General features: G+C 41.7%; 4 protein-coding genes across 5 annotated transcripts; 1 reads left to right on the forward strand and 3 right to left on the reverse strand.

The window, feature by feature from the left end:
* Window positions 1-5681: 5681 nt before the first annotated feature.
* Window positions 5682-19890, reverse strand: gtpbp1l (GTP binding protein 1, like). Of its 2 annotated transcripts, XM_084373840.1 has the most exons (15): window positions 19789-19890; window positions 19281-19471; window positions 18687-18798; window positions 15296-15476; window positions 14742-14925; window positions 14429-14593; window positions 14191-14314; window positions 13437-13551; window positions 12440-12584; window positions 11534-11716; window positions 10876-11011; window positions 10547-10725; window positions 10264-10410; window positions 9176-9226; window positions 5682-7644 (listed from the first exon to the last, which is right to left on the reverse strand). In XM_084373840.1, exons 2-15 carry the CDS (start codon window positions 19467-19469, stop codon window positions 7531-7533), a joined length of 2025 nt encoding a protein of 674 aa, XP_084229966.1. In that variant the 5' UTR covers window positions 19470-19471; window positions 19789-19890; the 3' UTR covers window positions 5682-7530. The 2 variants fall into 2 exon arrangements, with proteins under 2 accessions (XP_084229966.1, XP_084229967.1); XM_084373841.1 differs by lacking the exon at window positions 9176-9226.
* Window positions 19891-21964: 2074 nt separating this feature from the next.
* Window positions 21965-25722, forward strand: lgals2b (lectin, galactoside-binding, soluble, 2b). Its single transcript, XM_084370028.1, has 4 exons — window positions 21965-21986; window positions 23561-23634; window positions 23833-24004; window positions 25313-25722. Exons 1-4 carry the CDS (start codon window positions 21984-21986, stop codon window positions 25457-25459), a joined length of 396 nt encoding a protein of 131 aa, XP_084226154.1. The 5' UTR covers window positions 21965-21983; the 3' UTR covers window positions 25460-25722.
* Window positions 25723-27232: 1510 nt separating this feature from the next.
* uts2r4 (urotensin-2 receptor 4) lies at window positions 27233-28303 on the reverse strand (the record flags this gene model as incomplete). Its single annotated transcript, XM_084373740.1, has 1 exon — window positions 27233-28303. The coding sequence occupies one exon, from the start codon at window positions 28301-28303 to the stop codon at window positions 27233-27235; it is 1071 nt and encodes a 356-aa protein (XP_084229866.1).
* Window positions 28304-29807: 1504 nt separating this feature from the next.
* On the reverse strand, window positions 29808-49044 carry LOC311267053 (arf-GAP with dual PH domain-containing protein 1). The gene is made up of 11 exons (XM_084369870.1): window positions 48480-49044; window positions 45894-46024; window positions 45252-45343; window positions 40581-40663; window positions 40369-40481; window positions 38322-38468; window positions 37677-37760; window positions 37372-37434; window positions 34015-34086; window positions 32033-32264; window positions 29808-30898 (listed from the first exon to the last, which is right to left on the reverse strand). The coding sequence occupies exons 1-11, from the start codon at window positions 48565-48567 to the stop codon at window positions 30870-30872; spliced, it is 1134 nt and encodes a 377-aa protein (XP_084225996.1). The 5' UTR covers window positions 48568-49044; the 3' UTR covers window positions 29808-30869.
* Window positions 49045-67463: the final 18419 nt, after the last annotated feature.

The raw sequence follows: 67463 nt of genomic DNA on the forward strand, positions 1-67463 counted from the left end.
TTTTCTCCTTTTCATTTGCAAAACTTAGCAGTTTTTTTGAGTCAGGGAAAAAAAGGGAAACGGAGTGAAAAAAGAATTGGCAGGAGAATCTTTTTTCATGCATGAAACCAAGTGGCAAATGATTTATTTTCACAGATGGGAAAAAAAGGAATTCTCCTGAGGCGCAAGTGAAGATCTGTTTTTCTTTTAATGGTGATCAATTTTCCAAATTGTTTTCTTTCCTATGTTAATGACTTGAAAATTGGATCAAAATGTGCCGAAATAGCTCAGTTGGGAGAGCGTTAGACTGAAGATCTAAAGGTCCCTGGTTCGATCCCGGGTTTCGGCAGGGAGGATGTATGCTTTAGGCACCCATATCCTTGCTCCAGTGGGGTTGAGTACAACCTGAGGCCCTTTGCTGCATGTCTCATCCTGTTTGCTGTCCTATCAATGAAGTCATAAAGAGGCCAAAATAAAAAAACATTTCAAGAGGATTTTTTCAGAAAAATTAAGGAGAATTTAGTCATTTGCGAAACTGAGCAATCCCCACAGTCCCTAGACCTCCCAGGGTATGTAACAAGATTTGTTTCTGAAAAATTTCAGGAGAATTTTTTCAGGAGATTTTTTCCAGAAACATTTCAGGAGATTTTTTTCAGAAAAATTTCAGGAGAATTTTTTCAGAAAAATTTCAGGAGAATTTTTTCAGAAAAATTTTAGGAGAATTTTTTCAGAAAAATATCAGGAATTTTTTTTCAGAAAAATTAAGGAGAATTTATTCATTTGCGAAACTGAGCACTCACCACAGTCCCTAGACTAGACCTCCCAGGGTATGTAACAAGATTTTTTTCAGAAAAATTTCAGGAGATTTTTTTCAGAAAAATTTCAGGATAATTTTTTCAGAAAAATTTCAAGAGGATTTTTTCTGAAAAATTTTAAGAGGATTTTTAATGAAAAATTTCAGGAGATTTTTTTCAGAAAAATTTCAAGAGGAGTTTTTCTGAAAAATATCAGGAGATTTTTTTCTCCTTTTCATTTGCAAAACTGAGCAGTTTTTTTGAGTCAGGGAAAAAAAAGTGAAAAAGAATTGGCAGGAGATTCTTTTTTCATGCATGAAACCAAGTGGCAAATGATTTATTTTCACAGATGGGAAAAAAAGGAATTCTCCTGAGGGGCAAGTGAAGATCTGTTTTTCTTTTAATGGTGATCAATTTTCCAAATTGTTTTCTTTCCTATGTTAATGACTTGAAAAATGGGGTCAAATGTGCCGAAATAGCTCAGTTGGGAGAGCGTTAGACTGAAGATCTAAAGGTCCCTAGTTCGATCCCAGGTTTTTCGCAGGGAGGATGTATCCTTTGGGTGCCCATGTCCTTGCTCCAGTGGTGTTGAGTCCAACCTGAGGCCCTTTGCTGCATGTCACATCCCCCCCTCTCATCCTGTTTGCTGTCCTATCAATGAAGTCATAAAGAGGCCAAAATAAAAAACATTATTTCAGGAGGTTTTTTTCTGAAAAATTTCAGGATATTTTTTTCTGAAAAATTTCAGGATAATTTTTTCTGAAAAATTTCAAGAGGATTTTTTCAGAAAAATGTCAGGGATTTTTTTCAGAAAAATGGAGGGAAACAGGAGAATTTATTCATTTGCGAAACTGAGCACTCCCCACAGTCCCTAGACTTTTTTCAGAAAAATTTCAGCAGAATTTTTTCAGAAAAATTTCAGCAGAATTTTTTCAGAAAAATTTCAGCAGAATTTTTCCTGACATTTTCTGAAAAAAATGTCAGGAACATTTTTTCAGAAAAATTAAGGAGAAATTATTCATTTGCGAAACTGAGCACTCCCCACAGTCCCTAGACCTCCCAGGGTAGGTAACAAGATTTTTTTTTTTTAAATTTCAGGAGAATTTTTTCAGAAAAATTTCAGGAGAATTTTTTCAGAAAAATTTCATGAGAATTGTGTTTTTTTTCATATGCAAAACTGAGCAGTTTTTTGAGTCAGGGAAAAAAAAGTGAAACAGAGTGAGAAAAGAATTGGCAGGAGAATCTTTCTTCATGCATGAAACCAAGTGGCAAATGATTTATTTTCACAAATGGAAAAAAAAGGAACTTAAAAAGAATATCGTGGCAAAACTTTTTTTCCTCGCTTGAATTACTACCGATGCCCTGACGGGTAAGTGAAGGTTTGTTTTGGTTGTGCCAAAATAGCTCAGTTGGGAGAGCGTTAGACTGGAGATCTAAAGGTCCCTGGTTTGATCCCCTGATTCTGGGACTGGGATAGAACCTTTGGGTGCCCATATCCTTGCTGCAGTGGGTTTGACCTGAGGGGGAAAAAAAGTCACACAGAGAATAAAAATTTGTAGGAGAATTTTTTTTTGTATGCTTGAAACCAAGTGGCAAACAATTTATTTTCACATATGGAAAAAAAGGAACTTCGAAGATTAACCTGGCAAAACTTATTTTTCCCCCACTAGAAGTCCATCAGAAGCTCTGAGGGGCAAGTGCCTAAATTGTTTTCTTTCCTGTGTTCACGAGTTGAAAACTGGTAAGAAAAAAAGTTTTTGCCAGCAAAGTCTTTTTGAGTTCCGTAATTTTTTTTCCATTTGGAAAACATGAAAATCCAGAAAAATTTCAGGAGAATCTTTTCAGCTTTTCATGTGCGAAACTGAGCAATTTTTTTCGAGTCAGGGAAAAAAAAGTGAAACGGAGTGAATAAAGAATTTGAAGGAGAATCTTTTTTCATGCATGAAACCAAGTGGCAAACGATTTCTTTTCACATATGGATAAAAAGTAACTTAGTAAGATTATCCTGGAAAAACTTTTTTTTCCCCCTACTAGAAGTCCTATGGAAACCCTGAGGGGCAGGGATCCATTTTCTAAAATGTATTTTTTTCCCTGTGTTTATGACTTGAAAACTGGTAGGAAAAATAGTTTTGCCAGCATAGTCTTTCTAAGTTCCTTAATTTATTTTTCCATCCAGAAAACATGAAATCTAAAAAAAAAAAAAAAAAAATCTTTTTTTCAGGTGTCAATCTGAGCAATTTTTTTTCGCCAGGAGGAAAAACAGTGAACCGGGTGAAAACAAACGGGTGTTTTTTTTTGTGATGACTTTTCTCAAATTGTTTTCTTTCCTGTGTTTATGAGTTGAAAACTGGTAGGAAAAGAAGTTTTGCCAGCATAGTCTTTCTGAGTTCCTTTTTTTTCTTTTTCCGTCTGGAAAACATGAAAATATCAAAAAATTTCAGGAGAACATTTTCTCTTTTTTTGAAACTTGGGTATTCTTTTTTTAGTAAGGAGGGAAAACAAGTCAAACGGAGTCTCTTTTATCCTCACAAAAGAAAATCTTTTTTTTTTTTTTTTTTTGGTGATCACTTTTTCTACATAATTTTCTTTCTTGTGTTTATGACTTGAAAACTGGTAGAACATTTTCCTACTCGGAATTTTTTAAAACTTTTTTTTCTCCTGTAATTTTTTTCACATGGTTTCACAGATAGGTAAAAAGAAAAAAAGACATTGGAAATTGTTTTTTTCTCCTGAAAGATTTGTCCTGAGGAACACATTTGTTTTACCACTTGGGAAATATTTTATTTGCAACATGTAACAAACCATTGTTTCAATAGTAGTTCAAAGTTTTTGTTTGTGTGCTTCACAGTACAGTCATTTGCTAAAAATTGTGATTCAGATTTGAAGATGTGAAGGGTTTTCCTCGTTTGAATTCTCTTCACATCGTATTAACTCACAGCATCGTCTTGCTATCAGCTGCATTTGTTACAGACCTTTCACTGTTATTCTTCCATTGCACTTATTGATCGTCACCCTGAATATGAGCATTAAACGTAGGCTATAAAATTAAGTGTAAAATGAAGAACTATAGATTAGATCTGGACACTGAAGCTGCTGACTGCTCAGTTTGAGCCTGGCATCACACTGAATGCTTGCCTTCTCAGAATCTCCAGTAAAGAAATAACAAAGTCATTTAATATCATGCTTGAGATGAGACAATGACTTTGCATATTTTGACAGCGAGCCCATTCAGTCCTGCAGACTTGATGATGAGGCGCTCACAGTGCACTGTGTCTGTAAGCCAATGAAATCAGAGGGAAGGGTGGTGATTAACTGCTGTTGGTGCGATTCTATCAGGGAGAATGAGTCTCAGAAAGCAGTCAGGATTAATACATAAAGGGAAAAAAGGGAATAAACAGAGAGACGCAGTGTGAGGGGTTGTTTTTAATACCTTCATAAACCGTCAGAGTGCGACTCTAAAATGCCGCCACATTCATCGAGTCAGTCATTGATCCCCGGCTCTGCATCAGAGACGTTCTGATTTCCATTTTTATACCATCTGGGCGAACACCACCTCTGAAAATGAGCTGACAGGTTCACAGAGGGAGACTTTGATTGAAGTGCTACCAAAGCAATCAGTTGTTACACACTACCATATTAAGGCCTAGGGGGGGTTTGAAAACAATTATGACTGGAAGGTTGACTCTTTCTGAACTATTGAACAAATTTGATTGAAAGCCCTTTGCAGCGATAGCAGGTGGCCATGCAAAGTGTCCCAAAGCTATAAAAAGTTTATTTGTGTGAGTGTTTTTGTAAAAACATTTCAAATGATTATTCATTGAACTGTAAACCAATATGCTGCCGTGTAAAGGTTTAATAAGAACAGATTACTTTAGAATAAGAATAAATCCACGTTTTCGTGATTTGGTTCCCCAAGTCATTAAGTACAAATTGGCATATGGTTTAGCCGGTCGTACAGTGGCACTGAGGTGTTTTGGAAGCCCAGGCTGCTTTGATAGCTGCCTTCAGCTCGTCTGTATTGTTGGGTCTGGTGTCTGTCATCTTCCTCTTGACAGTTACCCCATAGATCCTCTGTGGGGTTCAGATCAGGCGAGTTGGCTGGCCAATCAACCACAGTCAGCAAACCAGTTACTAGTTGTTTTGTCACTGTGGGTAGGACTTGGCACCAACCTAACTGGTTTGCTAGCCCTCCATACAGCATGATCATACTGTATGACTTCCTTTTTAGTGTTTTTTTGGTTGACTCTTGACCATCCCGACCAGTTTTCTCTCAGCAGCAGGTGATAGTTTGTTTTATTCCTGAATGTGACAGTGAAACAACTGTGCCATGCACTTTATACTTAGTTGTTTGCACAGTTGATCTTGTGACTGAAATGGCTCCAAGTGACTTTTCCTGACTTCTTCAAATCAATAATGCACTTTTTCAGATCAATGCTGAACTCCTCAGACTTTCCCATTGTAGTGTTTGTGGCTGAGTCTAGTGGGTGTATCAAACAAGTCCTATTAAAATAAGACGAGGTGAATGTGTCGGCCTTTAAGGACGTGGCAGGTACATTGGCGAGGCTTTTTGGCAGAAGACTTGTCTGCTGTGGCTGGAAACGAGGTGGGTGATGGTGGAAACATTTCCATGGTTATGAAAAGCAGAACTTTCTTATATCATTTCCTCTGAATTTACACAAATACTTGACCCAGAAATATCCTCTGTTGATGACGTGACTTTAGATTTGTTCGTAAACAATCAGCAGTATCATGAAGGGGTAATACACAAGCTTGAATGCTTGTTGGGTAATGACTGCATATAAACATCCAAAGCAATTATGTAATTTGGAAACAAAATGCAAATTTTTCCAAACACCCGCTTTTTAATTAATTTCCAGTGCCTTCAATGTAAAAATGATTCTCCAAATGTCAGTTTTCTATAACATCTTTATTTAAAAGGATTTACAACACAAACTGGCAGCACTTAATTTAAATGGCATCTTTTTGTTTTACCCTCAGTTTTTTTTGCATACATACAGACAAAAATTCATCCCTTCAGAAGAACAATGTGAGTAAAACAACTGTCAACAAAACAAAAAGGGGGGAAATATTCTGACGGTTCAGTGAGTCAGACGAGGCAAGAAGGAGAAACAGCTCAACACTATTTAGTTATCTTTCCAATATAAATCCAAAACCAGGGATAAAAATGTGGCAAATCAATTTTAGTTTTGTTCAATGTTTGATCGGTGGTTTATTTTAGATTAGCTTATTAGAGACGATCTGACATGATGTGCATTAGTTGACACTATTGGCTGGTGTGTGTGTGTAGACTCTTCAAAAACACTAAACTGGTTGTGTGTCATGGTTTATGTGGCGAGTGAAGTCAAAACCGAATCAGGTACAAATATCTATAAATTGAAAAACCCAAAATGTTTTCTCTTATCATAAGAAAGTAAACTCGACACTCGTCAGTAGTTGACCTGCGAAGGTTAGAAATGTTTGAGGCCACATTAAAATTAATTTAGAGTACAAAGACAATGTGCAGACTTAAATATGTTCTTACTTGGCTTTTCGACATTTAAAGGTGCGAAACACCGTTTGAGTTTTTTTGCATTAAAGTAGTAAAAAATAGTGGATACGAGTATCATCTTCTGGATTTTTGTTGATCAGTCTGCATCAAAACAGAAGGAAGTTGTGCTTTAAGAGATTTCCTAGGAAACAAACCTGGTGACTCCACGACAGCTTGTGCCAGGTTCACACATGACAAAGCCATTTTGACACTTGACATTGCTTTTTGAGGGGGGTGAGCGAGGGTATTTCGGATCTCTTCTCTCTTGGCTGCATGAACAGCATGTTGTAAAACTGCAACATCGGCTAAAAGAAAGGCGGGATAACGATGATAAAATGACCTTTTCTATAACAGGATTAAACTTGAGCCGTGGGAGATCAAACGGATGAGAGGCTGCTGCTCTTCATCTGCGAGGGGATGTTACATGACAGGTGAACAGAGCAGTTAAGTGGCCGCGAGTTCAGGAGAGGAAACTGGCAACAAAATCCTCCAAACCCAAGCAACTGTTGCATCAGTAAAGCAAATCCTCAGAAGGTGATTTTAACCACCGTCCAACAGAACGGTCGAGTAAACTGACATCACATCTGCTCGTCTCGTCACAGAACATGAACACACGTGAGGTTGGCATCGATTCCCTTTCAGTTCAATCAACTCAATGTGAATTCAAACTGTCAGTCTCTCAATAATGAGAAAAAAAATACTGCTTTTCAACTACTGAACACAGTAATAAGTAGACTTCAACCTTGATGCCATCGTGAGAAAGATGCTGTTGTTAGCTGGATGTGAACAGAGAGGATGTAGAATGAGGAAAAAGAAGATGAGCGACGGAACAAAAATGAGACTGTGGAGGGCCGGGAAAGTGACAGGTGCCCTCTGCTGGCTGGGAAACACACTTTAATGCTATGAAAGAAGTTCTGATGAACTACAGACAAGATGGACGCCCCCCCCAAACTTGTATTAAAATAGAAGAAATTATATAATGTCATCTACAAACTAAATAAAAACTCATCACATCTTCACCAGCCCAGTAAACACCCATAAAAATTAAATTGACCTGAAAATAATTCACTCTCTTATGATTCAATATGGTTGAATTATCACTTTATATTAAACACCCACATGAAGTCAGTCGTTGTATGCCACCACCAGAGGGCGGCGCTGTCACTTTCCCTCCCTGTCGAGTAGATGAGGAGAAACTAAAGGTGTTTTTTAGGCTGTGCCCGCTGCTCCTGCAGGCACAGCTGTAGAGATCGGTGCAGCGTTCAGGCCTTTCCCTCGATGTCTCTGACCGCCTCTCCTGCGTCCTCCGCCTCCTGACTTGAGCTGCGGACAGACAGGAAACACCACAGTGAGCCGTGAGCTGAAGACAGCTGATCAAACTGGTTGGTCCACAACAGTTCAGATTGTTAAGGTGCACTTCTGAGGAACAGGGCTGCATTTCTCACTTGTGCTTCACACTTAGAAAGGTTAAGAGAGAAAGGGTAAGTTTTTCCTAGAGGAAGGAATAAAATGAATAAAGGTGAGTCACAAAAATTCAGGGTTTCCTTCTGGGTATGTTTAGTGGAAGTAGAACGCTGCCTATAACTCATATCTTAACTTAGCTTCAATTAAGTGTTGGAATAACAATTTTATGTGACATTTAGCAGGTGTGATCTCCACTATAATACAATGCAGCATTTGCACGATTTGTTTTCAGAGGGCAATTTAAAAAAAATCCCCAAATCCTTAATTAAGTAGCTAAAGGACGCCGTGTAAAACAAAACAGAATGTGATCATTTGCTAATCCTTTTTGATATTTATTCAATTGAAAACAGTACAAAGAGAATATATTTCATGTGTCACCTCAACGCCTTTATAGATTTTTGTAAATATATGCTTATTCTGAATTTGATGCAGCAACACCTTTTCAGACAAGTTGTGTCAGTGGCAAGAAAAGACTGGGAACGTTGCTCCAAAAACACAAAATCCTATCCAACAGGATTTTACTGCACGGGCTTGGGAACACTTGGTAAAGGTGAGTTTTTTTTTTTGCAAAAGATTGAATTCTCTTTTTAGTTTTACGCAGCGTCCCACGTTTTGGGAGAATTGCGGTTGTACTTCAAATCTGTTAAAAAGACACTTTCAAAAACACTTGATGTTAAATCTACAACAGGGAACTATAATTTGTGTTGACACTGACAGCCCCTTTAGACAACAAATGGTGAAAGGGTGACACAAAGTAAACTTTACTTTAGTGCAGTACTGTGCCACCACACTACAGAGCCGCTTCTTTCCTCAGGCTGGGAGACTCCTCAAATTATCCTCAATAGTTAAAATGTTATGACTCAAACCAAGATAAGTTTTAGTCCCAGCCAGTGACAGACATTAAGAGTATTATAATATTACAGAGAAAGCCGACCCTCTACTGTTTCATAACCACTAAATTATTAAGAATGACTTCAAATTAAAGTACTGTAAGTAATATGCACAGTCAGGGAAAAGGGGAGAAAAATGATTCAGCAAGAACTATAAATTTATCTCTTTTATAAAGAAAAGCACTTCATCCGTTTCTAAATCAAAAAACCACTGGGGCCCAGTTCAGTAACTTCAGCAACTAAGCATTTAATTGCTAAGAAGTGCAGGTGCTGCTCAGTGACCGGCAGTAAAACACTGCAGTTGTACTGGAGTAGCTTCCAGGTGAGGCTTTCTAAAACTCTGCATACAAATCAGACCGCACTGACAAGGAGTTGGCATGCTCAGAAGAAATATTAGCACATAAAGTTTAGGGTGAAGAAACCAACAACAAAAACAACATCCAAGACGAAGAAGACAAGGAGCTCGTCATGACTCCCACAGCCTGCACAAACTTCTTTACCTTGTTTTCTTTGTTGCCGTCTTTACACAGAGCCTCCTCCTCTGCCACTGTCTGACGCAGCATGCCAAGACAGGGAGAGGGGGAGAGGAAAGCAAGAGAGACAAGCAGAAAAGCAAAGTGTTAAAAGTTAAAGTTGAGCAAGTTGAGCATGAGGATCGGAGGGGAAATGAGGAGGTGAGTAAATAAAGAATGATGAGGGATACAGGTGTAACCTTACAGGAAGGTTAAAGCAGGATATTATGAGCAAGATAAGACGGATGTTGAGAGAAGATTTGGTGGAAAACCAAAGGAGGAAGAAAAATGTAACATAATAGAGGAGGCAGGAGAGGACAGAGAAAGTAACTGGCAAATGTAAAGAGTCAAAAGCAGCAAGAAAAGGAAATGTAGCATTTCAAAATAGCATGAACATTCTGCTTCAAATATAAACATATATTATACATCTTAACTACAATCCTGAGGCCACAATACAGAACATTTTTAAAATATAGGTGAAATATTGTTGGAGGCAAGGATAGGTACCCATCAAAACACGGTCTGGGGAATGAAAAGCCAGCAGGCCAACATCAGTGTTGCCTCTTCAAACAGGCTAACATCAATGTTAACTTCTCCAACAGGCTAAAGTCAACATTAGCTTCTCCAACAGGCTAAAGTCAACATTAGCTTCTCCAACAGGCTTATTTCAGTGTTAGCTTCTCCAACAGTTACGCTTTTGAGTAGCCTTTCATTCATAATATGTCAGTGCTCGTGTTGTTCCCCGTCTTCATGTCATTGCCATACAGACCGAACACTGGTGGTGCGGGGTCCATGCCGTCCTAATTTAGGATTCCTGACTTTGACGGTTCTGTAAAAGCTTCATTCCTGACCTAATATAAGATTTTTTTTTCCTAAATGCAGTTCTGGAGAGATGTTTCTGTGATACCAAAAATCCTATGTCACAACCTCATCATCAGTTAAGAAAGGATTTCAGACTTTGTTTCTGTCACGAGGCTCCAGGATACATAAAACAAATCTAACCAGAAAATGTCGAACTTCATTTCCCTGAAACTTCACACACATCATAAAGGCTCACTGAGCATGGATTTACTCACCGGTAGCTGTGCTGTGTTTGGACTCGCGGGCCGTGCTGTTGATCCCGCCTCCTCGTTGGCTGCTGTGCCTTCTTTAGAAGTCTTCTTAGTGCCCAGCATCTTGGCCTGCTGGGCCTTAGCTGCCTGGGTGTTCACTGATTGGAGAAGCTGGAAACACAAACACAGCCAGTGTCAGTTGACCTGCATAAATAAGTGTTGTTGATGTTAAATATCAAACAGTGATTAATACGGTCAAGATCCCACTCCTACACTGAAACACAGACATTGTAGTAGGCTCCAGTACCTTTGTGATGGTGCCCACAGCTTTGGTGCGTCCCTCCCTGAACACCAGCTTCTGGTCACAGTGCAGGTACTCGGGGGTCTTGATGAAGCGGAAGTGGACTGAGGCCTTGTCCCCCGTCCGTAGGCAGTCTTTGTTCATGGTCAGGATGGTGGCTGTCTGCCTGATGCTGCCACAGTGAACTGTTGTGATGGAGAGTGTGACCCAGTTACTCTTGGTGGGAATGTTTCAGGGTGACAAGATGGATTTTATGGGCTCCTGCTTTATCCAAACTCCTAAGTGCAACTGTACCCAAAATCAGATTTAAGGAATTTCACGGCGGTGCCACTCACCCATGGCCTGGTATCTGGGGGATATCGTGGTGGGGTGGTGCAGGACCAAAATCTCAGCCTCAAACTCCCAGGTGGCCTGTGGCATCAGCTTCGGGGACACCATCACCATGCCTTTCCTTATAGACGAACGTTTGATCTGAGGCACGGAGAGGAACGTACAAATAAAAACAGCAGGAGCAGACGTGAGAAATGAAGCTTGGGAGGTTGATGAAGCCAAACACAAATTAGAGACAGAGCACTACCTACGCCCACATGCTAGGATTTGCATGCATTATAAAACCGATTATAAAGTTAGGAAACTAATTCATATGCACATCACATCCAAAAGTTTCAGAATAATTATCCTTTTCAGAAGATTTTAAAAACTTCTGGCTGTCTATATGCTATTTTTGTAACAGTTAAAGCATTATAATGTTCTGTGTTGGCATTGATGAGGGCTGCAACTAATGATTTTTATTGATTATTCATTAAGTCAACAAAATGTCAAAAAAAAATTCTTAGGTGACATCTTCAAATTGCTCCTTTTGTCCAACCAACACAGCAAACACTCACCAGAAAATGTCTGACTTTTTGCTGACAATGACTGAAACAATTAATCAATCATCAAAATAGTTTCATTTCATTTTCCTAATTGATTAAGTGACTGATTGTTGCAAACCTTTTTCAGGGCGAAGGACGCCGTCTGGCCACCGCGGACCTCTCTGACAGGCATCCTCTTGCGGTGGATGGATTTAACAGCGATGGGGATGAAGATGCCCAGCGGGTCCGGGCCTAAGAGTAGCGTGTCGTTGAGTCGGATCATTCCACGTAACGTAGTCCCTGAAACTACTGTGCCCACACCCTGCCGAAGAGAAGGTCAACAGTGTCACAAGAGTTTACTTCCCTTTTTCCTTTGTGGTCATCTGCAGTCAGTCTCTATCAGTCTGAAGCCTTAAGTGTGTAGTTCTCTACATATTATGTTTGTACATTGAGGATTTCCTACTTGGAAGAATAAATATTCAGTTCTAGCTATGAAACTTCACACCTTGGCGTGAATTTTCACACCGACAATCTTCTTATTTTCAGAAAGTAGTATTAAGTATTTTCACAACGATGTCAACTGCCACTGCTTTCATTTAAAGAAAACAATCTTTAATCTTTTAATACGGTGAAAGGTGTGAAAATGCAGAGAGTGTGCTGCCGTTTATATTCTACACTGCTGTTAAAAGCAGTGACCATCTGCACTCACATTTACATTCAGGCTTTTTGACAGTGAAAGCACAGATTCTCTTCAGCGTCTCTTTTCAAAGACACTCTCACATGACACACTGCGCCTGAGAGACAAACTGGCTTTTATATCAGTCGTAACCTGCAACAGCGGAGACTCTAACTGTTGTTCCCCCTCAGGGCCGACTTCAACATTTAGACCACTGTCAACTATTCTGTTTGGTCTAGTCCACTCTCATGTTCTTCAATAACAAAAAAGCGAGGAAACCGGAAAAAAGGCAAGTGAGACTGAGCAAAAAACATAAAAAAAATTCAACATCCACAAGTGCACAGCTGAGTGTGTGTGTTTAAGTCGTACCGGTACTGAGTACGTGTCGTCTATCTGGAACTCTGCAGGCTCGTCGTTGTTGAAGTTGGTCCTCGAAGAGAGGAGGTTGAGAAACATCTTCAGCAGGTCCATGTTCTCCCCCGTCACATTTGAGATTTGAAAAATGGGACACATCCTGCAAAGAGGGAGGAAGTCAGAGGAGGAGAGGAAAGCATGACTGTTAATTATGATCCTCATCAACTCAACACTGTAATTACAAGACAAAAACGGCACAAATATAGAAATTACAAGCTGTGACTTTAGGCCAAGTGTCAGCGAGCATCCTCTCTTAAGAGGGGCGGCTCACCCCAAAATAAAAATACATATTTTTTGCCTTCTGCAGAATATAATGGAACTTGATGGCAGCTGGCTTGTGGTGCTCAAAGCGCCAAAAAAACACATTTGAAAAACTCAACAGAGACATCTGCAGAAATCATGACCCTTGAGAATCCACAGACCTTTCTACCAAACTTCATCCACCAACTGTATCACTGCGTAAAACGAAGCATGCATCTACTCATGGACACATGGCTAGCCAGCTAAGCTTGGTAATGTCACAGCTCAGCCGAGGAGGACACAAGTAATGTCCGACACTGTCAGGAGCATGACTTCATGACTCGGCCACTCACACTTCAACAGTCTATATGGATAAATAGCACTACAGGTAAGAGGAAAAGTATGCATTTCTAGTTTTGGGGTGAATTGTCCCTTTAAGAGTGGACTCTTCGATTCTGAAGGCTCGTTACAGCACTCATCCTCAGAAACGCTGCGTGCTTCAGACACTTTTTAAATACGACTGAAGTAAAAATTGGAGGGTATCTTTCTTTTCTCATTTCAAATTGTGCATTATGTGACATCTGGGTATTATCATGTTCAAGCTGAGCTTGGAAGAACTGGTTTCAACTACTATTTATCTCATAAGTGCAATGAGCTGCAAAAGAAGCTCAAATCCCTCAGCCCTCCTCCTCCTCCTCCTCTTTGTCGTTACCTCTCAGAGCTGAAGTTGGAGGCTGTGACGATGACATCATCCTTGTTCTGGACCAACACAGGGATTTTCCGGCAGCCTGGTGACTTTAATAACCTCTGTAATAATTTTAGCGTCTCTGCGGATACACACAAACACACAAAGACAAATTCACACAAAATACATCACGAGTGTAATTCTAAAAAAAGACAAACGGCTGTCACAATGTCTGGGACACACTACACAAGTGAACAGACTGAAGAATTATTAAAGATTATTATGCTTCACAAACAGTTGGATTCAAGGAGTACATTCTTTGCAATATGGAAACTGGAAACAGATTATTAGAGATCTCTGTATCAGGGATAGCCCTTCATTTCTATCTTCCTAATTTCTATGGTAATTATTCAGCATATGTAATCTGCTTTTAGGAGGAAGACTCACCATCTCCAAACTGCTCACAACTGCTTTGTTAATTTGCTGTTTATACAAACGTTTAAGTTTAGGGGTTTACAGTTGCTAATCTTCCCTTGGAGTCATTTCTTTAGAGTAACCACATTAAAGTAGTGTATAGGAGGAGTTAGTGTCTATATACAACTTTTAACAACAGAAGGTTTTTATACTGTGTGAACAAATGTGAACCTCAACCACAGTTTATCTTACTTTATCAGGTGTTGGGTGGAAAAGCAATGCTAGTAATTAAAGATATACAGCTCAGCACTTTAACAGCTTCTTTGGGGTCTGTGATTTAATGTATTAGTGTGCAGTGTCTCTGTACCTTGTAGGATGTTGGCTGGACACATGTCTATCTTGGTAACCACTACAAACACTGGCACATTGAGGGCCAGGGCCAGCCCCAGATGCTCTTTGGTCATGCCAACAATGCCAGCGTTACTGCCAACCTGAGGACAAGAGCGGAGGACAAGGGAAACAGAAGGAGTTGAAAATTAAAAATGACAAAAGTGACAAGGCGAGCACACAAACACGCACAAACCAAAAGCTATCCCCTCTCTCACCATGAGCATGCAGAAGTCAGGTAGGTGTCCTGTCATGCCGAAGACGGTGGTCTTGAGGTACTTCTCGTGGCCGGCCAGGTCGATGAAGGTGATGACCTTTGAGGATTTTTCACAGATCTTGGTCCAGTCTAGGCCGCCGCCGTGGCTGTCTGGCTTGTTCACCACCTAAAGGAGCAGAAGCAGAAGGAGAGAAAAGAGTATTCAAAGGTCTTTAAAATAAACTGAAAAGGATGGGCGACATCACTTTCTTCACTTTGCTCTTGCCGTGCTCATCCACCGCTCGTACATTGAGTCCTGATCATCAGCAGCTCACCTGTCCCTCCTGGTCAAAGCCCAGGATGTCGTTGCCCACGCTGCTGGTTCTGCCGCTCTCCATTTCATGTTTGTGTCTGAAGAGCTTCTGGCGAGCGAAGCCTCTGCCATTGTCCAGCTCACCGTGGGTTAAAACCCCCAACAGAGTGCTCTTCCCAGCGTCCACGTTCCCGACCACCGCCACTCTGGGGACAAGAAGAAGAACTTGAATAGCCAGATCGATACATTAAACTTTCAATCTGCAAGATTTTCTTCTGAGGGATCATGCTTAGAGCGAGGTCCACCCCCCATAGTCTCACAAAATCCTGTGGGAAACACTGAGGCACACATCCTCTCTCTGCCTGTAAATCAATTCAACTGAGCCCTGTTTCCCACAGTGTTATTTCGTTTTAATAACAACTCTCTGTTCCTGTTCTTGTATTTCTTATAATTTTATTTTAACAGGGTTTTGCAGTAAATGTAACCAATACAAAAAAGAACAAATGGTGCCAACAGCAGCAAATAAAAATCTTTCTTATCTATTTCCCATGTCTGATCATTTTCTCTAAACGTTACCTGACTTCCAAGAAATCCTGCTCGCCCACACGCCGGCGGATGAGGTAGTCCTGAATCTTTCCGCCAGTGTCTGTCCTCTCCCTCAGCCAGATCAGGTCAGCCTCGATCTGCTCACACAGCGACCTCACCGTGGCTACTGACGCCTCCATGTCCTTATCATCCAGGCCGTAGTCACCTCCATCTAAACAGAGAGGAGAAAGAGGTGGAGGTAAAGAACGAGGGCCCAAAAAGAGACCTACTCCGATGCAGGCTTGAGAATGGGTAATGCCATAATACACATCTCCTATTTCATGCATGCTTTTATAAGCAGGGCCACTGCCTTAGGTTGTATTCAGACCACATCAGGGAGTTGTGTGCAAGGTTGTGCTATGGTGCGGGAAAAACAACTGGGGGAGTATCATCATTTAGTCAGTGAACTCCGGCTGGATAGAGCTTCCAGCCTGGCAGCGAAAACTCCTCCTGAGAGGCTTTCTCCATCCGCAACAAGTTTGCAGAGCATATCTATATCCATTGCTGGTGTGGTCTCCTGGCAGAACAGTTTTGTTCGAGGCACAAAGCAACACACTAGCAACTCGGAGCAGTTTGGCAGGCCTCTGAATGTTCGAGCACATGTTTTTTTGGCCTTTGTGAACATTTCTATTTCACCCCGGCACAGACCATGTCCTGTCAACCAGCACTTACAAGAAAACATGAGGAACTTCCATCATAAGTATTACAGTAGGAGGGTATATTTACAGTGTGTACATACATTTTGTGTCAACAGCAACAGCAAAACTGTTGCCAGCATATGTGATTTGCCACTGCAGTGACATGTCAGGTTGCATTCCTCCAAAAGTCCATTCTGTTCAAACTATTTACCGATGCTTTTATTTTCCTCCGGGATCCCCTGTGGTCCGTTGCGCCACAGTCTAAACGCACTACCCACACTCAGAATTAATGGGAGGACCGGCATTTTTTGCCACAACGCTTGATTTGGTCTGAACAGAGCAGAGAGCATATACTTGGCAAATGTCAGGGCAATAGTAAAGGCCTCGCCCTGGGAATGTCAGTAATTGGTATATGACAGGGCGGTGACCATGAGGACAAATACCACACTGGAGGCAGACTTTGCAGAAGAAGAGAGTAAATAAACAGGTGGTTTAAAGGAGAGAATGGAGTGGGTGTGGAGATTAAAACTCACATACTAGGAAGACAACACCTTTCAAACCGAAGCAGACGGCTTCAGCCACAATCCCAGAACAATAGACTTGCAGATGTTGCCATAGGTTACCAAACAGAGATATATCTTTCTTTCGTAAATGTACATTTAGGACAACAACAGGTGTATTTTCAGTGAGGGAATTTTACACCAGGCCTGAAATCTCTACTAGTTACTTCATGGCTGAAGTAGTTCACTGCTGCCTCGGTCAGTTTAAAACACCTCAAACATGCTGCCACTCACTGGCTGAAATGTCTGGTTACTAGACTGAGAAACGGAAACTGCTCCAGCCAGTCGGACAGACATGAACTGATGAACTACTGACAGTCGTAGTGCTGAGCAGGGAAAAATGACACCCTTTCACACGTGCACTTTGAACCCCCTCAATGGGCCACATGGGTCACACATGTTGCTGTAACAGGCAAAAATAGCTGTGGTTGCCAACAAAAGCCCTCGACAAGACAAATGGGGTTAGCAGGCTGGGAGGACACACCAGGCCACAGCTGACATGAGTGATGGCTCTGCTACTACACACTGGTGACTTGGACTTTCCCTAAATATACACCTAAAATACTACTTTCCCCAGCCACTTACACACATGTGAAACGACATCTTCCATAGCTGAAATCAGTTTGTAAACACAATACTCAAGCTTCATTATCTTTATCTCCCAGGTAAATGTTGCCTTGGTTTTCCCCTGCTTTAAATTTAGACGTTCTCCTCGAAAAATCTACCTTGTAAAATGTTAAAAGTCTCTGGTGCCATCTATGGGATGTGTCCACCACACACACCGACACCAGATGACAAAAAAGATTAAAAATTAAAAATTACTGTCCTCTCAATGATGCTGGGTATCACTTAACATGACATATCCAAAGCCGAACGTGACAACACGAAGCCCAAAACAAAACAATCTCCTTCATAATTCAATCAGACATTTTTCTCCAGATGCTGACGGCTCATTTAATTCCTTGACTTGTCAGTAATACTGTCTTTGGCAAAACTTGTGATGATATCAAAACAGGTCCGTGTGAGTTTAAATCAGATTGAATCATTTTCAAAAGTTTAGTCGACAAAATCTTATTAAGAAGTTTTAGAAAACAGATTTTATTATTCAATCAACCGTCATCATTTCAGCTATAGTACACTTTTGTTTTGCTTGTCAATGATCACATAATGAGATTTAATGACATTTGTATTTTATTATACAACCCCAAAAGTTAGGACGCTGTATAAAACATAAATAAATCAGAACGCACTCATCTGCAAGTGAACTGTGTTTACCGACAACAAGTGTTTCACAAACAAACCTGCTTGTGAACGAGGATGGCCCTGCCCAATCATGATACCATCACCTGCTACCAATGAACCTGTTCACCTGTGGAATGTTCCACACAGGTGTCCCAACTTGTTTGAAATGTGATGCTGCCATCCAATTCAGAATAAGCATGAATTTACAAGAACCAGTAAAGTTGATTTTTGTAGAGTTTTCAATTGAGTTTATCTCAAAAAGGATCAGCAACTAATCACAGTCTACAGTTTATATACAGTGAATAAGACAGAGATCTGTAACAGCTCATCGTCATCATTTTGAAAAAAGCTGTTGAATACATTTGTCACTGTTTTCATTTGTGAAATTAACACCGGCGTTGTGTGGAAACACTAACAGCCACTGTAAACGTTGGAAGGCCTGGAGGCATCGGCTATCAGTAATGGTCCAATCAGAGCTGAGAGCAAACGAACGGGGTGTTGAGGACAACACACACTTTACTGTTTAAACTTCTGAAACAACCAACAGAACTATCTTTGACCTACTTGTCACACATGCATTTCCCTCTTTCTCACTGTGTAGAAGAAAATAATAACTACAACCACATGTGGACATGTGTCAGTTCATCGCTCCAGACATACAGCAAATACCTTCCAGACTATCACTTTCTGAATCCTTCACTTGTTGATTGAATTTGATTGTTGCAACACTTCAGCTGGCATTTCATTGAACTGTGTGCCGTTTGGTGGACAAAGTATGTGCTCAATGTAAGGCTTCATCTTTAAAGGATAATGTTTATGTTTTTGTTTACTACGAGACCTACCCCAACTTTCCATTGCCATTAGGGGTGAGAAGATGATGACTGAATTTTCATGTATGGGTGAACTTTAACCATAAGGTGCACAACAATAAGTCGCCCTTACCTGAACCCATCCCGACCACATAGATTGTCTCTCCACAGCCTTCATCTATCCGCTCCCTTAGATGCCGTAGTAATGAATCATACTGTTCCCCTGTTGGACTCACAAGGACCAGCTGTAAAGTGAGACACAGGGAAGGGGACAACAAGGAAATAGGTGTAAATGTCTTGTCAAACAACAGCAAGCAGAGTCAAACAGGTCTTGTTGGAGTTGTGTGTTTAAGACAAGCATATAAGTATTAACAAAGGTGTTTGTTTTTTTTTCATTTTATGGCTCCTTGCTCTGCAAATCAGTCAATAACTGTGACGATGTTTTGACAATCTACTGACCTATGGTGCTCCCGCAACGTCTGCACATACAGCAGATGTACAGCTGGGTAACCTGCCAGCTGGCGGTTCACACACGCAGAGCAATATACGTGTCACTTTCTGGTGTTTTGTATAGTCTGCACAAAATGCGCAATGTCAAGCTCACATGCAACAGGAATTTTGTGAAGTAACTGCACATCATTCGTTTGCTGAGTCAAAACAAGCCGCTGCTTGGCTGAAACATCTTAAAAACTTATCGTTTCTGGGTGCAATTTACAGTGAGGCCCACCTTGCTGCTTAAGTCTAAATGATCCGCGGACTCGCCGTTAGTACCCTCGCCGTCTTCGAAGCCCTCTCCGCCGGACGGATCGTCGCCACATCCCCGGTCCGGTGCAAACATACAAGCGGGCACTATGGACTCTGCTGCTGGTAGTGCACCCGGGCATATCGCTGGTTCTGCCGTCGCTAACGACGCCATTTCTAGAAAGAGAAAATAACGCAAATGCAGCGAAATAAATGAACTTACTTGTCTTCTTTGCTTGGCAACAGGAGCTAACCTTTAGCCATTAGCACAATACAGAAAGTTAGGTTGATTATCACAGCCAGCTAGCTAATGCTAATCAAACATCGAACTTGCCGTTATAATATCTAACACTCTTAAAATGGAAAAAAGAAAACAAATACATCTCCACAGCCGTAAACTATCAACTACAGTTTTTTTAATTTTTCGGTCACCTTAATGATTATTACAGACAACTTAGCGAGATAATAACATCTCTAATGCAAGGAAAGCTTACCAGAAGTTGCTAACTAGCAGACAAGCTAACTTAGTTGTTTATTCGTGTTAGCTTCGGTTTGTGTGCACCGACTGTAAGACACGCCCACCACAGAAAGGAGACAGGGGATTGGCTACAGTACTCGAAGCCACGCCCACCGTGGTGAAGCGCAACATACATCAGCGTGTTGCTCTGGTGAGACCGTGACCTAGTTTCAGCCTCACACACACACACACACACACACACTGTGACATAATAATGATAAATACATTGAAAATGAGAATAAACAATTAATGGGTTCCTCTCTGTCTTTATTTATTTTCCCAAACCTTTTCTTTTTTTGTTGCAGTCCAAGGAATCTTAATGAAACAGGTGGTACATTTTGTTAGATTTTCAAAAGTCATGTTTTTATTGTACATAAAAGTAATATCAATTAATCTAAGTTGATTTATTTATTTATTTTAAGAATGGTAACAGACTTGTTTTTAAAAAAAACATAATAATAATGTGTCCCCATATCAACACACAGTAAATGTTTAATATCAGTATTCTTATATGACACTCAAGATATTTAAACCAAGTTTTTAAAAATGTTTCATGTGCAAAACACTTCTAATGAATCATAGGCTTCTTATATGCACATGTCCCATATCTGCTATCTAAATAGTTAAATTGTTCAACTCCTTTGAGTGTCTGGACGCTTTGTGTCTCTCTAATGTGCAATAATTTATAATATATAATATAATTTTATTAATTTGCAATAAATTATGACAAACAATGTGCAATAACCCATATTTCAACTGTAGCATTATTTATTACATTGTATATTATTATTATTATTATTATTATTATTACACTGTATATATGGACATATTCTAGTAGAAAGTACATTTCTTGTATTTTTGTTCTGTTTTTGTTGTTCTTGCTTATATATAGTTTTTATTCTTCTGCATATTTCTGGGACTTTGAATGGGAGCAGCTGTAATGCAAGCAATTTCCCCTCAGGGATCAATAAAGTATTTCTGATTCTGATATCAGTATACATAATAATTCCACCTCCTTCTCATACAAGCATATTGTATCAGTAATGTTATTTATAAAGTTTTTTCTATATATTTGTATTTATTCCATGTATTCCTTCTCAAGTGTTGCTGTATGCTGTGACAGTACAGTAATTGGCTCCTGCTGGATTCACTTGGTTAATGTATTAATTGTTCTTATAGTATTTTACTTATTTATTCATCTCATTAACAATATCTGCACATTTACTGTTCAGTATTATTCATGTTTAAATCATGTATTCATCCTTTATTGCTGATGATTTTAGCTGTATCTGGTTTATTGTTTATCTGGCCCAGGGCTACATGATTCACACTGCAGCATACGAGCCCTGCGGTGACTGCCTGTTACACACAGCTAATGGTAACAATCTAGGATTTTTTGTCACTAGTCTGTTTATTTTAGGCCCGTTTCACACTGGGACCTCTCATTCATGTGTGTAGTAGATTTTTTGGGGGATAGCCCCACAAACTCTGCTAACTCTGCTCCAGAGCAAGGCGGCTTACTGGTCTCCAGTAAGCCCTGGGCCAAAGTCGGGGTAAGCCCACTTTGGAACGTACCGAATGTGTTCTTTGAGGGTTTAAATAAATAAGTGAGTTTAAGAATTATAACAGGGACTGTGAAATTAACTAAATGTTGCTTAAAACTACGTGTCAACTGCAAAAGTGTCAAAAAAAGGTCAGCGCAATAATTATCATTAACCCTTAAGTGCAGAACATTGGCAAACTTGTCATAAGTAAATGAGTATTAGTTATTGTTATTGAAATTCGTTCTGAAGACAGCTTGATTTTCCTTATCAAGGCTGATTTTTGTAAGTTTTTAGATGAAATGTATTTGAGGCAGTCCGCCACGCAAACCGTGTGGATATGTGTAGCCATGTGTACAATATAACACCGAGTCAGATCTCCTGTTATAAATCTCTTTTCTTTCCAGGTGGTTTCCCTCCAAAACTGAAACCAAGATCCCAAGAGTCAGAACAGTGGAGTTTTTTCTTTCAGGGGTAAAAATTTTCCTGTGTGACATGCCTTTTTTTTTTCTTTCTTACACCCTGTTCTCATTGGCTGCTCGCTTCCCCCAGCGTCAGCAGGTTTATATAAACCACTCACCTGCCTGCAGAGCTTTGTCACTCGAGGCACAGCCCACTGAAGACAGCCAAGATGGTAAGTTGTGTGAAATGATTCATTCATGTGATATCTCTTCATTCTCCTCATGGACAAATATCTACAATAAGGAATAATAAGATAATGAATGCAGTGTGGCATTAAACAAAACTCAGAGCAAGATAGTTTCTCAGTTTCTTCAACTTTCACAGCCATATTTTATGATCTGATTTTATGTTTAACGTGCCTCATTTAATTGTCTAAATACACACATAAAATAGATACTGTATGTCTTGCTTTAAACAACAATTAAATCAAACAAATATTTACACGTTTCACATTTATGGGTTAAGGTTAGATTTATTACCAAGGTGGAAGTGGTATAACTGAAAGAGCAAACAGTCTTTGCACAGCCTTTAACACTGATTCACCAGGTTTTGTGAAGGAGCTGATGGCTTCATTCTAAAGGCTTGGGAACATTAACACCTTTCTAATTTATTTAGGAAATGTTTTTGTCTGAGTATTTTGTCAACTGGAGATACTTCGCTTTGAATAACTTCTCAAAATCTGTAATAAGTGTCTCAGTGGTTGACTCAGTCACCTCACAGACAAAAGTCCTGATCCTCTCTGATTTCTGTCAGACATGCATGTTTTGTAAGATACTATACAATCACCTGGGAGGAGGTGGGATATTACCTGAATCGTTATAAATAGTTGGCAGACTCCCATCCCCGCAGGGATTAATAAAGTGTGACTTATTTATACTCCAACATCGCGCCTGTCAGTCAATGATAAACCAGAAATGATCTGAGATATGGGAATAACTCTAAAGAATAAAGTGTGGGTGGTGGACTGAGGTACCTATGGGAGTGGTACAGGTATATACTGTAGGGGTCAGGATGTTGAACTTAATGCGTAACCATCAGGTGACGCTCAGCGTGTAGATAAAAAGACCTGCAGTGAATGGAATTTATTGCTTTATTGACTAGCTGAAGAAAGTTCCTGGTATGACAAGATTTCTGCCTTTAACAGTCATTGTATATTTAACATACAGGCACACACACCTTTTTAGAGAGGTGTGTTACTGCTACCTATCTCACGTCTGCAGCTCTAACTTGGCATAAGGTCCACGTTGGAAGCGTGGTCGTCTTTTTATCGTTTTACTGTCTCTATATGACGACCACATGTCAGCGAAGAAATACGGCGCCTTCCTGTTTCGGTACTTTTACAGCTGAGGGTTCATTGTTCCGCCCTGGTTGATCATCAACAGCTCAGATAAGAACACCTGCGATCATTAATGTTCCCACCAGAGCAAACTGTGAACACGATCATTTCTATTTGTCTCTCAAATAGTCCTGAATTATTTCACAAACATGTTGTAAGAAGGGAAATGAAATATTTTCTGAGCTGACAGTAGCTTCCAGTTGCTTCTTGCAGGTCTGATCCAAACTTAAGAAAAAAAAAAAGCTTAGCAGATGTATTCGTGATAAATTCATAAGTTAACTTGTTTTTCTCAGTAGAATCCATTTTTATTCTGTGTGAAGTAAAGTAACCACCTTAAAGCTCTGCATGTTGCTCATCCATCCATCTATCCAAATCATTTCCCTGTTCCTCTGTGTCATTTCCTTCTGTAGAAAATCCACAACATGACATTCAAGGAGGGGCATGAGTTCAAGGTCCGCGTCAAGCCCGACGAGGACTCCAACTCGTAAGTTCCCCTGAGATGAGAAAATGTTCCAGGTCAATCGTCTCCGGTTCATACAGCTCAGCCTTTCGATGTGGTTTCAGTTACATTTGATCTGGAGGAAGTTAATGTTGTGTACTGCGATAAAGGTTAACGTGTCATCCATCTCTTCCCCTTTTTCACTGCGCTCTTTTGACCTCTGTGTTTCCGGCCTCGTTGCAGCTTTGCCATCAACATCGGTCACGATGCTGAGAACATTGCGATGCACTTCAACCCCCGTTTCGAATGCGGCAGTGACGTGAACACCATCGTCTACAACTCTGTGTCCGGGGGCTCCTGGGGTGACGAGCTCCGGGAGTCAAATTTCCCCTTCCAGCGTGGGGAGGAGTGCAAGGTGTGTTGGGAGAGCGCGAAGACCAAACAGCTGAACCATTTAGTCTCGAGCATATATTTGAATACAAGGTTTAGTCTAAAGGATGTGAGCAGGGAAACTTTAATATACCGTACAGTTCACTCTTTAGCCTTTAGTTTACAGTGAGACTACGCACGCTTTGCTAGATATCAATCTGTTGACACAAGGGCGATAGAGCGCTACAGGGATGTATTTTTGCAGGCTAACCTGGAAGTTAGCATCGCCCTGGTTCCCTCCACAAAATCCAATGTGATTTATCAAACTGGCTTTGGGATTATTACAGCAAATAAGCTCTTAGTTTCTGATAAGATAAGATAATCTTCCCCGACAACCTCTGTGGTCTCATTGAGCCTCGTAACAAGTGGGGTATTTACTGGTGTATTTCATGTTGCAGAACAAAATGTGAAAATCTGTCCTGATTTTTTCACTAATACCTGCGTCACTTAATTACAGCATAATGGTAAATACTCAAAAAGTACAGCAGTGGTAGCACAAGAACAACAACACAGCGATATCTGTCTAAACTTTTGTTTATATCAGCTGACATAAGCAAAAGCTACGCCACTAAAACTCACAAGATCAAGGATGATATTTCAAATTGAGGCAGGGTTGGTTTTACTGCTTATCAGTTCAACTTTTCATTTGTAAGAGGAAGTATTAGTTACTTCTTCTCTTCGAAGTTATACAGTCTGACTTTAAAAAGGTAGATAACCAACAGAAACAGAAATGGTACTGCTTTAAATAATTCATAATACTTTAATTTTTACGTTGTCTCTGGAATAAGATGATGTCAGATAATTAGAGTTTGGCCACATGTGACAGAACCCATTTGGACTTTTTTTTTATTATTATTTTTTTTTTACAGTGGCCTCATTCCTCTTCTGTACAAAGGTGTCTGAAGAATTGAGTTGCATTCTTGTGGTCTTATCCTTGTTTAGACAATAAAGGCTCAAAGCTGCTTTTAGATGTGATTATAGTTCACACACAGACCCGAAGAATATTTTCTGCAGACCACTGGCAAACTGCTTTAACTGTATTTATTGAAGTCATTTGACCCAAGTTCAAATTGCATAATGCCTTCTGATAAATAAATTGGTTATTGGTGGGCTTAGTGTCTGTGTTTGTTGCACTGCTGGATCAACAGATACTGAGCGACGATCATGACGGGGTTTATAGGCACATAAAACTATAAAACTTAACAGCCGCTGAGAGAGACGGAGAGTCTGTCTCTGTCATTCTTTTCACATGTTCTCTGACAGACACTGAAAGATAAATCGTGTGTTTTCTCAGTTTTACATCAACTTCAACAACGAGAACTTCTTCATCAAGCTCCCTGACGGCTCCATGATTAACTTCCCCAACCGGCTGGGAGACGTCAAGTACAAGTTCTTCGATGTCAGCGGCGACGCGAGGATCGTCGGCATCAAGATCAAGTAGAGGTTCGACGCTTCACAACCCTTTGACTCTCGACCTGACCACCCTTTGTTTTTTTTGCTGTTTTACATGGCAGAGCCCAGGCTCAGTAAGCCCTGCTTATTTATCTTTTTCTCCTTGTAGAAGAATAACACTAGAAATGTACACCGACATGGAGTGCTGATGTTGTAATAACAGGAATTTGCCTCAAGAGGGCACCACACAACATCTCACCTTAGTGTGCCTGCTTGATGTCTCATCAGTCACTGGGTTTGTTAATAAACGCTGTGAAGAAAAAAAAAAGTGTCTTCTCTGACTTTATATGCAACATTCATGAAACACAGACATTATATATAAGAAATCTAAAACAAAGATACTATCTAGACATCAGTTAATTAAATAAAACACTTGTATTTCACTTGAAAAATTAGAATTCTGCGTCCACGCTTAACCAAATGTAAAGTACAGACAGTGAATTTGTGACATTGTTACGTAAAATTCAAGCAAAACATGAAGTAATGAAGCCAGTGCATGTTTGGAAGCCTCTAAAAAAAAGATGTCAACATACATTTAAGAGAATTAAAACTGTTTAAACCAGATGTGAGCTGCTGACGCTGCAGGATGACCATCCAGGTGATGACTCAATAAAAGTCTCCTCTTGATCATAGTGTTATTCTACATTAATCTGGATGACTGTGGCACTGTTGGTTTTTATACACGCCAAAAAGTCAGCGCTCAAAAAAAAAACACCAAGAAAAGCAATAAAATAGAGGAAATATTACTTAAAATCTGCCAACAGAACAGGGAAATTTCACCTCTAATAATTTAGACTATGTTGCAGTCATCTTGAAAAAAGGTTATACACCCTGGACTTTTTCTTATTTGAAGTTCAATGTGCTGTTACAAAACAGATCATTGAGCTTAAACTAAGTGTAAAGATAAATGTTCTGTATCTGCTCTGTCACTTTAAAGACAAAATGACACTCGAGGAGGAAACAGGATATTGCAGAAGGAGGGATAATATGTGACAGAGGTGAGATGAAGTAGATTCATATGGAGTCAATTTGCAGGTGCACTCAAAGAAGCTGCTGCCCGAGGCTGAGGAATGTGGCACGATGCAACCACATTCCCTGGAAGCATATGAAATATCCTTTATGGTAAAGTGTGAGAGTTTGTGCGTGTGTGTCAGGTGGATGGCAGTGGAAGGAGAGTAAAAGACATAAAATAAACAGTTTTTCTTTTATTATTTGAGTCCATTGTCCAACTATTAGATTTCTTTTTACAGCAACTGTTTGCTATGATGAGTTCGTGTGAATAGTGTTTCTTCCAAAAGTCCCATTTTGTAGCTTTCCCAGTGCAAATTCAAACATTTTTTACTTGGAAAACAGCCCACATGTCAACAAAAGAGCCTATAAAATGTGTATTTGTCAGGAGATCAGAACTGGAGATTGTTAGACAGGCTGAATGTACAGTTTTAACATGTGGGGATTAAAGTCAGAAAACACAATTCAGAACACAAATCGAATAATCCAAGTGCTGTTTGTCCTCCTCCCAGAAGACTTGCAAATGCTAATCACTTTCATGTTCGCAAACACCCACCTGCTGTTCTCAATTTCTCTGAATCCTCAGCAGCTCTGATAAACGAGCTGGAAATGTGAAGCATCACACTGAAAGTTTGTAGAAAAGTGCTACTTCAGATAACAAGTGTCTCACAAATGTGTGTTTTTTGTACAAAATTACTAAAACAAAAATTCTCCCTCATACTGAAGTGTGCTCAAGTGATCACTTATTCATCTGCTAAAGTTCCTGCAGCGGCGTCGTCATTACTGACCCGGGGTCGGCCCTGCTCGAACCCACGGACTGACCTTTCTGCGCCAAGTAGTCTTTATAGTTCCGGGTCAGAAGAGTGTAAAGAAATGGATTGATGCAGCTGTTCCCGTAGGTGAGACACGTGACGAAGAAGTTCACGTAATTATGAGCAGCTGGAGACAAAGCTTTGAGGGACTCTGGAGAGAACAGTTTGGCGAGCTGCCATCCCCAGAAAGGCAAGAAACACGCCCAGTAGGCCACCACGATGCTAAAGATCATCGATATGACCTTTTGTTTGAGTCCTCTCCGCCTGGCAGAGCGGCTGCTTCCTCCTAGGCTGGCCTGCGCTGCCCAGTAGCGCCTGGCTAGCCCCACATACAGCCCGACGATCACCAGTCCAGGGACTAAAACACTTGTAAGAAACAGGACGGTGATATACGCCTTGAAGGCCTCGGGGGTCCATGTAGGGAAGCAGATCCTCTTAACCAAACCAGCCGCGGTTGGTTTGCCCACCCTGAGTCTGATCATCACCATCATGGGAAGGGTTAGCACGAACGCTATCCCCCAGATAGTCCCCGCCACGAACCGCCGTCTGCGGGACGACGACCTGTGCGCGCTGAAGGGCCTAGCAACGGCACGGTAGCGTTCAAGGCTCATGGCGACCAAAATGAAGACGCTGGCGTGCATGGTGAGGAGGTCGAGACTCAGGAGGATGCGACAGCCGGCCTCGCCGAACAGCCAGTCGTGGGCGAAGTAGGTGCAGACCACGAAGGGGATGGTGGAGAGGTAGAGCAGGTCAGCAAACGCCAGATTGATGATGTAAACGTACATGGAACCTGTGCGGCGCAAAGCGGCCGAGCGCGTCACGATGAGCGTGTACGTGTTGCCTGCCACGCCCATGGCGCACATGATCATCAGCGTGGCGCCGAGCAGGGATGTCACCCAGAGGCCACCACCGCCGCCACCACCACCACTCTCTTGGGATCCTCCATCTTCAGCTCCTGGGCTCAGGACAAGTCCCAGCTGTGGAGTGATGGTGGCATTAGGAGTGCAGTTCATTGCAGGTTTACAGAGCAAAGGTCAGAGGTCAGGCTCTAATGCTTAAGAGTGGAGTTACACAGAGATTTATGGCAGTCGGCTCTTAGTTTTAATCGGAAAAAGCTTTCAAAGTCAGGTAGTGAGGCGACACACAGACTGAAGTTGTAATGAGAGTCATTTTTAGAAAGATATGCGACACAGTCCAGGTGAAAACAAATGTTACATGTTAAAACCTGTAAATTGTTGGAGCTAAATCCAAGATGTAGCATCAGTGAGATGCAGGGATGACCAGAAAAACTGTATTAATCCACAGAGAAGATGTAAGCAGACCTCTGACATGGCCAGCAGCTTCAGTTACTGCGCGGCTGCCTGCGGCTTGCAGCTCTCATCCCCCAAAATAAGGTCCTCCACACAGCCGTGATCCCATATTTCTCAAAAATTGACAGCGTAAAAAGCCTCCGGGAAAGATTTAAGCTTTCGAGAAGCCTCAGACGTGAGAGACACTCTTAGTATCAGAGTACAGGGATATCTCTGTTGGGCTTCGGGCTGAAGTAGATCTGTCAAGGGTCATTTGGGAGCAGCAGAGTGGCACAGTGAGTCAGGACACTGCCTTTCAACTTCCAAAATCTCTGATAGGAAACTCCCACAGAGCCGAAGAGTGCTTGATCAAGACTTCAGTCGGTGACATTTCCAAGGAGAGTCTCCTTACGGGGAGTCATGATGTCCCCTTTAATACAGGAGAGAAAAAAATCCACTCTCCCATGTCAAGATTTGATTTGATTTTTGAAGTAGGTTTGAATCAACAGCTTTACATCCAGTCAAACGTTGTCTAGTCTTCTGAGACCTTTATCCAAACGGTCCATGCTGAAGCGGTGTGATGCATGGCAGATGAACAGTCAGCCTCTCCCTGTTTTCAGTGTTGTGTCTGTGTTCTCCTGGTCACAGTCCTCTCCCTCCTCTTTCTCTCCTCTGTCCTCACTCCTTCTCACTAGGGTGAAAAACTAGCATGGGCCTATAGATTTATGAGGTATTCCTCTCTGGCCTCAAGCTGCTGGTGTGTAGTGTTGTGACACCGGTTCCCCTGGCAGGGGTGGTCGTCCACAAACGCACATACATGCCGAGGCACAGCAGCCAAACATAATGAAGAAGAAGGAGCATAATTATTAATTTCGGCTCATTTTAGAGGCGTAACCTGCAAATTACATGCTGCTTTTTATGCTTAAAAAAAAGGAATACACTTGTTTTCTCTCTGAATTATTCAGCAGCTGAGTTGAGGCAAACTTTACACTTCATGCTCTGAATATTTTAACAGTCTAAACTTTTATTTTTCTGGATGATTTCTGGCTCTGCATTAAATCCAAGTTGGCAGCGCATTGGATTTTAAGATAACGTTGAAGGAAATCAGATCATATTTAGAGACATGATGAGCTCAGTTCGGAGCCCAGTTCAGGAATAACTCGCCCTCAGTATGAAGACAATGATAATATTCAATAAGTGTGACTATTTAAAAAAACACACAGATCTGTACAGAGATTCCTTGACAACTTCCAAAGGAGATATTTTTTTATTAGTGATCATTGATAATTGCATAAGCTATGGCAGTAAGCTATGGACAAGCATCGAAATACCTTTATTTAAAAAAAAAAAAAAAAAAGTGACACCAAATCAATACTTAGATTACCTCTTTGACCAAAACACAGAAAAGGCAAACAACAATAAAAAAGTAAAAATATAACAAAAGGCTATATATCTATAAAAAGAGGAAATGATAATTTATTACTGGAGTTATTGTTTGTTTTCACACAGACTTGTGTGTGTTTACTGTGCGCCACATGGAGGTGCTGTCACACCATCTAATGACTCGCAGTATTTCCAGCTTTTCTATCCCAATGCATTCGCAAAATGTCCTTTAAAGTATGCAATGTGCTGAATCTTAAAAGAAAAATAATGATATAAACTGTACGTGTAGTGTTTCTGAAGATATTGCTGTGTGGTGCAGCTGCAGCTCATGAAGCGGGCTGCACTGGAGTAGTTACAAAGTTTACATAAAACAACTGATGAATAATATTACTTTTATTTAAAAAAAGGAATCTGAATCCACAGATACATTTTATTTTCTGTCAATTGTACCGGTTTGACTTATTATTAGTGTTAGTATTACCGAATTATCACATCACACTTGGATATAAAATACTTAAGAGGACTGAGGCACCTTAAAAAATGCCTTTTCCTTGAATCTCACATTGAATCTAATGAGTTTAAATTCCAACCTCATTATTTTATCATGATAACAAAAAAAAAAAAATCAATCCACCGGAAGGAATTTACACATATTATTGATTACCCATGTACAGATATTTTTCTTAAATTTACCAATTAATATTGCCTTAGTCCTCATGTTTACCTTTTTAACAGCGATAAGTACCTTTGGGACCAGTCTGACCACATTACTGATGAAGACTTTGCAACAATTTCCCCAAAAATCACTGAGGGAGTCGGCGGCAGAACGGATGCTGGTGGGTCTTGTGTCAGGTTGGTGACGGGCTGAGAGAAGAGGAGGAGACGGTCCCTCAGGCGTCTGTGTCCATCAAGGCCTGTGCTTGAACAAGGCCTCCACTGAAAACAAATCAAAGTCCGGAGTTAGAAATAAAGCTCTCGCACCCACACAGACGAATCACTATGTGTGACTAATACAAGTGTTTCGTTCATTTGCAGTAATTTGCCCTTTTAACATCAACTTGTGATTATTGCGCCGACATTATCATACAAATACAAAGTGTGCTCCTTTATTGCAGTTAATAAGAACATTATTGGATCCTCTTTAACACATTTATCAAACAGCAGAGAGTTCAGGTGTTCGGCCGCTCGAGTGGAACCGTTTTTGGGTTTTGGTTTTGGTTGGTCTATTTAGCCACCAGAGTGAAATATCTTAAGAACTGTGGGATGGATTGCTGTGACATTTTGTTCAGACATAGGCGATGGCTTTCTGTAGCACCACTAGAAGGTTGACATTTGTGGTTCGGAGAGAAATCTCTCCACAAGTATTAGCAGAATATCAGCCTCAGCCTTCTTCTTCTTCTTCTTCTTCTATCATCTCAGAGCCCATTGCTATCATCTAACAACAATTTTGTCTCTAGGGCAACTGACAGTGTTTCCGGTCTTCTGGTGAAACCAACGGATATCTGGGCCAAGACTTCCTATTCTGTATTACAGTCCGGTCCAGTTGGCAACTTGAGACACAAGAATGGAGTTGGACTTGACATATGAATGCAGGTTCTTTTTAAAGGAAGCAAATAAAAATCTGCGTCTGCTCAAATGCGATTGGACAATAGTACTAGGACTGCAAGTGGACACCAGAATCCTTCCAATAGCAAAGTCTCTTGCCTGCAGATTCTGCGCTCATATGCAGATATCTGTTTATAAAGAAAAGGACCTATCCAGCTCACACTGCATTTATCCTCTGATACAAAAATGTACGTTGTGCGACTCCAGATCTGTCAGCGATGACAAAAAAACAACGATGAATGTCCAAAATCTCGATTCACAGCTCACCATGGAGCAGTTTCAGACACTGGTAGTCTTGGTAGAAGACATTTACAACTACCTGTGAGTCGCAGCGATGTAAATTGATTTTTAAATAGTACATTTTGACTGTTGGCTTTCTGCAAAAAAAAAAAAGAAAAAAATCCCATCCTCCCTTAACTACAGTTGCTCATCTTTAATGACTAATCAAAAGTTCCCAGTTCTCACTTGTGTACTCCTGAGGGGACATCGGAGCGCTCATGACGTCAGTGAAGTGCTTCAGCCAATCCTGCTGGTCGCTCTCCGTCTCACAAGTAAACAGGAAGCAGCGGTCGGGCGTTTCTATGGTGATGCCGTGTTGCCAGGCGCCGTTGCAGTGGGTGCCGGCAGGCAAGCCGGGGTAGGCGTTGTATCCGTGGTCCTTGTTGCCCAGGAACACCTCACCTTTGGCGAAGGCATCCTTCAAACAGAGGGAGGAGGAAAGACAAGGAGGTCACTGAGTTTCTGTGGAAACTCTCTCTCACCACTGTAATCTTAAGCAAAAGGAATAAATCTGATGAGTAAAGAAATTATGTTTTTGTTTCAAATACAGAATGAACAAATGCCATAATGACACAGTAATAGTAACAGTTTGGGTCATTCAGTTCGGTCATAATCTGAGTACACACGAGAGGAACAATCAGCTGAACGTGCCTGTGACAAAACGTTTAATGCTACTCTGATGCTCGCAGCCTGGCTCTCAGGATGGCAACGTCTGTCTTCTTACATCTTTCTACTCTGTCGGTCCACCACTCTTGTCCAAACTTAGATATCTCAACAGCTACTGGACAGATTTCCATCACATCCATGGTAACAGCAGGAAGAACAGTATTGGCTGAGCTGATCTCCTGACCTGACTTTTCCTCCTGCGTGATAGTGGCATCATTTTTTATAGACAGTGAAATGTGTCTTCACATTTAAAGACATCAGCATCATGTAGCATTTCTGCATTGCAGTGTCTAAAAACTACTGTTATGATACTTTTACATTATTAACGCCGGCATCACCCTTAATCGTTTCCCCAGTGACCTCACCAGGGAACTCGTGCATAAACTAACATCTGTGACAGAGAAGAGCAGCAGATATTCATTCCTCCACGTGGAAAACAACTGGAAAGATCAGTTTGTCAGAATAATCGTCTTTGTGCCTGACTGACTGCTCGACCTGCAGCTCTACAGACGTGAATGTTCCCCTCAGGATGAACTGTAATCGCTTCGGTGACGACCGGGCCAAAATTTTAATTTTGGTTTATCAGCTGCCAAACTGATCCGGCTGTAACCCAAAGCCGACACGACTCAAAAACATCTCACTCTATTGTTAGCAGAGTGTGAACAAGTGAACCATTGTCTACACAACATCTAACACATGCATAATTTAGTCATCATCCAAGTGATCACGTTACACTCGCTTTGAGCTTCCTCCACATATTCCCAGTCCACACGCCACTTCACTAGACTTCCTCCTCCTTTCATCTACCAGTTTTTCTCGTCTAGCTCTCTCAGGGGACGTCGGACATTTCAGTCACTTAGCACCTATAATTATTGCACCTCTCCATTGAACTCTTACGTCAGCGGCAAAGCTGAGCTAAATCTGGCCATCTGATGCGTATTTAGCCGAGTCTTGGGAAATCTGGATCGGGCCCCCTCTCTCCACGAGTCACTGTGATAACCTCTGGAAGAAAAAAACTCCTCTCTCATCACTCAGCGACTCCGAAGCTCACTTTCGCAACCTTTCAAACACTGACTTCAGATAAAGTAGGTGCAAGTTTGCACACAGAGATGTTTGAAGAAGCGTCGAGTGTAGATTACAGAGAGAAGGTTAGCGTGTCACTTCTCTTTGAGGCAATCCATACTATGCTGTCATGGCAACGCATGCCATATGTATAATAACATTACGTACGAATGAAAGTACCTTGTATCAACCTCTCCCCCGCTGAGTTATGGCTTCATATCCCCGACATTGTCGACTTAAACTAATTTGCCTGATGGAAGTGAACCTCCTGCTCCCACTCTGCACGCTGCTCATTTATTTCTTTTCAGAAAACATGAAACCCATCAAGCCACCGCTGTCGGGAGGCTGCGATCAAGGGATCAACCACCGGCTTAAAATACAAACTGACGCCTGTACTGAAGTCGGCCTGATGCGTGTAGGTGTGTGTGAAGGTGCCATACCAGCGGATCTTTGAAGTACATGAGTCGCCTGTGGTCCAGAGTGAACCAGCGCTTCTTAAAGCCCTCCGTTTGCTGCGGAGACAAACAGGTTGACAGAAGCAGTAAGACACGAGGCGATGGGAGAAGAGCAGCACTGTATACGGACACAGAGCAGCATTGTGCTGGTGTCTGTCGGGTTTTTTAATGAACAAGTGATTCACACTCTGCTCTTGAATTGACTCTTTTGTATTAAATATTCATACACCAGATTTTCCTGACACTTTATCTAACAGTGTAAATTATTAAAGCGGCTCCGGCTGCAACTAATGATCAGCAATTATTGGTTCAATCTCTTGTTTGGTCTGGGGTTGAGCATGTCCTCGGCTGAAACTTAGCTCTGTTTGTTATTTCTTATTTAACCAGCTCAGTTGGTGTGTTTCTTTCAACCGTGACGTTTTTTTCACGTTTTCTCAACCGTCTCAAGACAAAGACGCTTGTAAACCTGGCAAGGGGGTTGGACGGCGGTGTCTCTGGGACCGCTGTGATTAAAAACATTGATTTAAAACTCGATTCTGAGGCTGAACAAAAACCCAAAAACATTACATTTACAGTGATATATTTTTTCTTAAAAAAGCAGCAAGTCCTCCTGAGAAACTCAACGTTAAGTTTAGTTTGTTTGAGAGGAGACGGTGCAAATGAATAAAACATACGGGAACACACGAGTAAAAATGCCAGAATTAGCCAAAAGGCTGTTTTTCCTCAGCGGTCCTCTGGCCGAGGGGCTTCTTAAAATACAACAAGGCAAAAAGAAAAACAACACAGGACACAAAGCAACGTGGAGGGCATGGAGCTTAAAGATTGGAAAAAGACACAGGAGAAAAGTTAATCCCAACCAAACTAAAATACTGAAACTAGATGGAAACCTCGAGAGCAGAGGACGAGTGTGGGCCGCTGTTTCATTTATCTTTTCTTAACTGACCCTGAATCTCTTCGCAGCCTATTTTTTGTCAGGACGGTCTTTGTCTAGAATACTTTCCTGTCTAAGAATCAGTATTGTGGTGCGTCCTCCTGTAACTGACGTTTGACCGTGAGAGTGAGAGCTTCAACCCTGATCTCGGGCTTTGTAAAGGCATTTGTCTCATGGTTCTCTGTTAGTGCCTCATACTAAAACAGTTTTTTTCCTTTGGCAGCCCCGTCTGAGTGCTTACGGCACCACTTTCATAAAACTCTTGACACAGTCACGGTTGAACGTCTTCATGAGTCGAGTGAAAAATCATCACATTGAAAAGCAGCAACAGAAGAACACGAACACCTTCGGAGGGTTTATTGAAGGGCGCGAGCGGCTCCGGCTCTTTTCAGGTTCCCCGACTGCTGCCAAACCGTCCTCACGGAGGTGTTTGATATTCTCGTCGTGGTGTAAGGCTGAACAACAGACTGTTCCCTTCTCAATTCGCTCGTGACTCCCCCCCTCCACAAATATGTCTCCCACGTATGTGAGGGAAATGAATTACGACACTCATTTAGCAAATCAGCCCCAACAGAGCAGGTTAGCGAGGCCTTTCATCTCTCAGCCTGACAGACGGAGATTAAACGGAGAGTCTGCGTGCGTCTGAATACACAACCGGTTGTGTTGCCGAGGATCAGGTTTTCTTGCCTGTGTAGGTGTTTCAAGCACCCGCATTGTGTGTAAATATGCTAATACAAAGGTGTCGGTTCAACAGTGCATGACTGCATGGATATGTACAAATGCCTCTTTGTGTGTTCGCTTAATCCAGACGCACGTCTGTGTTTCTGCATGTGTTTGAGGTTTCCGACACCTGAGGATTAAGTGGATCCTCAGCAGGAAGCCTTTTATTCCTGCTCTCAGACGGAGTGACAGACGGGTGGACGCTGCGGCGGGCGGGTAGGACCTCTCAGCTGTCAGTCAGCCTGTCGTGCAGCAGTGGAAAGCAGCCACGCTGACAGGTGGGCTGGTTGACCTCGTAGCCCAGCTCCTCTTACATTAAAGAAGGAGATGGGGAGCTGTGAGGAGGTTTGAGGAGGAAGCTAGTGTCCAACTAGTTCAATGGATTTTTTTTCTGAAACTCAGAATCATCAGATCATAATAATCTTCCGAAGCTGTAGTGTGTAGAGATTGGCCACCTGTCGAGGGTCACTCAAAACAAATAGGGGGCAGCAGATCACCAGATCAGCGCCACTGTAGTCTCTGTTGTAGTTATCTATGGCAGGTCTCAGCTCAACCAGGCTTGGCATTCCCGTTGTGAACAAGCCCTGACACCTGACCGGCACTAGAATCTGACTATGGGGGAAGTGAAAACTGGACTGGAGTTTCCACTTTTTTGCTTGCTTGTTCATGTCTTAGTGCAGAATGGAAAGTATGTGTTTCTGCTTAGTTTTTTTGTTTTTTTAAAGTTATGTTAGGTTTTTAAGTTATGCACATTGTAACAGTAACTGGGCAGCATGTGATTTGCCAAACTAAGATGCTGTTCATCAGAAAAAAACATCAATACAGCTCGTTCACAAGTGACCCATCTCTGTTTTGTGACACATTTGCATCGGAGAATGAAACCACTGCTGGTCTATTCAGTCATATAACATCAAGTTTTGTCACTTTCTAATCAAGTAAAACTTTAAGGGTCAGTGTGTAAGATTTAGTTGCAGATTGTGATCATGTGAATATCCCGCTAAAAATGCAAAAATGTAGATCTGTAGATATAAAAGGCTCATTTCAAGTTAATGAAAACACAATGATTCTTAGTTTTTAGGTGATTGTAGGCTAACGAAGAAATACTTGAATATTACATTATAATTATTAAGACAATTATAAAGTTTAAAGTTGCTGCTCTGACTACTATCTGCACCATTTTATGAAAAGGTTAAAATTGTTATTATTGAAATAAGTACTGATTCAACGCAGGAGTAGAATCACAGCTTTCGGAAACTATGGTTGGTAATTTGAGCAGGAAATTTATCTTAAAAGGACACTTTTCCTGTTATTACTGCTGATCTCCTTAATTACTACAAATAATCAACACCCTCAGGTATTTATCCCGTGAAAGCAGTTTTAAATTGACTTAACTGACTAATGCAAATCTCACAAATTAAGTTCAATTTACTGCTGTCCACTTAATTTTTTCGTACTAGCTCTGACATCCTCAGAGTGATTATTAATACACAAAGAGCTGCATTTACTGATTTATGAAAATATCACCTTGTGTGCTTGTTACTGTTATTGTAAGAGCCAACTTTTGCACTGGGAGAAGCACATGAGGGAATGAAGACAGAGAAGAAAAGTGTGCATATTTTCAAAATAAAGGTTCACAGTGTTTATGTAGCTGTGTGTGTGTGTGTGTGTGTGTGTGTGTGTGTGTTACTTGCCCTGGGACCCGTCTTTTCCATGTATCCTTCCTTTAGAAAGTTCCGGGTAAGTCTGGGTAGCAGCTGGAAAAAAAGCAAGTAAAGCCAGGGGATTAACATTCACACCATGAGGATACGAAGGGTTGAAGTGCTGAAGATCCATTTTTGGGAAAAAAATGGTGGCCAACATTTCCGGAAATGGAGTTCTGGCCACCTCAGCCTTAATTATCTCACATAAAAATCAGCAATCGTCAACAGTAGGTGTCCTTTTTCAAATACCACTTACATAAAAGTAGTTGTGTGCATGTGTGGTCGTGTGTGCTCACCTCAGTGTCGGTCGCCCCAGGAAAGGCCACTTTTAGATAATGAAGCTGAACCGCACGAATCGAGTTCAGCCAGTCTACGATCTCCTAATGGACACAGATGAAGAGAGAGAGAGAAGAGGGTGAGGAAATGAGTTAGTCCTTTGTTTTTTTTTTAATTTTTACCTCCCTCTTTCATTCTATAATACCGCTCTGACACAGCCAGCAATGATATTTGCAGAGAAACATAGTTTAAAGTGTGCAAGTCCGTCGGCTTGGGACATTAAAGTGCAGCTGAAAGAACATTTTAAATCAGAAAATTATTACATGATTTTGATCCTGTTCTGCAGCCGACTCTTAAGTCTCAGATGTTTGAAAAAAAATAACACCTGACTGATCCATATATTTCAATATTCATAAATAAAAAAACAGAATGATTGATGTGCAGCTTGAATGTCATCTGTTACTGGATTCCCGCAGCCGGCGGAAAATTGGTACAGATGGTTTTGAAAAGGTTTGGAGACTCGCCCACAGCAACACAAACAGGTAGCTTCAGCGCTTAACGCGATGGATGATACATTTCCCATGTGAGCTGCAATTTATGTTGGTTAACATCAGTAAAAATGCTGCTACATGCACTGATCACCACACACACACACACAGACAGACCTTGCCGCTGTCATGGTAGACAAACATGTTGCGGGTGCTGTAGTCTTTGAGGTAGGTGATCTGCAGACCGTTGGGGTTTCCTATCTTCTCCGGCTGGAAGGTTGCGTTCATGGTGTCCAGCTTGATGACCGCTTTGGGCTCCTTAGCCTGCACGAGAGGGAGGAAACAGAGAGCAGGAGGGTTGTCTGTGTTTGTTGTTGTGTTAAATGTAACTTCAGACTGTCCATCAATCCAAGTCTAATTACTTTTAATCTGAGTTTAAATCCACACTTGTTTGCAGTTAATCAGTGGAACGACTGTTGGGTAACGTGTACGAGATAGCTAATAATAATACATTTTATTTATAATGCACTTTACATTTAAGCAATCTCAAAGTGCTACAGTACAAGCTTAATTAAAAAAAATCTGATCATTTATTTTATTCTTTTTGAGGTTTATTTTTCGTATGTGTTTTTGTCAGGCTGAATTTTTACCTTGATAACCTTTTAATTTTTAGATATAACTGTTTAAAGCTCCAGTGTGTAGGATTAAGTGGTATCCAGTGGTGAGGTTGAGGACTGCAACCAACTGAATACACCTCATCTTACCCTTACCCTAAGGTGGTTGCTAAAATTGTTAAAAATGTGAAAGACACAAACGCCCAAAAAAGTTTGATTTGCTGGGTATAAACTTAAAATTGGCTCCTGCACTATTCCTCGGGATGTTATGAATACTATAGTCCATTTCTGTCAGTACACACTGGACCTTTACAAAGTAAAATAATCAATAATAAATTAGTAGACCAGGACCAATTAATAAACCTCCTCCTGATTTCATGGCTTTGAACAGTCATGATAATAAAGCTTGTTTTTTAAAAAAAGTTTTGGCTGCAACTTAGCCAGAAAAAAACAAAGTGTGGATATGATATCAAGGCTCGGAGCTGTTTATTTTTTATATTTCTAGCCATAAAAAGGGAGCTATTATCTACACATCTGCAGCCTGCATCACTGATAACCATCGTGTCTGAGACCGACGCTAATCCCAGCAAACCTGCTCTGCTTTAATCTGTCCTGACTTGAATTTTAATAAGCATCAGTGGGTACAGAATATGTGCCTGTACGTATCTCCTGCCCTTGACTTTAACGGATGACAAACACAGCTATACTCACATGACATCTGATTAGATTTAACACTATTAAGTTATTACGAGTACTGACTTTCTGCTAAGAAGCAATGAGTTGGACTTGAGTCAGACTGTAACTTGAGCCTGAATATATCACACACACACACACACACACACACCTTCTGCTAGTCAACCAGTCTGCTTTACGAACCTAAAGCCTAAACCTGAGCGACAGTCAGCGACACTTATGAGGGCGTTTTCGCTTTAGTCTTTGCTACAGCAGTCACCAGGAGAATATGAAGCAATGGTGTAATAAGCAGTCCTGGAAAACAGGACGACACCTTCACAGTAAGAAGACATTTGTATACCGAGACATGTGTTGAAAACACAATGGAAATCCGTATTTGAAAAATGAGAGTGACAGCCTTTTTTCTACTCTTTATAAATATTATTCCCACCTCCCCAGAGCTGGCTAACTGTGACAAACAAAGTACTCCCAGTGCTTCCAGCTCTAATTGGTTTGGGTGGTGTACAGCTTAGTGAATCAGCCGCACTGACAGAGAGGACAGGCTGCTGGTTAAGCTTGTCTGAGCACGCTCAGACGCAGCAGAGACAGCAGGTACAGATACATTTTGTAGGCTTTTCGGTAGATATGTATGATTATAAAGTTATCTGTGTGTACGTGCAGCACATAATGTGGGGGTGTTGACTGCAGAACAGTTTGTGTCTTTAAAGGGCTCTCTAATTAAGGTATTTGTGTTGTGGTTTCATGCATGTGTGTGTGGGTGTTGCACACGTGGTGGAAGTGAACTAACTAGGATGCTGTCTAATTACAGTACATTACTGGTATCTCGCAGGCATGGTTTTGTGTAGGGGTGTGTGTAGACAGAGAGTGTGTTTAGCCGCTTGCGGCCATTAAAAGTCTCATTAAAAGCTGCCGCTTACGTCATATTTGGTGAAATACTTCAGAGTGCCCTCCCTCTCCGAGAGGACGAATCGCCTGCTGAGGAACTGCCCGTTGTCCCGCCCCCTCTTCATCAGCATGCCATCTCGAGTTCCTTCAGGGAAACCAGCAAAGGTCGCTCATTAGCATGAATATGTTGTCGTACATGCATGCAAGTTAGTGTGTGTGTGTGTGTCTGTGCGCACACACTCACCTTCCTCATATATAAAGTTCTTCCCAGGTTCAGAGAACTCCTTCCTCTCGTACTTCGCTCTAATCCACTGCTCCCTCAGCACCCTGAGCACACACAAACCGATGAAACATCAATAGAGCGAGCTTGTAAAAGGCGCCGTGTAAAAGAAGTCTAACAGACGTCTTGCGTACTTTGTGGTAGATGAGAAAGAGGCTGGGTGGCATAGTGAGGGCAGAAACATCAAAGCAGAATACGAGTGGAAGGACCACCGAGTATCTTTGTTCAAGTAGTTTAAAGTTAATATGCTTGTGTTTTCTTAGGGAAATACACCGCCTGAGTAAGTAAGAGCAAAAACGTGTACAAGTGTATAAAATGAGAAGCCTACAAGGGAATAAAGTGAGGAATGGCCATCATAATGCTTCTGTGACGGCCTTATTCCTCACTCAGTAGGTTGGAAGACTGAAATTTGTGTTTCATTATCAAGTTAGCGAGTTGATAAGCCAACAGCAAACAATGCTAATAAGTGGAATTTAGACACTTTCACATCACAAGAAGATGAGACATATGTTTGGAAATATTTGCCTCATAGTGATACTTCTTCATAATATTTTAAAGTTGGTAGATAATATTTGCTTTCAGCTGTTCAAAACGGGCCTACAGTTGTGCTAAAGAAAGCCGGTAGGAAAAAAATAAGTAGCCATATCGAGAACCCAAAATGTCAACATCAAACTGACCCAAAAGCCACTGAAGTTTATGTCCTGGTATTGTGTTAGCGACTTTAAGTTCTGCCATAAAACAGGCTGTGTTACAGAAACTCTCAGGTCCCATTTCATGTTCTGGTTAACCTGACACAAGTATTCCTATAAAAGAAAACATATTAAACTAACGCATTTGAAATCCTACCTTTAACTGACAGCAAAACTGACTCAAGATCAAAAACACTGTCAGACGTGTAGGTTGTAACTTGACTCTTACAGCAGATTAACTTTCTTTGACTCGTAAGGCCGCTGAAAGTTTAATGGATCAAGTTCAAATCCGGCTGACTCAGCTACTTTTTCATCCACTGAACCTGGAAGGAACGAGGAGTGAGAGACAAAGCGCTTCATCGCTCGCTCCCCCGCCTTCCTCTGCACCGGTCTGTATTACTAATGATTAAAGAAGGTGCCACATGTGTGTATAAATAACACTTTTGAAGTAATATTATGGCAAAAGACCTTAAAAGAAAATATTCTATTTCATTTTTGTTAATTCAAAATGACCAGAAACAGAGGTCCCCTCTTAGATAGTGGAGAAATTTAGTGCCCTGTTGGCTATATTGACGTGTATGCGTGTGTGAGTGAGTGATAAGGGCGTGGGGATTTCTGCTGTCCTCAGGCACATTTTTACAGATACAGTAAGCTGCTCCTTCCATTCAACACTACATTTTACTGACAAGCAAAGACATCATCAGACGTCGGGTGACTGTGGCAGCTTACTGTGTGTTTATCATTTTATGCCACATGAGAAGGTTTTCTCTTTTTTCTCAAAAATTCCTCCGCTGCACATTCATACAATTCCAAACATTCCTGTCTGGGAGCTGCCCGGTGAAGCCCGGGTAACATCAACACTGTGAGACAGTCGTAGTAGCCTTTATCTGCAGGTAATCTGGAAGCTACTTGTTGACAGGAGAAAGCATGAAGCAGCCAGACAGTCGACAAAAATCTGTATCTTCCCTCTCATCAGCAGTGAAACGCACACTGCTTTCGTGGAACTAGTTCTTATAAGCATACTGATGATAAGACTTCAGCACTGTTAAGTTAACCTACTTTAACAACGTACATCAGGTGACAGTTATTTACTTCCTGTCAAATCTCAACAGTCACGTTGCATCCAACCTAACGATCACAGTGCCTTCATCCTTTATTTAGCCTACTTCACTTGTCACACTAGCGTTGTACATATTAACAGTATTCAGCATTCGTTTTTAGTGTTCGTAGCAGTTTTCATCGCCTCACTAGCGAGGTTAGCCATTCTGCTAGTTTAGGTGGCTGCTAAAATAAAGAAAGCACTGTCAACTTTATGAGTAAAGTGATTGTAACTACTTGGTTTAGCGAGACTGTGTACGTCAGTCACTTTTAGTTTTTGGCATTCAAGCATGACAGGAAAATGAGGCCATAATTAGAAATCAAGGAGACTGAAAACCGATATTTGGGATCGAGATCTATTTGCAATAAAAATTAAATTGCCAATATTTCGAACAACCAGTGATGAAATAAACCTTAATACAATTTACTCAAGTTCTGTTCTTAAGTACAATTTCCAGGTACTGTACTGAGTACTTTCTGCTACTTTATACTTCCTCTCAACTGCATTTATTTGATACATTTAGTTACTAGTTACTTTGCAGTGTTCCCAATTGTGTTACCAATCAGATAGTGTTGTGAGTGGGACACTGTGTGAGAGGATGCCGCATCAGTGCCAAGGAAGCACATTTTTACATTTTATCTATTTAATTGACAATCCGACAGAAAAATCAATACAGATAACTGGAAAAAAGCTGACTATCGGCCCCCGATAATCATCCAGGGTCGATAACTGGTGACTAGCTAATGTCGCTAACAGTTTTCTAAGACACTGAGGGGTTTTTAAAAAATGATGAAAAACACTATTTACAAAAACGAAAGGTTAATATTGTTAATGATTTGTACAAAGCTGACTGTGAAAAGTGAAGTAACTGACTTAAGGATGAAAAAGCACTGTGATCATTAAGTTTGGAGTCGACAGGAAGTGAAGAGGCGTGGTCCGTGAAACTGACATACGTCACACTACATTGTGCAAGTGGTGAGTGAGTTTATGTAATAAAATGTTTTATGTGATCTATTGTATGTGGATTAATTGACAGCTTCTCTAAGAGCAGCTAGTAGTGATGATGAAGAATCATGTCCACACAAGCTGCATTGATATTAGCTGACACTCTGGTTATTCTGTAATATTACTTTGAAATGATCAAAGGAGAAAACCGTGAGTATTACGGGTGTTTGGGGAGAAAAGTATTTCTTCAACTTTCCATACACATGTAACATGTTTTCATTGGAAGAAGAGTTAGACAAAATATATTCAAAACATAGACTGAGAGAAGCAACAAAAGCTGCTCGAGACCAGAAGAAAAATCTTGAAGAGTGAACAAACAGTTAATAAGAAATGGTTCAGGCTGAGAACGAGGTAATGTTCCACGTCAGGAATGATGATAGCGGAGTCTGAAACACTTAAAATCCTCAAACCGCAGGTGAATAAAGATCACCCGGCTCTCCTCTCTTGTCTCGCTGTATTTTCACTTTATTAATCAACGCTCTGTGCTGACTAAACTGATGCAGTAAATTCACTGATGCAAATAAAAGGCATCACACACTCTACCTTCCCTTATCATCGCTAATAAAGATGATGAGGTGAAGGCTGTTAACATTCTCTGCACCCCTCGTTTCAGTATTCAGGACGAAAACTCATTTTGGGTAATGGCCACAGTTAAAGCAGCTACGAGGAGCTGTCGTTTCCTTGTCTGGACTCATTAGGGAAAAATACCGAGCATTCAGTCCAACCAACACACGAACGTTGGGCTTGCACCAAGACAAGACACACAACAGGATGACGACAATAACAACATACAACAAATAATCCTGATTATCAGTTTATCTATCATGGGTCTAAAGCCAGAATGTGAAAATAGTCTTTAAATGGCAGATTCACAGCCCAGACTTCAATCCATTTATAATCTATGGAACGACAACAAGAACCAACGATCCCTCCTCTACAACTTGACCGAGCTTGAGCGAATCTGCCTGGTAGAAAAGAGGAAAATTCCCAAAATAGAGATTTATCCAAGAACGTGTGACTCACTGCCAGGAGGTGCTCCTGTGGAGCGATGTCACAGGGGTTGAATATGTCTGCATTTCACACTGAGGCATTTCAAAACGGAAATACAAGGAGAGCTGAATGATCTCCAAAAGCTCTGTATGAGTCTCTATTGCTCGGCGTGTGAGAAGGACAAAGCTTTCAACCTTGCAAGCATTATTTCAAACAGATCTCAAAAGCGAAAGAGCACCTGCGAAGAGCACATGACACTTAAGAAAATCTGCTTATCTGTGAAACTATGCACTTACAGAGGAAAAGCTTTCAATCTTAGTTCCACTTAAACTTGAGAACTAAGAAAATCAACTGAGATGAGCATCGATGAGCAACATAATGGTTCTTTCTTTCTTGCCTCCAGAGGAGGATATAAAGGCACTTGTCCTCCCAAATCCACCTACTTCACTCTTTATTTAACCTGAAAGTGGAGCTGTTAAACAATTCAAGAGACAGAAGTGATAACATCCCTGGAATAACACCTGAAGACAAACCACTGGATTTAATTTATTTCTTAGTTTAGTTAGGTTAACTCCAATAACGTCCAGCACTCTGCTGCTCGCCTGCTCACCCGCACCCGTGACCACATCACCCCCGTCCTCCAGAAACTCCACTGGCTCCCTGTCCCTCAATGGATCCAATACAAAATCCTCTTCCTGACTCACAAAGCCCTCCACAACCAGGCCCCCCTCACCTCACCGACCTGCACTACCGCCACCCCCCCTCCCGTAGCCTCCGCTCCTCCGATGCAACTTTACATAGACAATGTTAAAAATTTAAATGTGTGTGTGTGTTGTTGTTGTGGTTACTCACTGGCAGTCTTTGTGGGTTGGTTTGTAGTAGTAGACTGGAACAGCGGCCTCATATTTGCTCTTCATCAGGTCGTTACCGTGCTGAGCCATGAACTAAAAACACACACAGACATACCAGAGACAGATCATTCAAGGATTCACGACGTCTTGGCACATCAGCTGACAGTTTTACAGTTGAAATGTGCTTAACAGGAGAATTAGTCAGCAGGAATAAAGACTCCTAATCAGTCTGACAATGAAGTAATAAATCAGAGAGTGGGGATTATGAATGCAACACATATTTTAGATAAAGACTGACCGACATCATTTATTATTTGGTTTTCTGTGAACTCCCCTGCACAGTTACAGGAACACAGTGAAATGTGCTGGGCAGGAACGTGATGTCCTAACATTTGGAATAATTGACGTGTACTTTAATTTATTTCCACATAAATGTTTCAGAATGAAGGAGGGGAAACTTTTTTTTGTCATGATGCTTCTTGTTGTTGAATCAGAAATCCATCTTTGGACTGGTAAAATCATGTACCAGAGCAAATAAAACACTTTCATAAGGGAGGGTGGGGGAAAAACTTGCTGAGAGTTTGATAAGACGATTCCTAGAAATAAAACAAGTCGAGGTTTCTGCCGGCTCCTGTGGTCTCACCTGCACCTCGTGGTCCTCCCAGTGGGAGAGGCTCAAGGACTTGACCTTGCTGATGTCGGGGATGTTGCGGTGGATCCCAGAGCAGGCCAGACAGATGAACACCCCCAGAGTGCAGGAGCCCCAGTTGGGATCTGCAGAGAGGAAGATGGTAGAGAACAAATGGATATGAGGATACAGAAGGAGTGATGGGTATGAAGGGATAGAGACAAGTGGATAGAAAGATTGAGGGGCTGAGTGCATTTTGTATGGCGAAGAATCAAAGCAGCGACTCATGATTATCTTGTAGCTGATTCTTTCAATTAATCTATCAACTGTTTTTTTGTCACACATCTTCATACCTTAACAACTAAATAGGTCGATGTCCAATGACTCCCAAAATGATCATTGGAGAGAACCATCGACAGGTGTAGTGGACCTTCCTCGTCAAGGTGACACTTTAAATGTCCACATTAAATTTTCTAAAATCTTTAAATTTTCTACTTTAAATGTCCTAAAATGGGTTCTTATAGGTTAAACAGTTTAATTAATTTTCTGGAAATTGTCCTGTTGATAAACCAATCTCAGGACTGTGGACAATTCCTCTCACAACACACAACCTTTTAAAAAGTTGGGTGACACATGTTCGGAGCCGTCTTATTAAGACAGCAAAACTCGTATTTAAAAAAAAAAAAAAACAGCCAGTTGACCAAAACCTTCAGACCATTAACAACCGAATGAGATGAGACATCACAACACAGTGACTTATTTTGACACTGTGGAAGCTAAAAGTAGGATTTTGAACGCCTTCCTATCCAGGAAGCTACACCACCCACATCAGAAGTGTGTGGACTGGAGTTTTTGCCTCTTCAGGAGCAGTTTGAGGTTCTTTACTTTGCTTGAGGGCAACACAAAGTAGTTACTTTGGTGGAAGGAAACCAGTCCCGGCCAGAAATCTTCCAGGTTAATGCATCTGGAGAAATGTTTTTGCTCCTTGCTTCGACCACACCTGTCTTATCTTCCCGCCGTACACTCTGGACTCACAAGTAAACAGCAGAGCTTTTGTGCGAGACTCTTCCTTGTTCTTATCTCAACCGATCTCAGGTGCCTGAGCACGAAGGGCCTTTATTTCACTTTCAAAACAAAAGCAACGGATAAGACGTGCCTGGCTGTTTAATATTCACGCTTATTTTTGTTTATTTTGCTGCATCATTGTTTCACAATGCCAACGAGATTTCAGAATAAAATGAGGCAGCCCACACATAGATACCTGTGCCAACTCTCCAAAGTGACTCTTTTGTCTCTGATCATAGAGAACAAGAGGAAATGACAGGACTCTGTGCCAGAATGTGACCAGAGGGGCTGAATATTTGAACGTGGCAAAGAAAAAGTTGTCTCTGGGCACCTAATCCAGTGCAGTTCCTCAGTAGAGGATTAAAAAGGTATGTGTGCTGTGCAGTCAGTCAACCTTCCTAAGATAAATAAAGATTTAAGCGATTAAGAAATGATGGAGTGATATTATTTTTGTTGATCTGCTCAGCGACAGCGACATGGTGCCTCGGGGCTGGATTCAGTGGTTTCTCAATTTGATTGCGACACACTGACATGATGTGATGTATGTACTGAACATGAGATGTATTTGGAAAAAAAACTGAGTTAAGACCAGAATATAACTTTTTGATGTGTCTTATCTGTGTTTTATTTCTTTGGGGTAAATGGTTAACCTTACTAGGGTAACAATTTGTAGCAAGGCATATGTCTTAATCACTCCTGTGGCCCTTTCGTGAGCAGACTGGAAAGTGATGAAAAAACAAAGATCTTCCACGTCTCTCGGCTGCCACTACAAGCATGTGGACGATATGTTTGAGTTGTTTAATGCCGCTGGACTGTGGATTTCTTTGCGAAGGACTCTGGTGAGATTTTCTGCGACAGTCCAGAGGATGTAACTCGTGTGCCTTGTCTCCTCTCCACCAACAGAGAGCGACAGTAGCTAACATTAGTTGAAAAATGTCGACCGGCCTCCGGCACAACACAAAAGTCCCACAGAGCCCCTTTAAAGGTTTATTAAAAAATAGTTCTTATGCATTTTGTGGTAGCCTGAAAACCTTAAACCAATTTAACATTAATTCATTTCTTCCATTTCTTCTACTGCCTCGCCTGTAGGACAGTGTACTGTAGTATCTGCACTTTAAGTGAGCATTTAAAGACCTCCACAGTGAGGCTGGAAGCACCAGGTGAAGGTGGTTGCCTGCACCCTTCATGTCAAGACTTGTTGAACTCTGAAACTTTCTTCTCCACCACTGAATACCAAAAGGCTCCAGCTCACTGTTTCCTCCAAGCTCTCCAGGAAAGCTCTCCTCTCTGAGTTTGTGTGGAGCATTTCCTTTTATGTTTAAAAGAAATCAGGCAGCAGGAGGTAAGCCTGCTTTTTGGCTGCAGTGGCTGAATGGAAAAAGAAAAAAGCGCACTGAGCATGGTGCGCTTTAATGATTAACCTCACCACGTTGGCACAGGTAGACTCCGCACCTCCTTCGCGTCACTTCTCGACAACTCAAGAGAAAGAAAAAAAAAAACATTTCACCGCTCTTAAAGACATTTGTTCCATCTCACCTGGTGCGCCACAGTCTGCGCAAGCGTCATTTCCAGGGTGCTGCAGGATCTCTCTCAGTGCCCGGGTTGCTCTCTCATTTGCCGACATTTCAGTGTTCGGATCGGTTTATTCCCTTCGCTTTCTGGGAGAGAGAGAGGAGGGCGAGGTGGAGGAGGGTGGGGTGGTGCTGGTGTGGAGGGGGCGCAGCAGGCAGGCAAGGTGTGTCTCCTCGGGCTCGACTGCCCCTCTCGAGTCCCACCTAACGGGCAAGTCCGCACAGGTATGCGCCCTCAGGTGCGTGGAAGAGGAATCAAATCATAAAGTTTTCACAGAAAGGTCCATTCTGTCCTCTCCCTCTGCTGCGGGCCCACGGTGCTGACAGCCTTCAGAGGGGGGCCCGGTGAGGCGCGTCCTGCCGAACTCTGGAGCCCAAAAATCACCGCCACAGTCCCGGACTGCAGTGCGCGGAGAGGAGGGTGTGTGAAAGGGGAGGAAACCCGACACTGAGGAAGTGAAGCGAAGCGCGGAGGTTGTTCCAACTTGCTTTTCCGCATTGTTCTGGGTTTGGTGGCGGCATGCAAACACACTCACATACCTGGCGGAGCGTCTGAAGGGCCCAGAGAGGACCAATCAGATCACTTCACCTCATCTGGCTTCTTTAAGGTGTTTTAGTTAAAGGTGCATTCTGTAGTTTTGGGGCAGAGATTTTAATCAGACTAAATGAACAAACTCTCTTTGTTTTCATGACTGAATAAACAAACTGACCAAGGACAATTTCATACTTTACATGAGGCGGACCCTGCCACCTTTCTTAATGTCACAGCCTGTAGTTATATTTCAGACAATGGTGTGTTTCAAACTTTGTGGCAACAGTTTGGTGAAAACCCTTTTCAGTTTCATACACAAAGCCAGGTCTGAAATAAAATGGTTTTGTCAGTTTAATGTGGAAAAACCTGACCTCAGTCCCATCCAACACCTTTTGGACGAGCTGAACCACAGACAGGGAGCCGGGCCTTGTCGCCTTACGTCAGTCACCGAGCTTTACTAATGCTCCTATGGATGAATAAAAGCAAATCCCTGCAGCCAGGTTGTGGAAAGCCTTTCCAGAGGAGTAATGGCAGTGCTAGCTGCATATTGATGCCCATAGTTTTACACTGACATGTTGAAAAACACATATAGATGCACTGTTTAGTTGTTCACATGCTTTAAGTGGATGTCCACACACTTTTGGCTATGTGATGTATGATTTCTTACTTCAGTGTTACATATAGGGGAACAAAACGTACAATAAAACCCTCTGAAATGTATAAAACTTATGGGTTTACATGTAAGTGTAGATTTACCACTGCATCCCTGACTGTGTTGTGGCTCCATGTTTGGTCAGTAGGTGGCAACAGTTCACCACCTTTCTGCCTATAATGAATTTAGGGGGTTTAGTTGTGTGTGGTTCAGGTGTGGCTGTATCTTTGTAGCCTGAATATATCTGCCCTTTAACCAAATGTCTCCCCTCCTTTCAGCTGTGTGGAGAGTGTCAGATACGCAGGCTGGTAGGAAGAACAAACTCAGGTTAAACATTTGGCTGATATCACATCCTAATAATGATCAGCAGCTCGATATGTTTCCCATTTGAAAGAAAATATATGTGAAGTCCCACTCACTACCTCGCCGTGTTTGCCTAAGTGAGACAGATAGCGGCTCGAGGCGGTCAGAGAACAACTGGGGTTGGATGTCATTTTGCAGTACTGGATTTCCCCTGTGACAGCAAAAGGCTAATGCCCCCGTTACTGAGCTCATTTGTCAACACCGATCCAGCAGACAGTAGCTTGTCTATTCTGTCACAGCCCGGTCCCTAAATCTCCCTCATCTCTCTGCCAAATTTCAGAGTCCTGGATGCCAACGACTGTCAGACAGCAGGATGGTGACACCTATTGGATTGAGGTTAAAATGTGTGTGTGTGTTTTACAGAGAGATGAGAGGGAACATCATCCCTCCTACTCACCCTGTACGTGTTGTGTCGGGTGATTTTTACAGACATTTTAAAGAAGAAAAAGTGAATTTATGAATTAAAAGTAGTGTGGATCACTTGTCTCTTCTCTTCCTCGCACTCATTTTTTATCTTCCCCTTTTCTTTGTCTTAATTTTCTTCTACTAGTGTTGGGTACTGATTCATGTTCAATCAACTGGTGCCAAATTTTGGTACCTGAAAGCACATCTTTAAGGTAAGAAGTCATCCCTGCATCAAGTCACAGTAGCTGCGTTTACATGGAGCCTAATATTCTGATCAGAATCAGTTTAAAAAGCCCAAACAGAATACAAATGCATCCACATAAACACCTTAATCAGTTTAAACCTTTCCATAAACTCTACAAAATAAAAGTCGTCCCATATAAACGATAAAACCTGATTCATTTCCGGCTGCGTTCTTCCTGTGCATGCCCACCATCTTGACGTGAATGCATAGTGACACGTTTCTCCACTTAGGAGAGTTTGTTTTTAACCCAAACTCTTCGCCAAGATAATGCAAGATGATATAAATCCATTTTCAGGACAGGGGACGGATTAAACAATCACCAAAAGAGATAAAATATCCAACGAGGAAGAGGAATGCATGACGTAACATCACTTCTGCCAGGCCCCCTGCAGTAGCTGCAGGTAATGTTAGCACGCCTGCAGCAAGTGCTACGCTCATTCTTGGAAAGTTGAACCCTCTTACATGAAAGACAAGGCATCAAAATCTTTGTCAGCAGCTTTGTGTAATTAATTAGCTAAATAAATAGCATACTATTCAAGGGGAAATATTGCAGCAGGCCTATGTAAGCACTGCTGCAGTGGCAGCAATGTGACAAAAATGGCGGCTTTTTTTCTTCTTCTTCTCTTTAAAGGCACACTTTTGACGTGCAGTGTGTGGTTGTGTATTTCCTCTTTATTTGTACCAACAATTTGGAGCTAAACCTGCACACTGTATCTCCTCCCTGTCTATCTCGCTCTGATGATTTATATGCACGCAGTTGGTGGCATTTTGAAGCTGGCTGTGTATGACAGGGACTAAATGGCAGCAAGTCCAGGCCATTAGTATGTGTCTTGCTGGGTGCTTCTGACATATCATGCCCTGTCTGTGGCCCTGCCTTTGAGTCTGGACTCTCAGTCTATTCTGTGATATATAGCCATAAATAAGGGCGACACGAGTCGTCCAACAAAGTTTTGAATCAATTGTCTGACCTGTGTGGAGACTTTTCATTTGAATGAATTCTTTCAGCTCTGACGTCAAGTCTCAAGAGGAGGTTCGAAACTGAAAATATGGCGGTCGGAAAAAAACAACTAACTGGAACACAAACTGAGTAATTGTGAGCTTGCAGCATCAGGCAGAAGCAGCAGCATCAATGGACATCAAGGGCAAGGACAAAAACACATCAAACAGGCTTTGAAGACCTGTGGCTACTGACCTGGCCTTCATTAAAACACATGCCAGTTCTTCTGCTGTTTGGATTTACAAGCAGATCATTACACTTTACATTATAGTGCAATCCACTGCAACACAGCAAAATACAGCCTTTTATTACTGGGGTGTTTGATCTGACGAAAGTTTCAGTTTCTTTATTTGTCATATGCACAACAGATACAATGAAATAAGTAATTTGCATATGTAATATATGTATATATACACAAATGTAATAAAAAAAATACACACAGAAACAAAACAAACAAACAGAAACATTACAAATAACACAGCTCTAATAGGGTAAAGCAACGGGTTGAGGTGGTGGCAGGGGTCAAAGATATGCTTGTGATTTTCAGGAGTTAGATCTATTGCTGATGGTGAGCATTATCTAGCATTTAATAGCAGGTGGTGCAGTACAGGAGGATGTTTTCAATGATACTTCAGTAGAGAAGAAGCAGGAGGTGCATTGTGACTGAGTGCCCACATTTTACAGATGGCCGAGAGTCATTGCTGATAGTTTTTATGGATGCGTGTGGTGTGGTGATCAAAGCTCAGTTTATTGTCCAGGCTGATGGCGAGGTGCTCAAAGCTCTCCACTAGATGGCCTTTTAATGGAAGTGGGACAATGAGTTGTAGAGAGTTCGTCGCAGATGTCAAAGATTAGCTCCTTCATCTTGAAGACTCTCAGGAGGAGATGATTGTCCGTGAGCCAATGAGTGAGGTTAGCCACAGGTTGTTGTAACCGAGGGCAACCCCTTGTGCAGCCACAACAGCTCTGACCTGTTGAGGCATGGTCAGTAGACTTCTGGAGGTGTCCTGTGGTGTCTGGCACCGGGATGTTTGTAGTGGATCCTTTGGGTTCTGTTGATTGGGGGTTTAGTCGTCTATGGATCAGACTTCTTCCAACACGTTCCACAGATGCTTGATTGGATTGGGATCTTGGGATTTTGGAGGCCAGATCGACAATTTGAGCCCTTTGGAAACGTCCCTCAAGCCGTTCCTGAGCAGTTTTTGTGGTGCGTCAGGGCACACTGTCCTGCTGAGGGAAGTACCATTGCCTGAGGGGGTGTACTTGGGTGGGTGGTGTGTTTCAAGAAGCATCCACACAGATGCCAGGACCCAAGGATTCTCAGCAGAACATCGCACTGAAATGTGATGATCAATGTTACTCACCTGTCTGTGGTTTTAATGTTGTGGCTGATCGTTGAACTTCAGTGTGCTTGCAGAGGTTGAAAGAGCACTTCATAGGGTAGCTGTTTCAAAAGTGTGACCAGATGTGGCCAAAGATTGTAGCTTGAAGCTGTCTTTTTTCCCCCAGGTTTTACTCTGTCATCATTGCATCTTCGCCAAAAGACAGGTGCTGCTTCTTTTTCTTCCTGCGGCCGGCAACTTGGCATCTGCTGTCGAGGCTCTTTTATGGGATTTTATCAATCATCTGGAGCTTGAGAGAGGAGCAACAAACACAGAGAATCTCTGGAAGAGAGACAGAGGTGACTAGATGGACGGATAAAAAAGACACAGGTAAACAAAGAAAGGGTGATAGGCTCAGAGGGAATGGAAAAAGAAGGGAAAAAGAAGAGACAGCCTGAGAATGGATGAGAGGTAGGGTGAGATGAAGAGAGAAACTGAGACACAGAGACAACCTGAGTAAACAACCGAGACAGAAAGGAGGAGAGAGACAGGGAGGGAGAGGACAAGACTGAGAGACAGACGAGGAGACGGGGATAAAAGAGAGACTGTGAGAAGCGAGAAAGAAAGGGGAAGAAGAGAACATATTACTCGTGGCAGACTCTGTCATGGAGTTAATGGGGTTTTGCCACTTCCTATCATCCCAGTGCCTTTTGAACCGTGGCCTTTGCATACAGAAAGATCATTAACTCTCAGCTCTGCCTCCTCCCGGGGCCTCGTCTCCTCTTCGGCGGCAGGACGGCATGTCAGCAAGAGCTTGATGCCAGCCTCCCTGCTTCCATTTAAATATGTGCTACATTACTTTATGTAACAATACACCCGAATTAGCAGCCCAAATCACAAATTGGGGCCATAACACAGAACAGAGCGATGTTCTCTCTAATTGAGATGTTGTAGATACACTCATTTAAAATTTCGCTCTTGGATATTCACACGCTGCCGGGAAACAACCCGAGGCAAGAGGAGAGAAGTGATGTAAAAAACCTGTTTTAAAATGCAACAAGCAAACAGATGAGTCAGAAGATTTGACAAAATCTATGTTCTCATTACTGCCTTTGTTTGCCTCAGTGACAGGTGGACACAGACTTAACAATGTTTGAGATGTATTTATTATGAGAACTTGACATCAACCAAGACAACATAACATCATAAATGTGTCATAGCAGGCGTAATTATGACACTTACAGGAACTATTTAGCTTTAGCAGCTACAGTTCGTTGAAGAAAGTGGTTACTGAAGCTACAAGTAAAGCTACTGCCAAGTTATGTTGTATTGGTGAAAATCACACTGACGTCACAAAGAAGAATCGTCACCTTAACGTGGTGGTGGGGTTTGTGTTGTCCCTGTGATCCTGGTAGGGTCTCCTAAGGCAAATTGGTCTCAGGGGAGGGACCAGACAAAGAGCGATTAAAATACCTCATGAATCGGCGAAAGAAGGGAAAAGGGTACCTCGCCCGGTATGGGGGACACCAGAGCACCCTCCTGGATTCAGACCTCGGAGGGAAGCCCGCCGGTGAGCGTCTGGTGTCGTGCTCAGCCAGAAGAAACAGCATGGAGCTGCCCCCCTGTGGACTCACCACCTGCAGTGTCAAGTTTGCACTACAAATGAGTGAATGACACTTAATGTGTGTTGTTAATTTTACTAAAAAAACTATAGGGGGCAGCACACCCATGTACTGCTGCTTAATATACTCTGTGCTGTAACTAACTTTGGCTGGAGCTTCTAGCTGCCGTTAGCAAGTAGCTCAGTTAGCCATTGAACTAAGTTGCCGAGTCAACACAGGCAGAGGGACTCAGCTCAAATGGGCTCAGCTGCCGCCCTGTGATCACGGTTTGCACACCAGACCGGGACCGTACACAGCCTCCGAGACCTACAGACATCTCTTTAAAGACAGGGGAAACAGTACAGAGGTGATTTACAGCAGCAATGACCAGGACTATGACTCCTGGGACAAGAAAGCACAGCAGGCGAGAACTGGAGAGAGTCAGATTTAATTCAACCAAAGTCTAATTATTTTGTTTATGACGAGTTTGAATGCTCCTCTCTGATGTGAAATGTACCCCTCTGCATCACCTTACTTCCTCCTCTGCTCACATCATTCATCTGAATGGATTCATAAACCGTAACTGCAACCCCCTGACATCTTCATTGGAACGGGTAGGACATTAGTGCCTTGCTCAGGGGGAAAAAGTAAGGTCTTAACCAATTTAAAAACTCCAGGATGCCTGGTTTTATAAGCAGCTAATGTTGCAATAAGCTCTGGGTCACAGACTGCACCCCCAAGCTGTTTATGCTGAGTGTAGCAGGGCGGGGATGGAGGATAGATAGGTAGGATACCTTACTGGGTAATCAGGTGGATAAATCCTCAGTCAGGCAGCGGAGAGATGAATGAGGCAGAGAAGGAGGGCCAGAGCCAGAGGGAGGTCACTGTCATACATCCCACCTCCTTTCACCTCTCCTCCTCCATTTCAGCAGATTCACTTCATCCGGCGGTGCTCTGAGCCCAAACACAACTCACACAGGTTGATTCAAGATGTGTGTGTGTGTGTGTGTGTGTGTAATTGAACACCTGATATATCAGAGTTTGAGGGAGGAGAAAGGGGAAAACAACTCTCCTGTCTTCTTATCTAAGCTTGAAATTGATTTAAAGACAACTGCTTACACAATTAAACACCTCGCCTCGAGTTTGACAGCAGAGGAATTAGGCACAACAAACAAGCGAGACAGAAAGTCTTCCTTGTGCTGCCTTCCTGTCTTTTGGAAACTTTAACACTTCAGTGATTTCCCTGATAAAGACAAACTTACACATTCTTGTCTCACATTGTACTTTACAAACTGTAAACTACATTGTTAACATGGGTGTCAAAAATATCCCTCTTTTCAAGTCACTTGCATTAGTCACTGAATCCTTTAAAGCTGCACCGATCAGTATTTTATTATGTTAACAATAGCTGAAATTACTGTGTAATGTGAAAAAGGTTGCTAATGGTGAAGAACCAACAGAGAATTATGACTGCAGTAACACTCAGATCACAACATGGATGTATGTGTGTTTGTATGTCTAACAACTCGTTTGTGCCCAACCCAGAATAAATGTTGTCAATGTCCGTTTCTGCAAACCACGGAAATGTTGAAACTTTGCATTTCTTTATGTTGGAACACTGTTCTTGTGGTCTGGTTAGGTTTAGGCACAAAAACAACTTAGTTATGGTTAGGAAAATATCTATTTTTGGCTTTAAATGCCGGCTCTGGTCAACACAGTCACAGCTGGAGACGTCCCGAGGTCTTGCGGAGTTTTGTCGCCACAATCACGGCTGGACATTTTCTTGAGGTCTCCTTAAAAATATCCAGTGGTTTCACACTAACAAATACTAAAACACATTCTCAAACTGCGTTCACTGGCATGGCGGCCCTTTGACCTCCTGTGAAAGTCAGGGAATAAACATGAAATGTATACTTGATGACACATTTTGTAGAAATGATACATGGACACTTACAAATATAAACAGTCATTTGCAGACGGGTTTGCCATCATTTTATACTGTCGACTGGGTTGTTGTGTCTGTTACTCAGTTCTTGGCCAAAAATATAAAATTAGGTTTGTCACTATATTAACATGAAGTTAAGGACACTTCTTCCTATGTCTTTATTAAAGGTGAAGAAGTCAGATGGAGAACTCAGACAGATGCAACAATCCCAAACTTGATAAACGACGTGAGTGCAATATGCACAATTCATATCTGCAACAGCAGAGGCAGATAAGAGAGAAGAGAGAAGCATCCTTGTGGGACGCCAGGAGATTATTTACATTCTTAAAGGAAGAATCTGACATCTCCTTTTGCGGCTCAGCCCACCCTCTTCACCCCTCATTTATACAGGCTTTCCCGCTGTATGCATGCTCTCCTTTTGTTTATGCCTCCCCCTCTTTGCAAACACACTGATCATCTCGTGTTGATGGAGTACATGCAGAAGGGCATGACACATGGATTACATGTTTAAGCCGTGTTCCTGCTGGAAATAATGCACGGCTTCTATTTGTGGAGGCGTTGGCAAACATGTTCACGGTTGTGTACCTGCGTGGTGATCGAGATGGTGGAGATGAATCACAGGGGAATATTTATCCAGCCGTGTTTGCCTGAGTATCTAGGGCAGATGAGCTTTCGAGGAATATCCTGATGATGTTGCTCCGTGGAAATGATTAATGAACCAAATAAATGATATATATATGATACTTGATGCATGCCACAAGCTCCTGTAGTGCGTGTGAAAGTCAAGGTTATGCAGCTGAATAGGATGAACAGATTAAGTTGTAGGACGGGAGCTCTGTTCCTCCTGCAGTAGAGACCGTTGAGAAATCTTCCTCACAGGAAACCATATGTCAGTGTCAGCTCTACGCAGTGTGAGGGCTCTGTCAGCACCTCGGAGGGCAGAGGTGTCAGGAACCATGGCAGGGAGCGAGTCAAGACGGCATGAGCTCTCCAGTAATTACAATGTGAAGTTAACAAATCTGCTCCGTGAGGAGAGGTGGGCAGTCAAACGCAAAAAAATGAGTGACGTAACGAAGCCCTAGGCTTGGAAATACAAATTGAATTCATAAAGTTTCCGTCCTGTTTGATTTGGTGGTGATTGTTAGTTACAACATAACCAGACAAACTTATGTTGTTTTAATTAATTATGATTGCAACTGTGATCTGATTTTAGCTGCAGTTGTCCACCAAGCAGCAGGGCAGAGTAGTGTTAGTTACCTCGCTGAGAAGTTGAAGGTGTGCAGCTTCTCGCCCTGAGTGTGTCTCGGGCTGCGTCTTCTTGTTCCATTAATCCCTGCAAACATTTTATATAAGCCACTGACAAAAAAAAATGACTCTAGTCTTGCTTTATAGATGGATTTTTGATGAAGGAGTCTAGCACTAACCATGGTGACAAATACGTTTGCGTTTCCTGTGGCTGCTTTACAATGAAAGGCATCCATCCATGCCACAACAAGAAGCAATGGGTTTGCATCGGCAGCAACTTAAAACAGCTCTGATGCGGCTGTGGGCGAGTAAACATTAACCAGCGAGTCTGATATCAGTGAGATAAAGAGGAAGGCTTGATTACACTCATGCCTTATATTCTTTGTGTGTACCCTTGTGTGTGCAATTTGTTTTGATCAGCCCGTCCTCATCAGGAAAACGACCATAAAGGTTGACTATGAAAGCAGCTTATTAAGACCCATATTTGCATTTCCTGTTGCAACGACCTCTATTCTCATTCATTTGGTCCATGATGGATATGTGAATGCAGACAGGAATGATGCCAGGCTGCCAAGCCTGACTGGGTTGACAGTCTATCCTTCACAGTGATAACATGGTGAAAGCGAGTTTAATGAATTATAACTTGAATTAAAGCTGAAAGCAGCGATGAACGGGCCCTCGCCTACGTCGGGCCGTGGCGCCGTCGGAGGGCAGACGCAGAGGGCAAGTTTGTCCACTATGTGGCCCTAGAGCTCACCCATCAATTATATGTCATGTTGTAGTGTATGATTTGGAGAAAACAGCCTGTGGATGTCATGTAAATTGGATGATGTTTGTCGTCACAGCACATAGCTGAGCGAAAGATAACGCCTCAGTAAGCTTCTGTCAGAAATGCATGTATGTGTTATGTGTGAGAGAAAGTGTGTGTGTGTGTGTGTGTGTCTTTTGGTTTCACTTCTGTTTTGTTGTGCTTGCTTTTATTGTGTGAAGCTCTTTGTGCTACATTGTATATAAATGACGTCTGATTGATTGATATCAGGCTGACCCACAACACAACATAGCCACCTAGTGGACAGTTTGTGTCCAACACACACCACACATTGACATGGCTCCTACAGTGGCCAAGCATTGAAAGTTCAGACTTGTCATGCCCACCAGGAATAACGTAGGCAAAAGCTTTTTACCACTTTTCATCATCAAGTTATGAGGATGAGTCTTAGTGACTGTGAAGTCTGTGGCGTTAAATCTGTAGGGCAAGTTAATTAAAGTACGAGCCATGGAAATGGGTGGAAATGGCGGCAACATCTCAACTTTGAACCAAAATGGCAAACTTCCCGTTGGACTGAGGTTATGGGTCCAACAGGCTTTTTTGTGCGTTTGGTCACAATACTTATGCGTGCCGAAATTCGTTAGTGTATGTGCATGTAGGAGGCGGGGCTTCAAGTTTGGCAAAATGGCCGCTGTGAACCAAAGTGGCCGACTTCCTGTTGGACTGAGGGTTTCGGTGCCGAGGGGTATTTTGTGCGTCTGGTCATGATACATATGTATATCGGAGATCATCATCAAGGTCTGAAGATGATATTTAGTGAGTGTGAAGTCTGTGGCGTTAAATCTGTAGGACTAGTGAAATAAAGTACAAGGCGTAGAAATGAAAAAAAATTAATGGGAAAAGCCATAAGGGGGCGTTAGGGGGCGCTACTGAGCTATCGTGCCGCACATGAGGGCAGTTGTAGTATTAATTAACGTATTCATGTGTAATGAGCTACGGGTCAAATCTGGTGACTCATGCAGCCAGTGTAGTTACATGATCCCAACATGATTTTGAGTCAATTGATCACATGACCTGGGAGCTATTGAGCTAACATGCTAATATTTACATATAAAAATTCGGACACACCAATGTGGAGATATGCAACACTTCCTGTCTGGAACGAAATCTGCAGGAAGTTGTTATTTAATAAGTTCAGTATTGTTTGGAATATCAAAATTCTTTTAATAAGTTTTTGTCAGAAGGGTGCAAAGTTTCGTGCAAATTTGTGAAATTGCCTGGGAGGAGTCTGAAAAGTAGGTTTGCGGCATTTCGCGAGTTAGCGAAAAAAAACGCACTTCCCTTGATTGTAGTGCCACCTAGTGGTGTAAATTCAGAACAACAACAGATTATAACATTTTTGGCCAGGTGTGACGTATATTCCAAGTGTAATGAGTTTTGGGGTATGTTCAGGCAGTGAAAAATGCGATCATTTGGGACAAAGAAAAATAAAAATAACAAAATAATAATCATTGCAAAAACAATAGGGACCTCGCAGGTTTCCTGCTCGGGCCCGAAATATTCACTTTCTTTTTTGAAGCTGACTGGTAGCACGAACAAAGAAAGCACAACATCATTTTGGCATATTGATTGTTAAACACTGTTTGTAATGGAATTTTTAAAACTTGATTTTTTCCTCACTGTGTGAAGTGTTTGCTGAATAAACAACCCAAAATAGACACTATCACAGTAAACAGTTCTGAGGAGTAGCAGGAATTTAATATGATGTGCGAAGTCTTCAGTTTGTTTTTCAGGCAGTTAGATATAACAGGAGCTGTGTGTGTTTGTGTTGCTTGTGTGTGTTTTCTTTCTGGAAAAGAAAAAATACCCTAAACATTAACCTTAAAATAGGTGCTGTAGTGCATGGCATAATACCTGCATATTATCTACGAGACAGACCAAGACATCTCATTTTAGACCACTTTTTTCTGACCTTTCCTGCACATTGACCTCATTCTTATAACTATCTACACACACACACCATCATGTTATATACTGTTAACTGTATATTATGTGGTTTAAAGGTAATAGAGGAAATAAATGCAGTGACCTGCAGCTTCGGAGTCCTATTTTGCCACCACTGGGTCGACAGCTGAACTCCCAGGACTGTTCGAGTTGGAACAGACTGAATCAATGAGCTGTAAATGGGGAACTTCAGCTACTTAATATTGCACTTCCATGAACTTGGGAGACTCGCTGGAGACCGTTTTAAAAAGAGTGGTCAAATAAATGTAGCAGAGGCCAAAATATCTTGACTTTCAGTGGCCTGTGTGGGAATAATGTAAAGCTTTTCAAGACAGCCACGTCAAGGGTCATAGAAGCACTTTTTTTTGTTATGTTGAACCTTCTAAGGTATACTTGCCAATCAAAGATAGAAGCATCAGAGATAAAATGTAAACATGTCAAGAGTGAATCAATAAATAATCACCACACCAAGTTATTCATTTTGATCTAAGACTCAAGTTCCTCAGAAAAGATCCTGAATGGTTAGGTGTGTATTTATTCCCCTGTTCTTCCCACTTCCTGTGAATTGTATTGGGATTTTCTGTAGCTATGAAATATTGTCTGGCCCCCGATTAGCTTACTGTAATTTCATTAACCTCTGGGTCAACCACTGAGTCATGATTATTGGCTAAACATTGCATTAAAAGGTGCAATGTGTAAGAATTTTAGTTTAAAACATTAAAAAAATGAACTAAAATGATCAACAGTATGTGAAGTAATGACGGTTTTAACGTTAATGACCTCTTTGTATTGAGTTGCAGAAATATCTATTGAAGTTAGCATGCTAGCCAGCTAGCTATTCTACTGGAAAAAGCTAAAGTTTCCAAAGATACCTTTGGGGAATTAAGAAATTGGTGGGAAAAGAAGAAAATCAAGAGTTTAACAGGTTTAAACACATTAAATTAGAAATATGAAACATGGTATGTGCACAAAAATAAGATAACAAGTCCTTCTTGTGTCAGCTGATATACACACGATAAGACAAAATCATTTAGGGACCCTGGAGTTCTGGAGTTCTGGGGTTCTGGCTCACTTTGCCCTCTTTTCTAGCTTAAAATGTTCTGTGACTTAAAACTCCCTTATTTAACTAACAGGGCACTGTAATGTTAAGAACAAATTATTGATGTTGATTTCCTCCGATCAATTCATTTCTTCACACATACAAAATATTTAACACCCAGAGGAAGCAGATGGCATTTTCTCAACGCTGCATCAGGAGCCTGAGAGATCCGAGACCGCTGTGCTATTGATCTTAGCACAAGCAGGGAGAGACGATGGCAAGTGTCCAATTTTTTTATTGTGTTAATAAATATCAGAGGATTAGATTAAAATAAATCACAGGTTGCCAAATTAGATTTCATTTCATTTGTTTCATTCAATTAAAAAATCTAACCGGAGTCTCACACCTGCGGGAGCCGAACCACGACTCCAGCGACGCCTCGTGTCGGCTCTTCGTCTGCCGGCTTCTGACTGAGCTGCAGTCTGCTGTCTCACCTGCACAGAGCAGTGCTGCTTTGTTTCTTGGTAAAGATTTACTGGAGAAGACACAACCAAATACTTTTAACACTGAAGTGATCACTGATAATTGTCTCTCCGTCTCAGCAGGGTCAGTACCGTCCCCCAAGAGGCTTCCAAGGAACTTTGTCGCAATGCGTTTAATAGCGGGGGCGTTGAAGTGGGACGCTAAAGGCAAGTTTACATCAGAGATTCACATATGACAAGTTCAAACCTGCAACTACTTGTAAAAGGATGCAGTCTGCAACAGCTTAAAACCTGACAGTTTACAGCACTGTGACTAGACGGGACAGTTTATCGATTCCAAAGAAGAAAGTCTTTACTTCACTGAAACGTTGCCTTTGTTTAAACACTCATAAATATAGTTTCTGTTCACGTCACCATTTTGCTCCCTTGGAAAGTAATGCTAATGATATTCTAACTGTTGAGTTAAATCAAACTTATTTCGCATTAACATTAATATTCAGAAAAGACAATTACCCTACATTTTACTTAACGGGACCTGGATAATGGATCGAGGGGGGCGCTGACCCAAAATAAGGTTGAGTAACACTGTTTTAAATCACCGTGTCATGTTTCATAAGGATGTTGCACCAGGTCAAAAGAAAAGAAAAGACTTTTCAGCGTCGTGATCCAGGTAATTTAGTCATTACGGCCTTGGTGAAAGCTTCATATTCAGCGTCATTACTTTTTGGAGCTGTGCAACTTAATACGTCTCTGGATTAAAGGCTGTTTTTTAAAGACAAACTAGCCTTCTTACATCAAGGATCCTCAGCTATAATCATCCATCCGATTGTCCTTCTCTTAACAATCTCGTCTCTGATCCGCTGCTTCTCATTTTCCTAATGTCGCCGTTTTTCTCTTCCCTTCACAGTTTGTTCCTTTGTGGTCCCGCCGACATCGTGCTGTGCGGCAAATATCTGCTGAATCTTGATTAAAAGCCAGTTTTTAGTGTGATATGTGTTTGTGTGTCCTTGGTAAGGACCGATTTAAAACCTTATATTGACTTTTTTTTGGAAAGTGAGGTTTGTCTGCCCAGTCGGCACTTCTTCCAGAGAGCTGTCAGATGGTTTAGACTTGGTTTTAGGATTAAGGTTAGCATCAGGTTAAGGCTGAGGTTGGTGTATTTGTGATAGTATTTAAGATTTAAGGTGAGGCTCAAAGAAATGTAGAGGTACGAGTGTGTGTCTGTATGCACACACGCACCAGCTGTGGGACTCTGTGTGTGTTTGTGTGTGCACAAGATATAGACGGCTGAGTTGTTGGCAGTTATATTGGATGAGTGATAAATCTTTTATCTGTTCAGTTTTATTGCAGGTGTCAGTGTGTGTGTGTGTGTGTGTGTGTGTGTGGGTGTGTGAGTGTGAGTGTGTATTCAGGATACCCGCAACAATTTGACATTTGGGCGTGGGAAAGGAAGATCAAACTGTGCTCTGCTTGGGTAGCATCTGTTTCCTCCGTCTACCGGCAGCATGTCTGTGAGAGTGTGTGTGTGTGTGTGTGTGTGTGTGTCTGTGCGTTCCCTCTCTGTGAGGTAAAGATACAGACCAACAAAGGCATCTTGGATGTTTTCCTTCTTTATTTACCCGCCTGTGCTGGAGTTTGTGAGTAACTGAAGAAACATAATCTCCTCCTGCAGGTTATCGTCTGTTTACAGAGATTCAGAATATTCAATTTAGAGCTGTATTCTGCTACTTCAAAAAAAAAAGAAAAGAAAACACATCTCCCTGTCTGTGAACAAAGTCATTTAAATCAGCAAACATCCAGTAACAAACTATTGCAGCACTGACTTTTCACTAAACCCTCACTTGCTGTCGCTATACATACATACATGTCTTCACACGGCACGTTGATTATGGTGGCAGGTTGTCGTTTCTAGCCGATGAACGTTGATTTTGCCAGCTGAAGCAACAACTGTTGCCAGCAGGTCGCTAATCAAGCTCTTTGACTTGGTTGAAAAGTTTGGCTGATAGCAGCAGCTTCATATCTGAGGGCAGTATCAGTCTTCTCATCTAACCCTAACACCTTTGACAAATGGGCCAGTGAGTGTATTTCCCAAAGTGCCAAACGTAAAGTGGCGATAGACACCCTTACCCCCTTGCATTTCCAGGCGGTATTGTTGCAGAGATCACCAGTTAACCTTCCCTTTTCCTGGGTGACCGCATGCCCGATGGCAGACAACATTGTATTTGTGTATATATTCTGCTGTGCATCGTTCCTTGATTAGCCTACAATTTAGCAAACTGACACCATTTAACATACGCCGAATTAGCTATTAGCACTTCCCGTTTGCAGTCCACCCATGGATGTACAGACAGCTATCACCGGATTACTCTGATAGTTGAGGACATGTTAAAAATGTGATGATTCTGAGGCAAATTCTGGAGTTTTAAGGAGCATCTTTATTTCTGTTATCTCTAAAGGTCTTTGTGGACTTACTTGAATCCAAAAATATTTGTATCATGGCAGTAGGTTTAGATTTGAATAAGATTTGACTGCCATAGTTTGCTCCATGAGCTGTGTGTCGCGGTCAGCTCCGGCTGCTGACTGTGTTGATAAGCAGGTAAAATCAAAAGCCAGACTACAATGACTAACTTCCTGTTACTTCTTTTGAAGACCTGCATGCACCTGAGCTCCTTCATCTCAGAATCTTTGCCTCCTGGAGAGCTTCGCCTTCCAGGTTGAATACCTGTCAGTTTATTAATATCTTATTTACATATTTGAATATACGTAGCCTACAGTAACAGAGATATCAATAAATAAGACATTGTACTAGAGACCTGTGGGTGGACAGTGTAGCTACTAGAAGAAGAGATACAATGAGGGATTTAGATCGATCTTTTGTTATCAGGTTATACTACTGAATCAATACAGTGTCAAAGGTCTGACCTGATCTCCTCTCAGCCAATCACGGCCCTCAAGGTGCAGTTCCTACGTACAGCCGACGCTCAGTCACCGTCTTGTTCTCGGCATACTGGAGTAATTAATTGTCGAGACCTCCGACACTTCACGCCTCTCCATTAACGTGCTTTATCTCTCTTACAGGTATTGGTGTGTATACATATCTGTTGTGTGTTTACAGAAAACAATGCAAGTGTTTAACTGGGTGATGTAAGAGTCTGTCTAATGACTCTGCAGACAAAGTGAACAAATATGAGCGCTCCACCCTCCTCCCCTTCCTCTCTCCCTGCCTCATCCTTCAGATAACAAGATTACAGTGTGGCTGTGTGAGGCACCTCTAACATTACTTTACATCAGCTAAATAATTACTTTGCCCCTGCGTGGTACGTTTGTCAGCGCGGAGAGCCCGCTCTCCCCCCCTCCCCATGACAGGGTTTTCATTGCAACAATGGCTTTCATCATGGATGACAGAGGATTCAGCGCCACGGCAAGCAGCTTCATCAAGCTTCAGTCTATTTTTACTGAAGCATGCTTGTGCGAGTGAGACGGGGAGGGAGAGGATGGAGGGTGTTAAGGTTTTTACTGTAGTGGGATCAATGTGTGTGTGTGCGCATAAGGAAGTGAAGGAAAGAAAGACAGTGAAATGATCAAAAATCGTATTTGAATTCATCCATTTACCCTCTTGTGCATGTATGGCTGTGGGTGCTCGCATGTGACTACTTCCCCTCCTCTATACATGTCTGCAACACTGCTCTAATATGATATTAATGTCAGGAGACAACCACATCAAATCTGTAGAATGAAGAGAGCAACAAGGCAGCGAGAAAAGAAGGACAGCCGGGATTGTGTCTGGAGTTTATTATGAAATGAGGAAGAGGAGGGGAGGAAGACAAAAAGAGAACAAAACACCATGATTAGCTCTGACTTGATAACATGACAGTCTGTAATTCAAAAAAACCTTTTCTTCTTTTCATCTACATAAACTGTCACCAACACACAAAAAAACACAACTTAACTCCGTTTGAAGTCGGTTGATATGGCAGCTACCGCTGTTAGTGTCAGCTGTGAAAGCCGAGGGCAGCCAGACGAACTGTGCCTACAGCACTCTCAGGCACTTCGGATAAAAGTGTCCACCATCGGTAAAATGCTAACTGTTATTGAAAATTAAACTGGCTAACGCCTGCCACCGAGGCATCCGCGAGGATTAGCAATTTTCACTCTGAGAGGCATGGCATTTTTAAGAGGTTTATCTGAGTTATGTAATGTGGATGGAAAAATTATTGCCCATCAACGTGACAGGGAGAGATAGTGGGAGCCTCTGTGTGTGTGTTGGCTCTCAGAGGCTTTGGTCTGCGGCAGTGTGTGCGTTTTTTTTTTAAATGAAGAGCAGAGTTGAATGTGGAGTGTGGGCCGAGGCTTAGACCCCACATGATATGTGGCAAATTGCACATGTGGCGAAAAAGGGAGGAGGAAGATCGGTGTCTACTATACATGTGTATGTGCCAAACTGTATGTGTGAGTGTTTGTGTGTATTTAAATTCCCAATGAGGGACTGTTTTATTGTTTGATACAGGGAAGAGAGGAAACATAAGAAGTGAGGACGGCTTGCCACCCTCACCCTCAAGAAGCATTTTGTGTTGCCGCCCCTTTACTGATCATCACGCCTCAAACAATTTCTATCGTCTTATTTTCTATTGCTTTAAAGATGTAATATGCATTAAAATGTCTAAAATCAGCTATACTTTTGTTACATATTTTGAGTTGTGTACTTACATTACCCCTAATGTTTCCAACGATGTTCAAACCCAGAGAAATCCACAAGTCTACTCAAGGTAACGGTCTGTTTCATAAGGTCACCTGTTGCTTATTCCAGGATAGGGATTTTAGTGAAAGAGACTAAACTTAATGTGAATAAAACTTTTAAACATTACATCGTGTGTGCACATTTGTTCCTGAGTCACGTCAGAATTTTATCAGCAGTGTTTTTTGTTTAATGTTGTGTTCACCACCAGCAAAGAATACAATAGCCGTAAGATAGCGAGCAAGGGCACAAGTCAACTCTCGCTGAACTCAGCACTCACCAGAGAGAGAGGTTCCCTCTCTCCTTTTCCTTTCTTAAATGTTGTTTATGCAGTAAAATATATTTTCCCCTCAGCTCATGCAAACAGTCAACATTACAGTAACACAAACACTCCACAATGGAGGTCACTGCTGCAGATCGCTGCTGCAGTCAGGTTGATAAACAGGAGTGAAGATAAATCCATATTTTAATCCCATAAATTTAAAGTAATCTCTGAGCTCTTCTCCTGTAGGTTAATGGCTCCGTATCAGAGCAGAATCCAATGTGACTACCAGGTGTTTATTCCTCCAGAAGGCCTGGCTCTCCTCCAGAGCTAGCCGGCGCTGAGCAGCAGC

Source organism: Pagrus pagrus (genome assembly GCF_965226575.1).
Source record: "Pagrus pagrus genome assembly, chromosome: 2".
In the NCBI taxonomy this organism is placed as follows: domain Eukaryota; kingdom Metazoa; phylum Chordata; class Actinopteri; order Spariformes; family Sparidae; genus Pagrus; species Pagrus pagrus.

Coding starts and splice junctions, on each gene's coding strand:
- gtpbp1l (XM_084373840.1), bottom strand. CDS start 19,469: ATGGCGTCGTTAGCGACGGCAGAACCAGCGATATGCCCGGGTGCACTA. Junction 13,552..14,190: donor TCCAGCCAACATCCTACAAG/GTACAGAGACAC, acceptor GTGTATCCGCAG/AGACGCTAAAATTATTACAG. Junction 9,227..10,263: donor CAAACACAGCACAGCTACCG/GTGAGTAAATCC, acceptor ATGCTGCGTCAG/ACAGTGGCAGAGGAGGAGGC.
- lgals2b (XM_084370028.1), top strand. Junction 23,635..23,832: donor CCCGACGAGGACTCCAACTC/GTAAGTTCCCCT, acceptor GCCTCGTTGCAG/CTTTGCCATCAACATCGGTC. Junction 24,005..25,312: donor AGCGTGGGGAGGAGTGCAAG/GTGTGTTGGGAG, acceptor GTGTTTTCTCAG/TTTTACATCAACTTCAACAA.
- LOC311267053 (XM_084369870.1), bottom strand. CDS start 48,567: ATGTCGGCAAATGAGAGAGCAACCCGGGCACTGAGAGAGATCCTGCAG. Junction 46,025..48,479: donor CGCAGACTGTGGCGCACCAG/GTGAGATGGAAC, acceptor TCCTCTCTGCAG/ATCCCAACTGGGGCTCCTGC. Junction 34,087..37,371: donor TGGAAAAGACGGGTCCCAGG/GCAAGTAACACA, acceptor TTGTCTCCGCAG/CAAACGGAGGGCTTTAAGAA.